This window comes from Melospiza melodia, chromosome 1 (assembly GCF_035770615.1).
Source record: "Melospiza melodia melodia isolate bMelMel2 chromosome 1, bMelMel2.pri, whole genome shotgun sequence".
Taxonomy (NCBI): Eukaryota; Metazoa; Chordata; class Aves; order Passeriformes; family Passerellidae; genus Melospiza; species Melospiza melodia.
In genome coordinates, this window is record NC_086194.1 from 92,107,587 (window position 1) to 92,159,215 (window position 51,629).

At 44.0% G+C, this 51,629-nt stretch overlaps 1 protein-coding gene across 9 annotated transcripts; it reads left to right on the top strand.

Annotated features, from left to right (window-relative positions):
- The first annotated feature begins 1,860 nt into the window (after positions 1–1,860).
- RNF152 (ring finger protein 152) lies at positions 1,861–45,944 on the top strand. Of its 9 annotated transcripts, XM_063162198.1 has the most exons (3): positions 35,025–35,109; positions 35,246–35,708; positions 41,310–45,944. In XM_063162198.1, the coding sequence occupies exon 3, from the start codon at positions 41,536–41,538 to the stop codon at positions 42,145–42,147; it is 612 nt and encodes a 203-aa protein (XP_063018268.1). In that variant the 5' UTR covers positions 35,025–35,109; positions 35,246–35,708; positions 41,310–41,535; the 3' UTR covers positions 42,148–45,944. The 9 variants fall into 9 exon arrangements, with proteins under 9 accessions (XP_063018299.1, XP_063018260.1, XP_063018326.1 ...); XM_063162229.1 differs by lacking the exons at positions 35,025–35,109; positions 35,246–35,708 and adding an exon at positions 1,861–1,971; XM_063162190.1 differs by lacking the exons at positions 35,025–35,109; positions 35,246–35,708 and adding an exon at positions 2,565–2,630.
- The last annotated feature ends 5,685 nt before the right edge of the window (positions 45,945–51,629 follow it).

The window sequence follows — 51,629 nt, forward strand, 5'->3', positions numbered from 1 at the left end:
CCATGTGAAGCAATCTGAAGATGAAATCTATTTATCTTTCTTTTTTCCTTCCCAAGCCTATTGCTGTGAACTTTTCAAGATTTCCTCCCCAGAGACTTATACAGACTCTACTCATAACAGATGCAGCCTTGGGGACGATGGCAGCAATCCAGGGATCCTCCTGGGAGTAATTACCTTTTCCAGTTCCCCTCATCTGCTGCATCTCTCTGGTAGCACTTCTGCCAGGAGCTGTGCATGGAATCCATTCGGCACAGGGAGTCAGATGCTAAAATCTACAGTAGCCCCTCCAGACCAGGACCTTGTATTTGCATGTGGTATCTGAAAGACTTGATTGTTTGCTGTCTGCTTAACCTGGATGGGGGTGTATGGGGTGAACTGGTCTCAGCTGAGCTGGCTAAACTCTGCTGTAATGATACAATCACAGCAGCAACAACAGCAATACCATTGAGTCATTGTGTAAATGCTCTTCAACACTGCACTGCGAGATCAATCTCGGCAAGCATGTGATCTTTTCCTACATCTGTGTAGCCCCCCTGCCTTACTGGTGGACATCATTTGCAGAAGGGCTGACCAGTGCAGAGTTGGAGTGACATTTGGTTCCATTTTGTAATGCATTTTCCTCCCTTGAGTCCATGGAGATCTGGTACCATAGCACTGCCTGTAGCGCAGATGCCACTTGTTCTCTGAAGAAGAAAGGGGAAAATGACCCCTGGAAGGGTAGGGACATGGAGCACAGAGGCATGTAAGAAATTGTGCCTTCCAAACCTGGTGTGTCTCTTCAAAGACAGGATGTTATACAAATGCCTGATGTGAATTTGGCATAAGCACCTTCTTAAATTGTAAAAAAAACTGCACAGCTCCTCTCTCCAGCATCTCAAAGGCTTTTTCTGAACAAAATTTGTAGAACATTGAGTGGCTGTGGTGGGAAGGTGTGGGTCACATCAGGGGCCATGGGACACGGCCCATCCCCAAGAGCAGAGGTAAGGATGGCAGGAGGCCCCTGTTCCTTTAAGGGACACCTCAGAAGAAGCAATTTGGATGTTTGCTCTTCAGATTACTCAGCTGGCAATGGGAGGGGGGAAGGGGAGATCGGCAAAATATTTCACACAGTCCTTCCAGCTGATCAACAGGGAAGCGAAAGTCAGATGCATGTGCTAAAATGATGCCTGTGGTGTAAAATACATCGTGAGAGGTCAGAGATGGTAGTGACTAATACTTCAGAGACAGACATGAAGGGGGAACCAGACTCAAACTGATGCTGAAATTTGACCTATTTGACTTCTCCTGTGTTATCTCAATTATTTCATTAGAAAGTTTTGAGTCAAGAAGCACTGTGGGATGCAAAAATCTGCTTCAAACGTTCATTGTGAGAATGGTAATTGAGTTTTAAATATTTATGGCAGAACCTGGAGTTGTACTAGTGAATGCATTATAGACTCTCCCTAGTGGTAAACCTGGCTTGCTGGAGACCTTGCGCTGCAAACAGCCCCAGTACAGTGAAAAAGGGGGAAAGGAATTTTATTTTCTGAAAATTATTTATTTAGCTGATTATAGAGGGCTTACTCCTTTCCTAGGCAACAGTTTCAGCGCGCAGCTACAGGATATGGGGAGGAGAAGGGTGTTCTATACAAACCTGACACCTGGATAACCTACAGGTTTGTGTTCACACATCTTGCAACTGTTTGCCCCCAAAAAACACTGGATATGCAAAAAGATCAGGCAATGAGGAATGAAAGACTCCTGCCTACTGTTGCCATTTGTAGCTCTTGCCGCTTGGCATTACTGATCCCATGTGACACGCTAGGAGGTACATATGCATTTTTTCTTTTACTGCTGATGGAAATAGGATTGTTTTCTCTGCAGGGAGAGAAGAAACGAGTCTGTGGTCCTGTGCTCTATTGCCGGCATAGGCCTTGGTGCAGTGGATAAAAACGAGGCCTTATTCCCTCGCCTGGCCCTGGGTCTGCTGTGGTAAGACAACACACCGCATGTACATACCACTTTAATGTGCGCTACTAATACAGCTCTGAGCCTCCAGCTGAGATTAATGGTCCTCAAGTCACTTGAGCCGGAGAACCTGCTTAGCGCGGGGTGTCCGACAGCCCCGCGTTCCCCGGGGGAGCAGCTCCGCAGGGTGCGCGGGGCAGGCGCCGCTCCGTCCCGCCGGGAATGCGCTCAGGTGCGGCTGTCCCTCACCTTGGGCCAGGTGGCACAACACGCTGCAGCTTAAAGCCGCAGAGCCCTTCCTCAGCCCTGAGGAACCCCCCGGCCGCTGCATCGTCCCTCTCGCCGCTGGCGGGGCCGGGTGGCACCGTGCGGGGCACGGGCTGTCCGCGGTGCCGCTGCTGCGAGGCTGCCCCGCTCCGGCCCCCCCGGGCAGCCGGGCCAGCGGCAGCCGCCGCGGAGCAGCGGCCGGCCCCGGCCGGGGCGGGGTGGGACGCACCGGGGTCCGGGGCGGCTCCGGCGCTCCCCGGCGCCGCGGCCACGCCTCGCTCGGCCCCGCACCCCGGCGGGGCGGGGGGGACGGGGGCGGCGCCGGCTGCCGGGGCGAAGGCGCCGGCTGCGGCGGCGGGCGCGGGGCTGCCATCCCGCGGGCAGGCACGGCGGCGGCGGCGGCGGATGGCGGCAAGGTCAGTGAGCGCCCGCTGCCCGCCGGCGGGGCTCCCCTCCCGGCCTCCCCCCGGGGCGGCCGGCGCGCGGTGGATCCAGCGGCGGGGGCGCCTCTCCCTCCTCCTCTTCCCGGCGGGGAGCGGGGCCGCCGCGGGCGCGGATGCCCCCCGCCACGCCTCCCTCCTTCCCTCCCGCCCGGGCGAGGGGCAGACGCGGGTTTCGTAAGCGCCTGTCCCGGCCGGCCACGCCGCGCTCGGGTGGCCGCGGCAGAGCGGGGTCCCCCCGGGCGGTGCCGCGGCGCGATGCGCGGTGCAGGTGAGCGGCCGAGCAGCGCCCGCCGCCACCGCGTCCCGGGAGGGCGGCGGGAGCCGAGGTTACTTCGGAACCCGGCGGGGTCGCGCCTGCATCGCACCAGCGCTGTTGCGAGCGAAGGAGGGTTATCCGTGTGCTCTGCGAGCAAGTAAATCCAGATAACTTAGAGACGGGGTTTGGTGGGGTCCTTTGTTCCAGCGGGAGGTTCGGTGGTGCTTTTGCGTTGGTTTGGGTTCGTTTTGGTCTTTTTTGGGGGTTGATTTCCCTTCCTTATGCCGGCAGTTAGCGGAGAAGATACGCGGTAACTCGGGTGCTGTCAATAAGTGCCAGACATCTCGCCGGGCTTTTAGGAAAAGGCTTTAATTAATTTTTTAACCAGCCTGAAGGGGAGGCGTGAAGCCCTCTGCCCAGGTAGGGTCCCCGCTGTAGGAGCGGCAGCGTTCAGAGTTCCTTACGGCGTTAGATGCCGACCCAGCTGAGGTCGAGCTGCCAAAAATGTGATTTACGGACCCTGCCGACATCCGTCACCCAAGCGCTTTGTTCCGATACGCCGTCCGGTGGAGAGACTTCTCCGGGAGTAGCTGTGCCTCTCCTGAAATGTGGATACCCAGGATACGTGCACCAGGGTGCTAGCCGGCGAGGCATTAAGAGTGTGTGTTTGTGTAATGGGTGTCTCACAAAAAAAAAAAAAGGGCAAACGGGATTTTGATAAGGTCCCATTAATTGAACTGTAAACATGGTAATTCCTCTGCGCTTGTTTGCTCACTGAAACTCTTCCTCCTCCTCATCGATATGGCCCATAGTTTGTTTTTGTTTGCTTTTTATTTTTGTTTTCAACTAGTATGTTTTAGAGAGTTTTTGATACAGATTTACTTAGATTTTTTTGTCTCATTTAGGTTGTTGGAAATTACTTGTAGCCTTCCAATTTAGGATGAGTATGAAGGTCCTGTTCTCAGCCTTTCTGTACTACAGGCCTTTTTGAAATGCCCAGCGAGTCTGCGCTAATGTAGAGCCCATGGGATGACAACAATAGCAATCTGGGAAAAAAACCCTTCTGCTGAAAACTCTGTTCTTGGCTATGTAACAGTGTGCGGCTGGATTTCACCTCTTACTAGTTGCACGGAAGGTGGAATGTAAAAGTAGTCCTGGCTGAGGAGTGCAAAGCTGGGACAGCCGTGTGCTGTTGCTGGCTGTGGCACTGGTGGCACTGGCGTGCCCACGGCTGTTGGGACAGGGCTCTGTGGAAAATTCCCGCTATGCACAAGCTGGCAGTACAGTTAAACAGCCCAAGCCTCTGGCTCAAAGCTGTGAGGTCTCTCAGAGGGTTTGGACAGCTGGCCAGGTATGTGAAGACAAAGTAAAGTGATACCTGTTTTTTGCTGCTTTTCTGGGAGAAAGTTGGTTGGACCACATGTGATAGAAATATATTGTGAAGTCTTCTTGGGAGTATTGGATAGTGCTGTGAGATATCCAGATTACAAATGCCAGGAAGACAAGAAATATTATTTTGGCCTTAATATTGTGTGTTTAGGTTATACATGGAAATGCAAGAGCTCAGAATGAGCCTCTTGTTCAACGACCTGCTGTGGCTTAGCAGAGTGCCCAGCGAATGGGCAAGTAGATCCTTCTGGGTGCTGGTCACTCTTCCCTGAGGGACTCTATTGGTCCTTCAGCTTTGCCAAAATCTGTGGATATGTTTTTGTCATACCTGCTCTTGGCTTCAGTTTGGGGTTCTCACCTTGACCCCTCGATGAACTGGATCAGAAGCTCCATCAGCCACAATCCAGCAGAGGCTTCAGCACAGGTTTAACTTCAGTCATGTGAGTTGCCCCAGTGAAATTAGAGGGATACATGAAAGCAAGTTTACATATGGAGATTTCAATCTCAGGGCTGCCTCTCATAAGCTTTCTAGGGTGTTCTCAGCCCCATGCAAGGCATTGTTTTGCCTTTCATGGGGCTGAGAACAAATGCCACATCATGTTTGGGCTCCATCCAGAACAGCTGACCATACTTGGGACCAGTACTGGCAGAGCAGGAGCAGTGATGCTTCTCTGCTGGAGTTTTATGGAGCATTAGTTTGTGCTTGGGGCTTGAAGTCTTGCTGGAAGCTAATGAGGCTTATACTCCTAAATGCTCAAGCCATCGTTTTGAGCAGAATTTAGTTTTCTAAGCCAGTGATATATTTTTCAGACTGTGACCTCAATCAGTTGATGGGGCCTGGAGGATACAGGTCTTTGGTATGAATGAATTTAGATGATTCCCTGATCAGTTGACATGACTCTACTGAAGACCTGGTGATTTGTGGTTCTGACCACATGGCTGTTGACTTTGGGACTTAGCCTAGGGCTCTAGCCTTTTTAAGAAGATCAGGCATTTTTTAAGAAGATCAAGTGTCCTTAGACTGCCTTTTGTATACCTGTGTTTATTTGTCAGCTAGTTCTGCAGCCCCCTTGCGTACACCCGAGTAGAAGATAGTCAGGCAAGTAGAGTCTCTGACTTGAGTGCGGTTATTCAGCTGAGTAAATGGTGTGCAATCCAAGTTCAAAGCAGCAGATTTTGGGTGTGAGTGCTCTTTTTGTGGAGCATGTGGGAAACTAATTTCCAGAGCCTGGGATCTTGGCATGCCTTAAATTTTCTCCTCTTCTTATGCTTTGCCTCTATCCGGTGGGTGGGTGGGCTGGAAGTCAGATGGAAGGCTGGGCTTTCCTCCCCTTACAGAAAGCAGCTCTTCAGAGAAATTCCACAGCTGTTTCTGAGTCTGTCTGGAGTTGCTTTCTTGCTTTGTCGCTGCTGTTTCCTCCTGCTGTGCTGTGCTCTGCGAAGGGAGCAGAGGAGTCCTTGGAACTGATGCAGCTCTGTAGCATCATCTGTCAGACCGAGTGGGGTTGGAGGAAACCCTCCCAGCCCTCATCAGTGCAGCTTCTCCCTGGCTTCTGGACTGGCCAGGGCTCAATATTTGCTGGTCTGACTGCAGCAGAGCTGCCCCCTGCCCTAAAGGCAGCGATGGTGGCCAGGCACCAACAGCATGGGTTGAGGGGACGCTGGGGATGGCAAGGAGAAGGATGCTGAGGTCTCCAGGATGAATTTGTTTCTATGGTTGTGAAGGAGAGCTGCTTTGACCCTGAGATCTGAATGATAGTTCTTCAGCCCTGACAAAGCATTTCGCTGTTTTCAGTGATGCAAATCCCCTTGCCCTGTTTTTCTGCTGCAGAAATTACCCCTTCAGGGCAACCCCCAGACATAAATAAGTTTGAAATTTGCCCCTTCCTGCTCCAGATGTGTAACATCTGGGTACTTGCAGAGCTGAACTTCATTGTGTGCCATGCAGCTCACAGGCTGGATTGAGCAAGGCGTTGTTTTTTGGGATGTAGCAGAACATGGGAACACCACTAATCAAACATCATGATTTTCATTTGGTTTTATTTTATTTCATTTTAACTTAGTTTCCCCAGGAAATGAGCACTGTTTGTCTCCTGTTTGGCTAGTTTCAACCAGATTGCACCAATGGTTGGCAGTCTGGAAGATCACTCATTTCCCATTTGTGTTTGTTAAGAGTAGTGGGTGGCAGGGAAATCTTTGAAGCAGTGCTGTCTCTGATGAAAACTAGACTGCTTACAGCTACTCTCTGTTCTGCCTGGTAGTGGCTGTCCAGCCAGGCATTGCTTGTGTGGTGGTCAAACATGCAGCAGCTCTGCAGCCCTGGCCAATTTGCAGGGCAGGGATGGATGTGAGGCAGCATTGAGGGGAAGTGCAGGGGCAGGAGGGCAGAGGACACAGATGTCGCACAGATGAGTCCTGTTTGTTACTCTTCCTTGCAGCATGACTACCCTTTGGTTTGTCAAACTAGAGCCACATGAGATTTAGGAAGGCTTGTGGGCTGACAGGCCTGCTTTCTCTGACCTCCAGGACACCTTGGAAGGGGAGTGTTGGAGCAGATGGGAATATGCACGCTGGGCAGGACTTAGCAGAGGTGTGTGTGCATGGGCAAACACTCTGCACGTGTGCAGTGGCACTGTGATAACCTGGTGTTCACTGATGCCAGCCATCCTGTTGAATTCAGTGATAATTTGACACTGGTAACATTCAGTGTTGTATGTTTCTCCCACAGCAGCTCCTGTGAGTGAATGCAGTCTCGGATTCCCACACAGCTCTCTCCCTCCCCAGAGTGACTTTAGGTAGGTGTGCACTCGGGCTGAGGTGCTGCTGTGGGATGTCAGGGACATGCTTGTGTGTTGCTGAGCATCCCAGTATAGATGCAGCTGGTTTGGCATGGCTGTCTTGAGGGGTGCCTCTGCAATCTGGACACCATTGTACTGAGAGAATCAGACTTACCCTCACCCAGGCTGTGTCTGTGCTACACAGTATAGCTGTGCTGGATGTGGTGAGCACATTTCTTCCAGACTTGGACTGAAGGAAAAGACAAGCATTGACAGTAAAAATAGGAGTGTCAGAGGTGTTGAGCATTTGCTGATTGTCAGATGATGCATACCTGTTGGTGTGAGCATAGAGCATGGCCCTGCAGAGACCACCGGTGTCAGATTCTAATGTCAAAATATTATGTGACACCTTAGAGGGCCAAGGTAAATCTCAAACACCCATATAGATCTAGGTAAAACCAGATGCATCTGTCAAGGTGAGGTGAAGGGAGGAACTCTATAGCTGGCTCCCCATCATGGTTTGCAGAGAATGTGGAGCATCAAGTCACGCTAACGAGGCAAAATGCTATTCCCTTTCCCCACACAAAAACTCTGCCTGGGCATCTCCGGCATCCACATGCAATTCTCTACTCTGTTAGGGATATGTCACTTAGTGAAGCAGAACATCTCTTGCTTCACTTCTTTTCCCCTCCATAAACACCATGTCTGACCACCGGTAGCTTGGCATGGTATGTGACTGTGGTAGAATGGACTCTTGGGCTTGGACAGGACTTTGCAGGCCCCTCCTCTGAAGGTGCCAGCAGCCACTCAAGCTTCAGAAATCCTGAAGCAGGCAGATGTGGGGTAACACATGGCTGTGGTGTTATCTTGCCTGTTCTTGTTAGATGTGTTGTGCTACCCCTATACCTTTAGAGATGGTGCAGTGCTTTCTCTGTTAGCTTTTAAACTGAACTGAGCAGGAGGAAGGCACGCATGCCAAGGAGGAAGGATTGCAATGTTTCCATTACCAGCCACAGTGGACTTTTCCATGGTGGAGCTTTTCCAAAAGATATGCACTGTGAAGAGCTGGTGTGACCTGAGTGCCTGGGACACTGCAGGCTCTGACTGCCCCTCAGGGATTTGATAGCTCTAGGTTTTGCAAACTCTGCTCTGAGGATGGGGAAAGATAGAAGTGAAACTTGCTTTGTTAGGTGCACAAGATCATGTAAAGCTTGTGGTAGTAGCTGCCAGCACCCCACAGACAAGGGTGAAAGTATTACTTAAAAGAAAGCCTGGGTGTGTGTTTGCAACTGGGGACATAGAAAAGCAAATAAGACTTTTTAAAAAGCATGAAGCATGCATAGGGAGCATGGTGTCAGACGTACTGCCTCTTGCCAGCTAATACCATCTTGCAAATAAAACAAGTTGGGTTGTTGCTATTGCAGCTGCTTTCTCTCACAAAGCAGGGTGACCCAGACACTGAGAAACATGTTGGCAATTGGCCTGAAGTCAGATGTATGCAAGGTAATTTACTTAAAAGACCCAATATAACAATTATCATTCAGCATGAACACATACAGCTGTAATGTTTGCTTGCCAGTTGTATTTTATCTGATGCTCTCCCTCAAGTTGCTCATTGGCTGCATCTACCCACAAACACAGAAACACAGCCTGGAGATGATGGGCTTCTTCCCTGACCTGCAGTTAGGAGCAATGATTACACTTTAAAAAGTGTTATTGTGGAGGTAGGAGGGATTCAGTGGCTTGGGCAGAAGTCTGTTAGTGGGGTCAGTTGGGATCCAGGCCTTGGGAGCTTTCCTTCTGACCTTGGGCAAAGCACATCAGCTGCTCAGTTCCTCTGTTCATAAAATCTGATTTGTGACAATCAGCTTCAGAGTAGGTGATTGATATTGGTCTTGGTTTTGTCCTCTGAAACAACCCCAAAATCCTCAAATGTTTGTGCATGGAATTGAAGCATAAAAGCTCCCTTTCTTCTCCCTGCTCTTTACCTCAGATAAAGGTGGAAGAAAGGGAGTTGTTCACAGCCATCTGCTGGAGACATCCATCATGTTGGGAGCAGAGGCTGCTGGTTGTTCCACATGTTATTAATGATGAAAAGATATAAACATATGATCACATAATTGTGTTGCATTTCAATTGCTTACGAAATAATGATATCAGGGGAACAATGGGGTTACAAAATCAGGCGGACAAAAGCAATGAAGTTGCAGGGCTAATGTTGCAGAACTCCCCTTTGCATCTGCATTATGATACAATCTTTAATTCTGTAATTGCATCATTTTTTCCCTTTCACAGAGTCCCTTTTTCACTGGATAGGTAATTGCTGCATAATTCATTTTCTCTTCCCCACATTTACTTTCTCCCTGTGTCTCTACATCTATTTATTTTACACCCTACCCAGACCTTGAAGTGAACAGTTGCTAATTCCTTCCTGGAGGGCTTTCTCAGGTGGAGAAGTTATTCTTGCAGCATATCAGGTACAGGTATTGTCTGTGTTTTCATAGTGGAGGAATGAAGAACAAATCAATCTCAGGAGATAGAAACACCTTCAATTTTGGCTACATCAAAGAGATACTTGGGTATGATTTTATTTTTCACTCATCCCAGAATACCTGGCATGATGTAGCAGTTCATCTGCTGGAAGTGTAAGGACAGCTGACCTCAGCTGCTGGTGTCTGTAGATTAGCCCTAAATGCCTTGACTTGAGCATGGAACTGCCCCATTAGGGGTCACCTGAAGAGAAAACTGGTTTCAGACTTGCTGAACTTCTTAAAAGGTTAAGTGTGAAGCTGAGGAGGAGGTAATTCCTGCCTGTAGGTGCTATGTCCAACTTCCTCATGCAAGGTGGTTGTCTCTCTCTTCCTGTGTTGCTTTGTTCACTAATGTTTCTGACATTCACCGAGAGAGTCAGGGTTTGAGGGACAGCTGTTGCTTTTATCACACAACCTTTACTGCCTTTTTTTGAAAGCAGTTAATTTCTAGAGCTCAAATGGTTTGTGATCATTGAATTGGAGTCAGTGCAGATATATACAGAGGTAGGGTGAAGGCTGTGTAGGCAGTCTTCATGACACCTCCTAATTTTGAAGTGACCAAGTTTGCAGTCTTTGTATTAAAAAAATACCATAGCTAGGTTTAATTTTATAACTGCACAAAGGGAAAAGCAGGAGATAAATAAAAATTAGGCCTTGTCATGTGAATCTGCAGTGGCCTGAGTCATCCAGAGAACTCAGACCCTTGGGATGTAACATTAATTTCTAGCCCATGAGATAAGGGCCTGGTGAGGAAGCCCTGTTTGTTATGCATGGTGGTCAGTGGCTGGAGTGGGACGACATGCTCAGCAGGTTGTGTGGTGCTGTAACTGGGGGGCTTTGCAGCCCAGAGTCTGGATATCCTCAGATCCCAGTTAAGGATGGGGTAGGCAGAGTTCTGGTGCTTCCCAAGTCCTCTCTAACTTGTTTGTGTCTCTTTTGCTCTGCACTGCGTGGCAGCCTAATAATCCCCTTAAACTTGCCCTTCCCAGTCCTCCCTCTGTTTCTGTGTTCCCCTAACAAATGCTATCTGCTTCTCTCCATGTTCTCATGTAACATCACTTTAGCCTGTTGTTACTGGTGCCACTTATAATTTTCCAGAGGTCCCAGATAGCCTGGTACAGTTATGTACAATCTTGATTCTAGTGTAGATCTGTAATTTTTGCCTATTCAAACTGTAGGTGAAAGCCAGCTCAGTGCCTTTGAAGCATTTTAAAAGATTAATCTTCCTTACTTTTAGACCACAGCCATTACTATGGGAATACTTTGAGATCAAGCAATGGGGAAATGGCTGCTTTAGGCTAACTCTATTTATACCTTATATCTAAAGAATATGTTGTGTTCCACCCTGTTCTTCAGTATTTTGTTGTACGCAGTCTTGCTTGATGTCACCTACCTTCTATGGGGTGAAATATGTTACTGAAATTGCAACAATTCATAGCGAGGAACACTAATTGCTCATGCTTTTTTATTTTCTGGAAATGAATAGCAGCATGATAGTGCAAGAAAGAGTGTGCAGGTTCTGGAGGCTGAGCTTCCAGCTGAAATGCAAGTTGGTGAACTTGGCTGCTTTCCAGAAAAGTGGTGTCTGTTGTTCCAGCAAGTCATTAGATGTCTGCACTTCTGTCTTCTGACCAATTTACAATGAGTCTCTTCCTACATCTTTATTCAGGGGAGGGGGGTGGTTTAATACCAACCTCACACACCAGTAAGAGAGGACGATGTAGACAATTTCTGATTGTGTTCAAATGACCATAACAATAGGCTTTCTTTATGAACTTAAGGATATTTTTGTTTCATTTTACTAGATGAGGAAAAGTGGATGTACCAGCAAAGAAAATATGCTTGCCAACAAATCTGGTCTTGGAACAGACCAGGCTGACCTGCAGTGAAACATTTGGGATGATAATAATTTAAAAGTCAGGCTTGTGTTCTTGGGAGTTTGTGGTATGAATCATGGCCATGATCACTATAAACCATGTCAAACTAGATTAATAAAATAATGTCAGAGTGTCTTAAAAAGTTTCAGATGACTCCAAGGACTGTACACCTTTACAAAAATAATTAATAAGCCAGATGCTAAAAACTGGCACCAGCTGGTTTTTCTCCTTGCATTGCCGCTGTAAGTCCAAGAGCCAGTATTTGGTTACTGAACTTCATGTTTTTGAGGAGAGACAATTAACAGGAACATGGGACTGGTCTTCAGCTATTACCTGAAAGTTCTTGGGGTTCCAGGGACTTTGTCAAGCCTCTGGAAAGTTACTGGGAGAAATGGCTTGTATCAATGGAGACATCTACACATCTTAAAGAGGTGAGGCACAGGTTTTGTGGGGGGAGAAAGTAAACAGCAAAAAACACTTGCATAGGCATCTCCAGCCTGTGGAAGGTGGTGGTGAGCCTGTGTGCCTAGGATTTGGTCTGTGCTTGGATAGGCTTCACTTAATCCCTGATAGAACCTTGTTCTCCCTATTTTGTGTGTGAGGTTTTCTTTTGAAGTGAGCATGTTTAGGCAGACCTTCAGGCACTGTAAGTTGCAATAGCTCCCCTGGGAAAAAAAACAGCTCCTCTGTGGGGTGGCCCTCGTGTTAGGTGTGCCCTGCTGGCCTCTCTCCCCCCCTGGTTTGCCTCTCTCCTCTCCTCTTCCTCACAGCATCTGTGGTCAGATGCTTAGAGGCAGGGACAGGGGTTGGAAAAAGCTGGCTCAGCAGAGGAGGTGGAGAGCCAGCTGATGCCACTATTAATGTTCTTTCAAAATTGATGGATGAGAGGGTTACAAAATTGCAGAGGGAAGTGAAAGTTAACAGAATCCATGTTTTAATTGTATTCTGGATTGTTTTCAGCAGTCAGCTTCTGAGGTGCAGGACAGATCCAGCATTTTTGTGAGGATGTTGATGTGGACTGCACACTATACTGTTTTAAAAGAAAGAAAAAGATTGGGCCAGTCTGTTTTCCACACTCTGCTGCTCTCAGTCTTCTTCACTTGTCCTATGTGATAGTATGCTGTGTCTAGACAGTAAATCAGATCTGAAATACTGTCCTGATGCAGCTAGAGAAAAAAGAGGCTCTTGCAAACACCTGAGGTGTCAAGGTCCTCAAGCCTGTAAGGGATACCTAGGTTCTAGACTTGTAATTTCATCTGTGTGCCCTTCATCCTCATAGAAAGGAGTGAGGATGGTGGAGCTGCCTGGCTGGTGGGTGACCAGCAGTGTTGGCCTTTAACCTGAGGGAGATTCCTTTTCAGCTGATGAAGCCCTTATGCTCAGTCTGCCAGTAACAGTTTTGTGCAGCATGAGGTTTTCTTCTGGACAGGTGTTTTACTTGAGCATGCTTCATCCAGGATTGGACCAAAACACTCTCTTCTAAGTTTCATTTTTCTTCAGGTTTTAAATAAACCAATTTTCTTTGTAGTATTTTTCCTAGCTTTTCTTTCCTCTGTTACTGAGACCTTCTCCCCCCAGGCTACTTAATTCAAACATAACATGCTATAATTCTACATGTTTTGAAAAAGTACTTGTGTAGGTGGTTACGAAAAGAAAGCATCAGTCCTTGCTTGCCTCCTCCTGCTTCCTCCCAAGTCAAAAGCTGAGAAAGGGACACCTTTCAGGAGTGTGCTCTTTAAATTAAAGTCCTAGTCTCAAAGTCCTGGCATCTGCATCAAACAAGTGTTCTTTTCCATCAGCTGCAGTTGCATAAGGGAAGGTGTCTTTGGGGTCTTGGAGGGCTGCTCTGTTTCTGAAAAAGAATAATTCGGGGTGGAGATGGTCTTCTGCCTTAATGCTTTAGCTTATGTGTTTCTTCCATCTCTCTCATACCTTTGTAAGTATTTCTGGGATCGAGTTGGGCAGCGAGGGGCCTCCCCCATTTCTCCCTACTTACCTTCATGGGGCAGCAGCTGCCATTCTAGTGGTGAGGTTTAGAAATTTGTTCCTCTGGCTTCCTTTCCTGCTCTGGAACTGGTTGGTATTTTAATGTCTGTAAGCTAACATTAGGCAGGGTAGCACACCAAGGAGCTGGACTGCTGTAAGAGGAAAAGTTCCTCCCATTGTTGCAGGGAGGAAAACAGGCTTGTGAGATGTGGTTGTGATTCCCGTGAGTTCTAGAGGCACCTTAGCTAAGCAGGAGGTAAGTGGGGAAGATGAGCAGTGGATCACAGCGGCTTTCTGACATCCTAAAGGACACAAAATCTTTGCAGTATTTACTCTGAAAATATTCTCTCTGCCTTTCCAGAAGTGCGCTGTTTACACACAAGCAAACACTGAGGTTTTGCAGCGTACGTGCCTGTGCTGTTTGTGCTGTGGGCACAGCTGCTAGTGCTGATAGGAGGGTTTCTCTTGTTCAGGCGCTTGCTGCTTAGAAAGTAGAAATTTGCTGAGAGTGGCACTGGAAGCCCAGCTCTCCTTCCAGTGGGGTAGGGAACTGCTGGCAGGGGCTGAGCTGTGCCACAGCAGAACCAGAGGTGCTGAAGTACTGGCACTGTTATTTGGAATATTTAAATCCTTTAAGCTTTTTTTCCCCCTTAGCAATACTTTCCAAATCTATTTATTTAAAAGAAAACCTGAAAAATGCTATTTTGCAGATAATTGGGAGCCTGTTTTCTTCCCTCTGCCGTGGCAGATCTGTTAATGTCAGTGACTACAGCTACAAGTTCCTTGCCCAGGTGAAGCTTGTCTTTGCTTTTCTGGTATCAAGTCCTGTTTGGTATGTTTTGATCTGATTCTCACAGAATTTCCTTTTGTTTGCTGCACTGTTGTGTATGCCAGTTTCCCTGTAAATGTTATGAGAACTGGCAGTATGGGCCTGATGCCAAGGGTAAGGGACTAATACAAATACATTTATTTTTATTTTGGAAGCTCTTGCAATTCACACTTTGCTGGCGGGGTGGTAATGATGTTTCACAGAAGAATGCCTTTCTTTTCATTTTGATTTCAAAGTGCTCTAACAGGGTCCATCCACAGTCTTAGGCAAGGCAAATGATGCACCAGGATCAAGGACCATTCAGCAGTAGGAGATGGGGGGTGAAAATGGGCCTGGGGGCATAGGATGATCCTGAGGTTTGTCCAGGATAACAGCACTGCTACGGCATCCCCAGAGCAGGGTGTGATGTCCCTGGGGGTCAAAACCAAGGTCATATTTCCATTTTCTGTTGCCAGGCCTGTTCTGCTGTATTGCATATTCAGTGTTTTGTTTTAGGAGGCCTGAAGATGTGTTGCCACAGCTGAACAAGGCGTCCTCTGTGAGATCTGAGATCCCTGCCTGTGCAATACCTGGCTGTTGGGGGCGTGCAGAGCCAGGGACAGAAATGGCTGAGGGTTTGCTTTGGCTCCTGGTGTGTGGCTGTGCTCAGCAGCCTGTGGGATGTACAGAGCATTGTCATGCCGAGGTTCTTCCAGTGGGACATGGCAGCTTTGGCACCCAGGGCTGTGCAGTGTGAGGGCACAGTGTTCAAGCTGGAGAGGCACTTGATGGGAGGTCAAGATGGTTATTTGCATTACTGATGAGATGATTAGTAGACGATGTTCACGGCTCTCATTAGAGACCTGTGGAAGAGTGGGTTCAAACAGAAGGATCTCTGTGTGTGTGTAATTTATGAGGGCTGCTGCTCAGACCTTCATTCATGCTCTTAATTGTTCCATAGTGTCAGTGGGGAGGAGAAGCTGGAAAATGCTAATTGTGTCCTGTGCTCTCAAATGGGAGCAAAGGCAGACATGGCATGCAGTCCACAGAGGCTTAGATGCTCCTCTGTGCTGTGGATCAACAGTGTAGTGCAGGGGGATCTGATTTTCATATCCTGATGATTGGCTTTCTTTGTATAGAAGTACCCATTTTTTAGAAATAGCTGAAATCAAAGGGCCAGGCTCTTTGGTACAAAACTGTTTGTTCTTGGTATTTGTCACATGCTTAGTTGATTGAATTAATCAAATGGTAAATGCTTTTTCCCAAACCAGAAAAAATCTATGCAAAGAAATGTACTCCACCTATTGTTTTTTTAATTTAAAAGCAAAATACAAAAAGATCCCTCTTTTCTGCTTCCTTCTCTCACCCTCTTTCTTTTATGTTTCTCTTGGTGGCAAAATAAGAAAAGTAAAAGGTTGAAGATGTTGTTTTGTATGGGCATTCATACATGTATGTATGGAGGAAAAAAACAAAATATATGGATGTTTTTGATTTACCAAAAACAGGCTGGTAAAAAATCAGCGATTTACATAAATTTACTTGTATGAAAAAGTTGCATTTACCAACTTGCAGTAACTTTACAAGTTATTCCACTTCGTATTCTGGTGGTACATAAACATAGGCTTACTTTTGCAATTTCTTAATGCTGCATATCCTTTTCTAACTTACAGCACAGTTGCTGTTCATGTAAAACTAGTTTAGGGTATTGAATAGGCATGTCCAATTAATTTTCTTCCAGCTCATTGTTTTCTTGCTTTTGTTTTTTTTTTTGCTATTTATTAGTACTAGAGGTGGTGGCTACTCTTAGTTCTGAAGTGTGCAGTGCACATCTTCGAGTGTCCTGACCTGCGTCACAGTTTGGGAGTCTCTCTTCTCCATTTCCTTTGTGACACGTGTCTGAGCAAAAGCAGTGCCTGCCTCAAGAGGGTCTGAAGTCATGGGTGTGTTGTGCTGCATACTTGTGAGATGTATCAGCTTCCCCCTTTTGTAAATCTTAAGGTGCAGGTCCTTTTATATTTCAGCGTGGCTTACTTGTTCAGTGAAAGGGATGCATGCAGTTGTCTAGATGGATGAAACTGGTTTTGGGTGTTTCAGTACTGCCAGACATGACAGAAGTTCTGAGCTTCTTTGTGTGAAATGTGCCTCTTCCACGAGAGGAAAGTCCTTGACTGTACTTTCAAAAACTGAGTTAAGTAATTACTCTATGACCGCATTAACATTTTCTTTTCTTGCCACTTTTCCAATTGTGGCAAGATTTGCAAGCAAGAAAAAAGAAAAGTAATATAAGGGAGCAGATAGTTTGGGGGTTTGGTTGTTTCGCTTCTTTATTGCATCTTACCTGCATCTGATTTCTGGCAGTGTTTTGTGACCTCCTGTGGATCTCATGAGTGTTTTTCATTCAAAGCTCCAACCAGACAGAAACCTACAAGCCAGAGTACTGAAAGCTCTGAACTGCCCAAAAGGAAAAGCTTCTTGCATCAGCTCTTCCTCTTTTCTCCTGTGTTGATGAGAACATTGAAGGCAATTGTTTAAACCAGCTGAGTTTTACTGCAAAAGAAACAAAGGAAAAAAGCCACAAAACTGTCAACATTCGGAGATAAGTACAAAGAGGACTGAGCACTCCTCTTCCTCCTCAAGGCAATCCCAAATTTATTGCTGGCCTTATTTCAGTACATTTTTAAAGGTTTTAAAGATCAACTTCATTTGAAAACAAAGCTGTGGTTTGGTTGTAGTGCACCTAGAAAGTGGGGATTAGTCTTGTGTGTCAGGATACATGTGTTTAGACTATCTGGAGCTTGAATATTCTTGGAATATTCTCAAAGTGAAAACTGGGAGCCATTTAGCAATAGCTGAAGAGGAAAAGGTTTTAAGTCACAAAAATCATAAATAGAAGAAATGCAAGTTGCATTTATTTAGTGCTGCATAGAAGGAAATTGCTAAACATGTTCATTTGGTAAGCAAATGGGTTCATGAACTGTGTTGTATTGCCCTTTTTTTTGTAAATGCCCCTATTTCATCAGCTTCTGTTCTAAGATAGATTGCTGGCATGTTACCTTCTGTAGCCTAAAATCAAGAAAAAAGAGGCTTGTAGGAGTAGCAATTTCAGTGGACTGCCTGGAATCTCAAACTGCTTATTAGATTTCTTTGAATTATTGGGTGATGTATTTGGTAGCTGGTGCTTTGTATCAGAAGTACATAATGTAAATACATTTAATTAGAATAGTGCTCATACGCTTTCTGTAAGTCTTTCGACTGGATTTTGCTAGCTTTGTAAAGCACAAAACTCCAGGTATTGGCAAAATTTCTTCTTGTGAACTCCTTTGCTGTAAAAAGCTGGTGCAAAGTAGTTCTGTTCTATCAAAGGGAAAGACTAGGAGGCGTGCTGCTTCTCCCAAAACCACACACGTCTCTGTGCCACTTTGTGGATGTGTGTTGGTGATTTAGCTCTTCCTTCATCACAGAACAAGGATCCCTGTTTCCTGGTGCCTTGGCTGCCACTGCAAAGCCTCCTTACAGATCTTGCACCAGTAGAGAGAGGTGCTCCTGCCCTTACCTGTTGAGAAAGGGTGCTCAGCATCTGGGAGGCACAGACACCATGCTGGCACTCCCTGGGAAAGCTGAGGCAAATCGGAAAGAGCTAGAGAAGCAGGGTCCTGCAGTCCACACACTGTCTGCTTCCTAGGTCTTAGGACAGTGGCTTTTTGGAAGCAGTGAAATTAGATGGCCATGTGCCCAGTGCAAGAAATTATTCACTCCACTGTATTTATTTTTATAGTGAAATTGCATTTTCATATCTCCGTGAGAGAGACTGTAGCCGGATACTAACCCAGTGAAGCATTTCTTTTTGTAGACATAGTGACTTTGGCACAGCTATGATGAAGCTCGCTGCTCTCTTCATGAAAACACACTGAGCTGGGAATGCTGCTGGTTTGCATCCTCTCCGAGGAAATTTGGTGATGCAGTTGTGGTGGATGGAGATTGTATTTTGTCATGCTCCAGACCGACGTTGCTGTGCAGGAAAAGATGTGCTGGACAGGCATAGCTTTAGTAAAGTTACGTGACTGTGATTTCACAGTGAAACATGGGATTAAGAACTACCTGAAAATAATTTAATTTCACTTTCTAGTGACTCAGGAATGTGAACACTTTAGATTTGAGGCACATTTCTTAAAGGGGTTTTACATTTCAGTACATTGAAATGAATATGCATGTGAAAGCTTGAGAGTATGAAGTCTGTGCTTGTGAATTGGGTAGTTAGTGGTTTGGCCCACCTGCATTTTGTGTTTACATGCAAAGTAATTTGCATTAGCAGGAGAGCATTCCATGTGCATACAGCATGTGTTACAACTAATCAGCACACTAACAAAGTGGTTCTGAGAAATATAGGAGGCCGTGTAATTAAGATGAGCTACTTGTTGGAGGTCACTAAATTGTGTCTTGTCTTAAAAACAGAAGAGGGAGAAAAATGGAGGTGAGATGATGGGGTTTAAATGATTGTTTTAGTTAGGATCCAGTCCTCTTTAAGTAATGCAGTCTGCTCTTGATCTTAGAGAATTACTCAGGGCTCTGTTTCAACTGGTCTCCAAAGTGACTCAGTGTAAGAACCGAGGTCATGTGGATTTTTTTTAAAGACTTATTGGACTAATTAGGCTATGCTATGTGGCTTAGTAGTAGTTAAGCATGCCCAGTGTTACTGGTAAGAGTTCAGCCTTCAGTTTTCTGCTGGAAGCAACTTCCCTTCAAAATGCAGAGATGAGCAGCGGTTGTGATGAGAGATTGTAACATACAAACCCCAAAGCATTGTAGAAATTATAGGGGAAGGAACAAGCTGTAGAAACTGGAAGGAGAGTTAATTATATGACAAGAGGTCCACTGAAAAAGCAGATGGCTTAACGTTCAGTATTGCAGGGAGAAGATGGATTGTATGAGTGTTTAGTAAACTACTTTGAGTCTGTTCATGTGCATGTAATACATATATAAAAAAGTGGCTGCTATGATTATGTATAATGGTTTATTATGTAGTTGTTAGAACTAGGCAAGAGAGAAAATAAGACTTCCAGATGTACCTCTTATGCTCATTACAAACATTCATACAAACAAACGTTCCTCTCTCTCCAGCTCTGGACATGCCGAATGTTGCTTGCCTGTTATCTGTGTTCCTCCTTGCTTCCTGCCCACTCTGTCCCTACCCACCTCCTGCCCTGGCCTCCAGCTCCCATAGGGAGTCTGGTATCTTTACTCCTGCTGCCTTCTCCATCCTCTTCACATACTTCCTAAACTTCAGTAATACAGATGTAAATCAGGCAGAGTTTAGTTCCCCCTTAATTTCTTGTAGCATATATAAGTCCAAAAGATTTTAAAAGAAAATTTAATAAAGGTCTTTGTCCAGTGTTTGTTTCCAGATACTGTAAATGATTGGTGAAGACCTCAGATTATTTCTACAAGGAAACTCTCTTAGTATGAACTTTACCAAATTCTACATGACTGAAAAAAATTATGGGTTCTCTTGACCCATAATTCCAGAGGGGTAATTTTATTGAGGTTCAGACTCAGGTTTTGTATTGTAGGAAGTCTGTGCCTACTAAGGAAGAGCCTTCATCTGTCACATATTGTTTACTGTCCAGAGGCAAATTTCAAGTCTGGAAGGGTGAGGCCATGTGCCATTGGGAGAGTTCTCTCAAAATTGGGTTGCCAGACCAGAGGGCAGTATGATCAGATGAGCCAGAATGTGCAGTGGGGTGTTTTTAGTGATTCTCATCAATAGCAGGAAGACAGAGGACTGCCTGGCTGTTCCCAAGGCCTGCTGGGCAAATGCACTGAACCAGTAAGAACATATTGAAGCAATGCTGTGTTTTGTGCCTGTGGTGTCCATGTTTGAGTGTTGGGTTGTGTCAGGACCATCTTTGCTTCGGTGTGACACATTGGCTTTGTGCTGCCAAAGGTTACACAGGGTGGCATTGGGTGCGTGTTTGTCCCAGCATAATGTTCAGTGTGGTGTGCTTCCTCCTTGGCTTGGCTTTCTGGTTGGATTTTGATCTAGAAGAAGTAGCTCCTGCCACCAGGGGATAAGTACAGTGTGGATGTTGTACACAACATGTCACTGCTAGGCCTGCCCAGTTTAGTGGTGGCCAGCACTAAGCCCAGAGGAGTTCTTTACTTTTCAGCTATGCTTGGTGTTGTCACAGCATAAGCTAAACTTAAGCTGCCTGAATACCAGCTTAGCTAACTTATTGTTCTTTGCTACTATTTGGTCTTGCCAGCACAGACAAACATCACTTCATTTCTCCTCTTCAAAGGCTGTTATTACTCGCTGCTTTTTTAATTTCTTCCCTCCTCCCAGTGACACCTCCAGTAATGTTTCATTGCCATGCAAAATGAGGAAAGCACTTTGTCAGCAGCCTACTTCAGGCAGAGAAATTTATATCTTTGAGAAGCATATCTACAGAACAGCAATTACTCAGATCATCAATATTTATATAGCAGATAATAGACATCATGGACAAGATGAATATTGTCACAAGAGCAATAGCTGTTGGGAAGGGGGGGAATGCAAAATATAATTGCTAGATTTTTTAAAATGGGATAATTATTTAACTTTCAAGTGATTGGTGAAAATAGCTTAGAGTCTGAATTAACTATTGAGTGGGAGTTCATCTGCTTCTAGAAAGCAAAGGAAATGCCCCCTCCTGTCTACCCTCAGTTCACATAGTGAAAGCTGCCTGGTGTATTGTCCCTTGCATGTGGCTTTAGCTGAGGGCAGTAATGGTGCCAGGCTCTGAATGAGGATTCATATAAAATAACAATAAAGTAATCAAGCAGCTTGTTTTGAAAATTAATTTTAACGTCTGCTGTGGATGGACGCTTCTGGTTGAGATGGTGACATAGTCACACAGGCTTTTATTTTAAAAGCTGAAGCCCAGTGCTCAGGGAAAGGTGGCCATGCTAGGGCGGTTTTTAAGCAGAGCTTTGCAGCATCCTGCCTGCCAGCTGCTGTGCTGCTGCCGCCTTGGTGCTGCCTGATGGGACGGGCAGCCCAGTGAGTCCCGGTCTGGCCTCCTGGCCGGAGGGACAGCCCAGGTCATGGCTTCCTGTTTGCGCAGGAGATGCAGCTCCTGAATTCTGCAAAGAGAATGCCTCCTCACACCCACCCTTTTTAACCTTTTAATGGCTGTGTGATTATTTGTGGGGCTTTCATTCACTGGCACGAAAGTCTGCTAGCTTGTCCTGTTTTTGAGATGTATTAAGTCAAAAACTGAAGCCCACTGCATGTGGGTTGTTTGCTAAAGATAATTTATTTGCTGACCTTTTTCTTATGCATTTGAAATGCCTCTGAATAGCTCAATTTTTTCTTTATACTGACTAACTCTTCATGTGTGACTTCAGATGAGTGTCTGAAACCCTGCACCCTCCTGACTTGTCTCAGCTGAGGGGGAGCAGTGGATGGGAAGGTACAGTACTTGATGTTCAGTGTTTAGCTCAGTTGGATTGGCTGTCATTTGTAGCATTAATCACATGGTTTTCAAAACATTAAAGCAACTTGGGAGCATTTGCAACAGAGTTGGTCCACCACAAAAGATTTAAAGTACCGCAGCTCTGTGTTCTGTGTTATGCGTATAGCAGGCTTCTTGTGCAATGCCTAGAGAAAAGCTGGAACAGCATTTGCAAAGGCTGGCATCCTAAATCAGGAGACGCTTGAACTGGCTACAAGGGAGGATCAAGATGAAGACTTTTAAATTGGTATCTCTCTTTCTGTTGCACAAAAATCAGTTGAACTTCTGCTTTGTATTCCTTCCTGGAGTTAAATACCTTCTGTGGAGTTGTAAGCTTTGGAGGAGCTAGGGCTTGCTCTCTTTGGGCTAGGTCTGATACTCAGCCCAAAGGAAGCTTGAGTTCCCACCTTTATCTAGCAACTTTTCACCCTCGATGCTTTTCTCTTCATAGGTAAATTCATTAGACTGCCTGGATTCTAGCCCCTTTTCAAATTAATTTTTAATATAAAATAATTAGACATTGATTGGAGCAGGGAAAGGAACTTCCTTTCCCTCACACTCACTTTTCCTTTCTGATATTGAATTGTGCACTTCGAAGTGGAATGGGGTTAAGGAGGAGGCATTGGTGAAGCTCCCCTGAACTACTGAAATTCCTGGTACTTGAAACTTTATCTGGGATAAGGGAAAAGAATATTGTAATTTAGTCAGATTCACCCTTAGTGAAGAAAAGTTTCCTTCTGCTGTGAGCATACCCAGGTTCTTGTGCGGGTTCCCTGAGTCTGTTACTAGCATGTGACTTGGGGAAGTCCTGATCCTGTTGCATGCAGCTCAGTTTGAACTGAAGGCTTGTTTGAAGCTCAGTTTAGGCCAGCTTAGATCTTGCTATTGCAGGTAAAGCTGAGACCTCCAATAATGTCAGTTTTTAATAGTTTAGATGCTCATTCCAGTGCATAACTGTTAATGGGGGTGGTTTCTAAATTGCAGATCGGAGACCCAGTATTGCAACTATGCGTGTTTCAACTTCTTCTAAAGTAGTACCCCCTAAGCTTTTAAAGACGATGCTGTAATCTTTGCTAGGAATTTAAATTTGCAGTCAACAGGCTCCCTTTTGTAGTTACCTTCCCCAGATCCCTTTGAGGCAGCCACTCTTGAGACTCTGTTGAAAGACTGTCTGCAAAAGGGTTAATTTAAACATTATCATCTGTCTGAGGTTCTGCCTTGAGGCAAGTAAGCACTAGATACCCCTTGGAGAGGTTGCTGCAATTCTCAGGCCACCTCTTACATAGGTGAACCGGCCCTGTGACAGATGCATTCCTTGCTCCTCCAGGTGCATTGCAGCTTGGAATAGCTTTTTTTTCAAAGTAAGGAGAAGAACAAGGGGCCATTGAAAAGAGCAGGTTATCAGCACTACTGATATGCTAGATTATTGGATTGTGTTGAAATAATTAGTTTTTTCATCAGGCTAGATTGCTTGTACCTAATTCTCTGAATTTTTTTTTTTTTTTGGGGGGGGCGTTCAGTGTGGTAACTTGCACAGAGATCCTGGAGATGATGAAAAGAATTGCTTTTCCCTCATATTTAATGAGATACTTTGCTGTGTTTTGGCTGTTTTGTCCCATTGCTAAGCCCTGACAAATTTATGTTCTACCTTGAGGATGAGGTATTAGTGGCATGAGGAAATAGTGTGTTTGCAGCATCCAGAAGCCATGAGCCTCTCTTAATTCCATTCCAGTTCAGTGTCAAGCACTGGGGCGCCACCATGAAGACTCTATACTGAAGCCTTTCTGTTGGGCCAGGACAAACTAGCTAAAGCCTTGAGAGTTAAGTGTGTAAAGATCCAGTCCTGTGTAGTGATTTTCTTTAAAGGCAGAAATGGGAAGAACTCCATGGATATATTGGTCAGAGATATATTGGTACAAAGCTTCAAGAATGTTCCTAGAAAAATCCCTCCTCCTTAGATTCTGAGCAGTGCAAGGGTGAAGGCTGTTTGCTTCTTCAGTTGGTTTTAAGCTGGTTTGAGGATTCGCCCTGCATTGCCTTCTGGAATAGTTTTTCTGCATCCTAATTTTGTCAAGGTTCATCCAAGGTTTTGTGAAGGTTCATTGGTTTACTTTATGAAGGGATACAGCCTGCCCCCCCCCCCCCCCCCCCCCAAATCTCCTTTCACTGAGAAATAGAACTGAAGGGTTAGATGTAGGAATGCTAGCACCATACCCCATGGGAACTGTAATTAGCATACTTTATTTCCCATTCTTCCCTTGGGGTTTGGCTTCATGGCTGACTTCCATCTCCTCTTTTAAAGTTTAGTTGCTGTTGTGGTTGTGGGAGCTGCAGTGTAGCTGGGAAGCCCAGTCCCTGTTGGAGGCTGGTAACAAGGGTTATCCTGTCTGCAGTACTTTGAGCTGGAGTAAGCGGCATTTCACAGTTCTGAAAGTGGACTACCAAATTTCCATTATTTAGTAGAAAGGTACCTCTTCCTTTAATACAGGTGGAATAGCTGTTGATTTCATATAATTTGTAAGGTGTTAATTTGAAAATTCATAAATTTTCATGAAAACTCACTTTTCTCTATTTTTATTTAATCACCATGGCTGAATTTGCAAGCACAAAATGCCGCTTTTATGGGCTTGTCCCACACTAATGAAGTGTGATACTAGGATACTGAAATTAGTTGTGAGTTCAAAGTGTAGCAAGTAGGGGATGTGATACGATTTACCTGAGGAGACCTCTTATTTGGCATAAATATTTCTGACATGTGGTATAGAGCTAGATTGAGAACAGGAATAAGCTACTCTTTAGACTTCAGATTTTACTTTCTGAAGTAGATGAGATGCCCTTCTTAAAAATAGAAATCAGCAGAAATGCTGGAATTGTGTTAATTGAACAGACTGATAGTCTGTGGAGTAGGAGATGTGTCAGTATGAAGTTTAAGGATGTGTAGAAGAGAGAAGCTGGTCAGCAATAGCAAATTAGAATTCAGTGAAGTTGTGTTACTCACAAATTTGCTTTCAATAACTATTTTTACAAGGACTGCTTACAACTGCTACTTTTACAGTTGGTTAATTAGCAACCCCCTTTGGACAGAAACACAACCCTCCTGAAAGTCTTCAAGCATACAGAAACTTGGATTTTTTAATACTCTCTATTTCAGGCTGTCTTCTGGGTTTCAGCTTACAGTCTTTTGCAAGCTGCCACTCTCCCTGTTTGTGTGACTTCTGCGGAAAGCACAAGTGGTTGAAAGGGAATTTTAAAATAGATCGTGAAATCCAGGGCATGTCAGGATGATTTTGAGGTGATCTTAAAAATCCAGTGGTTGTCTTCTTTGAAAGCTTTTACTGAATGTTTGAGATTGAGCCTTTCTCCTCTTTATCTAAAGGCTGGGAAGGTCTGTTTCTCTCAGACAGCATGTGTCACACATGTTGGCATTTGGAAATTTGACCAGGATGGTTTCTCCACTGTAGGAATTCCTGGGCAAGTCTGGCTCAAATCTGCTCTTGAGAGCAGTTACTGTGAAAGGAACTTCACCCAGCTCAGTGGAACTGCTTTGTATGGAGTGGCCAGTGGCAGAAAGAAATGCTGGCAGAGTTGGACGCAGTCTGGTTTTCACAGCTTTAAAGAAATTGTATGCTCACCTACAAAGTGTCTGTGATACACTTCCTTAGACTCATATATAAATTTATAATTGTATTAATGCATAAAATAAATTCATGCTATCATACTGGTGCTCCTGAACATCTTTGCAAAAAGGCAAGGTAAACAAGTGAAAAGCATTTTGGTAGGAAAATGTGCATTTTAAGAGTTTATTTTGCCTGTATTCAAAAGCAGTTTAGGGAAGAAACTCCCTCATATTCATTTACCTCTTGGAGTCCTGATATCCTGTGCAGATCTCTTCTGTTGCAGCTGCATCCCTGATACAACAAGGTGTGAGTTGGGCTACTTAAGGTAGAGAGGAGTTATTTCAAGAAAAGTTAGGATTATGTGGCATGCTGGCTTTCCTTGCTTCTGTCCTTATGTTTGGAGTTAGTGTGAGCCAAAGATAAGTGGCTGTTTTTTGGTGAGGGGCAGTGGAAATGTAATCCCACAACTACAGGAACTTCATGGTTGTAGCTCTTGGAGGAGCGGCAGCAAAAAACCCTTCTTCTGTATGTTAATGGGTGGTTGTGAAATGAGAACAAAAAAATTAAGGAACATGAACTGGCAATTTTAAGAAGACAACTCTACAAATTTGTCCTTTAATGAAATTAGAATACTGTTGCTTTTTCAAATGAAGAGGAACATAGAGGTCCATAACCTGTACTTGTGCATTTTTAAATCAGGATATAATGCTGAGTTGGAATTTTTCAGCTCACTCCTTTAAAGGTCTAATTTTCTAGCTTTCATGCTGGTTTCTTTTGTGTCATTTTAAACAATATACAATAGCATTTTTCCATCAGCAAAGGCCTGTGCATTTCAGCGACCTTTACTGCTTTCTTTAGAGGGGTGGTGATCAACATACAGGGATGAAAATACTTAATGATTTTTTTTTTCTTACAAGAGGTCATATGCCTTTATTCTTATGATTGTACAACTCACACCTGTGTCTTGCACCTGTGTTCTTTATTTTGAGGAGCCTGAAAGTCTACTTGCAAAATCTGAGCTCATTTGCAAAAATCAAGCTAAAAAAAGAATATAGGTGGAGAAAGCTATTGCCTTTAAAGCAAGAAGCTTTTATTCTAATGCTCCTCCTTTGGTCTCTCACCCCCATTAAATATATGATATTTTCTTCCAAATTTCACAGAATCACGTAACTTACAAAGGGATTGACCCTTTTCATATCTATTGACTAGTCAGTGCCAGAGAATTTGGTGTGCCTTTCTGACCCCACTTACGATGCACTTGCCTGCTTTTTGCTGCCTGGCAACATTAAGGCTCCTGAGAGTCCACACTAATTGCAATCTCCTCACTAGAGGTGGAGGTTTATTGCACCTAATAGCAAGGAGAGTACTGAAGCCTCATCACCCCTTAGTTCTGCTTCCTGATCAGGTGGGTGGGATATTGAGGAAAGCATCTGTGCATCTGTTCAGGGACATCTGTGGAAACAGGAGGTTCAAATAAGTTCTTTGCGCAACAACTGTGTGACTTTGAACTTGGAAATACTTCTGGTATTAACCAGTTACACACTTCATTGCTGCTCTGTGTATAGGTTACAGATATGCTTCATAATCTGTCTTCCCACAGGTGAATACTTTATGATCCACATCCACAGTGAGACAGCAGCTAGGAAGGTAGAGTAAGCATGAACAGTTGCCTCATTCTTCTTTCCATGCTGTCAGCCCATCTTTGTGTATTAAAGATAACTTACTCTAAAAACACGTTTTGAGCAAACCTGTGTGCAGAGCATAAACTTTGAGCTGCGTTGTGCCTCTTTCATGGGGTTGATACTAGTGCACCATCAAGAAAAGAGCTGCTTATAGCTTATGAGGAAATGAGTTTGAAATTCTAAATACAAAGGAGTTCCCTAAACACAGTGGAGGTCATGGCACTGATTGTGGGGCCTATTTTGCAAGAAGGACACATTACTTTGGTTTCATTTGTTGTTCATATACACAGATTTGACCTTAAACTTTTCCAGTTTTCTGTCTCTTTATATTTGGGGTCAGTTTGGAGGGAGGGGGGCAGGGAAATGCCACTGATCCACTGACATATACCGGAGAGGAAAGGAAATTACTTTATGACAGATCTTTTCTGCTATTTCCACATGAGCAGATGGATCCTGTGGTACAGGTTTGCCTTTAAGGAGAGTTTAAGCAGTAAATACTTTGCTTATTTAAGAGGGCTGGTTATTTTCCATGTTTGTGTAGCTTTTAGGTAATTCATAAAGACTTCTGATAAAAATGCAGGCTTTTTTTTTTTCCACCCAGTTGTATGAACCTTCAGTACTTTTAAACTCTAAATTCTTCCAGGGTAGAACAATGTGAAAATTGCATCTTTGTCAAATGAAGCAATTCATTACCTCTCTAAATGTTGACTGCTGTGCTTGATGCCTAGATTTGGACAAAACAACTGTCTTACAGTTTCTTTAAAATTTCATTTTCTAAGGGAACAGCACAATCCTTCTGGGTTTAAGGATACCTCCTTCTATCTCCCTCAAGTTACACAGTGTTTTCAAGGGCCTAATTTTGAACATTGAAGGGTTGGGAGCATTTGTCATCAGGAGCAAAATAAGTGATTGCTGTTAAGAGTTGGATGGGAGATGCAAAGACCAGGGAGGCCACAGCTCTTTGGGGTGGATTTATTTCTTCTGGCTGCTGAGACATTTAGGTAGGCTTTACTGACAGTCAGTGTTTGATTGGAAGAAGTGCTGGTGTGACTGGCTTTGCTGTGTGAGTGTTGGGGCAAGGCTGAAAGCTCACAGCAGGGTGGGTGTCTTCACCCGGTACCTTGGGGAACCATCTGTAGTGACACTTCCTAGCTGTGCAGGTGAGTGCTGTAGCTGTTCTGTGTGTGTAGGGCACAGTTAAAGATAAACACAGAGGAACTGGTTCTCCTGATTGCTGGGGTTTGGTTTTTGTTGGCAATGCTGTCTTAAAGCAGTAAAAGCCAGCATTGCTTCAGCTCTGTCCTGTGTTGGGAGGAGTGTAGGAGAGTGGTGGGAGGCAGCAAGATGCTGGCACTTCTGCATGCACAAGGTGGGAAAGCCACAGTCGGGGCCCAGTGGGAGCTCTCCCCTTGCTCAGGGAGCGAGTAATGAGCTCAGTGCTTTGGGGGTGCTGGTGCCCCTTGCTTGCTTCTAGAAAGGACCTTGCAAGGTCCATCTCGGTGTGCTGCTACATCCCATCCAGCACCAAAGTAAAACTTGCGACTGGCAGCACTTTTCCCTGCTCTTTGGGAGAAGGAAGGTGGAGATGATCATTCTAAACCAATCCTCCTGAAGGGTGCTAAAGGTGTATTGGGACAGCCAAGCAGAACTGGCTTCCTTGGTCCTGGGAGCCCTGGTGCTTAATGGTTTATATTCTGGAGTGCCACCTGCTGGCACCTCTCTCTTTGCTTGCTCTTTTCTAGAGGCAGCTGCTCCAGAAGATGAGAACACAGAGCAAAAAAGCATGAATGTTAATAAGAATAACAGTACTAATTATTTGTATTGATCTTTACATAATTTTTTTGATCATCATGGTACTTATGGATCCTGTTTATTGGCAAAGGACACACTCTGGCAGGTGTTCTGCAAACTTGGCATGAAAGAAACTGGCAGAGGTTTCATGGCTTAAAAAATAGAGAGCACAGTGTGAAGGAGTGGTTTAAAAAATAGAAAATGATTTTTCCAATCCATGCTGTTATTTGGCAAAATATGAAGCATTTTTTAAAATTTATGGCTTGCTTTAGTAAAATGTTTGGACCATTTCTGTGGTTGGCAAAAAAAACCTCAAAGCAGTAACCATTCTATTGAAAGACACCTGACAGTGAAGGCACTTAGGCAAAAGTTAAGAAAACACTGACTCAACTCTAAAAAGAAAAAATTATGTCAGTAAAGTAATTCTGAAAACCTTTTGGCTGTAAAGCAAGAGATATTGTAGTTTGTGTCACAAAGCAGATCTTGGTCCAGAGCTGAATTTTTTTTCATCCCACTCAAGAACTTGTTTTGGCAGTATAAAAGAGGCAGTTTTTGATTCTGTTTTTTAACACTGATTTTGCATCTGTGGGTCAGAGCCTAAATGGGTGTTGTCAGTGTGGTGCCTTTGGCATCAGTTTGGTTGTGTGCATTGGTGTTGCCAATGTTCAGTGTGCCACTGTAAGACACAGATACAATGCTATAACAGAAATTAGGTAAAGAACTCAATTGAGTGGAAAATGGTCAGATCTTGCAGATATGCATAAGGCTGTGTGTATTCACACCATGTCGGAGATAATCACATCGAGTGCAATACTCTCTAGACTTTTCCCTTCTTTAGTGAGCTGTCCCTAAGGCACCTCCTTGGTTCCTCACTGCTATTCAGTGTGATGTTGCATGGAATAGAATCACAGAATTGTTTAGGTTGGAAGAAGCCTTTAAGATCACTGAGTCCAACCATTAACTCAGCATTGTTTTGTTCACCGCTAAACCATGTCCCCAGGTGCCAGATTTCCACATCTTTTAAATACCTCCAGGCACAGTCACTCCACCACTTCCCTGGGCAGCTTGTTTCAATGCTTGACAATCCTTTTAGTGAATAATTTTTTTCTAACATCTAATCTAAGCCTCTTCTCGTGCAACCTGGGGCGTTTCCTCTTGTTCTGTCACTTGTTACCTGGGACAAGAGCCCAACCTCCACCTCACCACACCCTCCTTTCAGGCAATTTTAGAGAGTGGTAAGGTCTCCCCTGAGCCTCTTTCTCTCCATGCTTGACACCTCCAGCTCCCTCAGATGCTTCTCATCAGGCTTGTGCTCCAGACCCATCAGCAGCTCTGCTGCCTGTCCTTGGACACATATGAATGTTCCTCTTGTAGCATGCGGACCAGAAATGAACACTGAATTAAAGGCGAAATACATGTTGGAAATACGTGGTAAGGCTTCTCTGATGTAATGCCTCAAAAGTAATTAATGATCTTGGGATGTATGCTGGAGAACATTGGGATGAGTGTGATGAGTGTTTCCTTTTTTTTTTTTAAAGAAATCTGTGAACCACCTGTCTTTTTGCTGTAAGATCCTTCCAATCCTTTTCAAGAAACACTTGAAAAAGCCAGCAATCCTATTGACCACATAGTCCTCTTCAGCTTTTGGTCACATCGCGAAATGTAACTTGTATGTTGAAAACGCCCCATGTTGTGGTTTTATTTTTAAGCCAGCAAGCGAAAAAGCTGAATCACAATTGTTGAAAGCACACTTCATAAAAGTACAGCTGATAATTTCAGCTGATGGTTTCAGTGTATCTCTTTTGCCTTTGTTAAGCTAGGAAAGCAAAAAAAAGTCAAGGTGTATCACTAGACTTAAGCATTCCACATTCAGCGGTAGAGCACTGTGAGTGACACTTCTGGCTTGACCAAATCAGAAGAAAAATTATTCCAGAGTCAGTACAAAAAGCTTTGTTTGCCCTTTACATTACCTTTTAAAAAATTTCTTCTGAAAGAAAACGATCAAATTGAAATGGAGGTAGAATTTCCATTAAGCTGACGTCTTAATGGAAATTTCCATTTTTGCTGAAGGAGAAAGTATTTGCATAATTTGATCTGAAACTGCCAATGAGTTTGTTCAGCTCAAAACTTTTTCTTTAGTTAGCTCTAACTCTCATGCAGAAATCATGAGACTGGCCTGCAAATCAGAGACTGCAGTTTAGAGATCCTACCTAACTGGGATCTGAAGTTCATGCTTTCAGGCTTTTCTTCAGATAAACTGGACTAGCAGCCTTCTTTTTTACAGAATATTGCCTTGATTGTCCATACTCCTGTGAGCCTAGGACTCACTGTGGCCGTAGACTATTAGGATTGTGATGAGCATTAGCAGCATTATGCTAGTTTCCTTGCCTAAGTTTGTGCTGTTACATTGCCGGGACTGCAGAACCAAGCAAAAAATTAAGAGGTGTGAAGCCGTTTGCTTCATTTTGTTTTGCTCTGTTGTGGCGTAACATAGTCCTTTCTGAGCGTTTGCACTCCTTCATACAGCAAAAACGCTGTAAACTGTTAGTTTAAGTGCTGCCAAATGGAAGGTATTTTCACACCAGGATGTTTCAAAAGCAGATTTTGACTGGCAGAAGTATGATGGGCGATGTCTGGCCTAAACTTTCAAACTCACTGTAAAGAATGAAATTCAAAATAACAAAGCTTGGCAGGTCTGATGAACTTCATGCAGCTACAGAAGTGGATCTTGGAATTCAGTACCATCTCTGTGAAGGAAAGCAACAGTATCTTTCACATAATGTGGGCAGGAATAGTTCATCTTCCCATACCTGAGCATTTGAGCAGCCAATTGCAAGTTGCCACTGCAGCGTGTCTGCCACAGCAGAAGGGGTAGCAGCTCTGAGCTCAGTGTCCCAGAGCTGTAATTTATCTCAGCCCACCAGAGACGGTTGTGGTAGCACTAACCTGAGTTATGATCATCACCCTTGAGAGAGAGCACTGCTTTTTTTTGGCTGCAGGACCACTTCTGTCTGAAAACAGTCCTGGTTCATCTGGTGGAGAGACTGGGTGCAAATCTGCTCACTTTGTTGCAGGCTTCATTCTAGAAGTCCATCCTTGGGAGTCTTGTTTCTGTCGTGGGCATGCCGATGTCCACGTCCATGGGCATGGAGAGAGCCGGGAGCCTTTCCTGATGTTAGTTTGTTATCTCACCACTAATCTGCAGTTTCATCTGATGGTGCTGGGGCTTTTTGTGACTGTGTGGAGCTGGTTGGGATAGTTGAGGTGTAACCAGTTTGTTTAGTTGCAACTATTTTGGGAAGGTTATCATTGTGTTTCTTCAGATCACACCTTTTCAGCGTGGTGTAGGGGAAACAAAGGTGTCAGCATTTGGAATCAGCCTGTGGCTTCTGGCACTGGGTTCTGTATTGGTGGTGTTGATGGATCACGTGTTAAGTATGTAAACCTGCAATTGATCTGAAGAGCATGTGTCATCCCATTAACTTCCCTGGCTAACATCAGGTCATGCGCTTGATAACTTGTCAGAACTGGAAATTGTGGAGTGTACAGTCACAGGTAGAATCATGTGGTTTGGAAAAGTATTGGAAGTAATTATTTATGTAGTATAACCTGCTGCATCTCTTTGAAGGATTTTACTGGTCTGAAGACAAAGAGATAAATCATGAAATAGGAAATAATCAATATTATGCAGTTCAACTTGATCTAACTCTGCTTGTGATCCATATTTGCAGTCAGAGTTGGACTGTTCCCAAAATCCAGGAAGCGAGAGTGGTATTAATATTACAAGCTGACAGAATGTTACAGGGTGAATGATTAGTTTCCAATAAGAAAGGAGCTTTTGGATCAGTTCCAGTTCCTTTTGGTGTAATCTGCAAACCTGAATGACCAGTGCTGTGACCTGGAGTAGCTGTAGCGCTTATCAGAGGCCAGAACTTCATGGAGATCATGATTTGTCTGCATTATGAAATGACAGAGCTGTTGACCTTGAGGAGGCATATTAGTTGGCAACCTTCCCCTCTCTTGTGAAGATGAACTCCTGGAAGTGGTGGTTTGGCTTTGGCACAGCTGTTCTGCATTCTCTGTTGATAAACAGGGGGCTTTTACTCCTTTGTGCTGCCCGCTTAGAGGATTGCAGAAGAAAGGTAAAAAAAGAGGAACAAAGCTCCCTGTGCCCTTCTAATCTCTTTCAGACCTTATTCTATCAATTATGATTGATGAAAGAAGAGAATTTCCTTACTTATTGTCGTGGGGCTTTTAACAAAATATTTTCCAATTCCTTAATTCCATCTATTTCAATGTAAAAGGATGCATACTTTGACTCCTCTAGATCTATTATGGTTTTCCCCTCATGTTTTCTGAAGCAAAAAAGGGAAACAACCCCTTCCTGCACTTGAAGAAAACAAACCCCAGGCCATCCCAGGCCTTGAGAGCAGCCAGGTGGAGGTGGGTCACATAGGTCCTCAGGGAAACTGTGCTGGATGAGTGCAGAGAGCAGAAACCATGTTAAGCACGTCGTGGGGAGTACGAGGTGGGGGCACAGAGCAGACACAGCAATTAAAACTGTCATTTAAAGGGCTTTTGTTTCCTGAGGTTAGTGTGAAGCTGAGTTTGCAGTTTTTGCATTGTATAGGCAGTGTATGAACATGTGAGCATTGATTCCTTTCCTTGCTGTTTGGGCCCATAGGCAAGTAGATTTTATCCTAGTTTTATCAAAATCCACTCAATGACCTTGGAGAGCTGTAGCACTCTCTCCTCTAATTATAGACTAGTGTCTTAATAGACTCAGTCACCCACTGACCTGTATCAGTGAGAAAAGTCTGCATTTGAGCTTTATTTAAAATTAATTTTTTTTGATGGTGTAGTTCCTAAGTCTAATACAAGATCCTCAGGGGAGGGAGGGAAGAATCTTTTAATTAAGTTTCTATTTAGGTATCAGGCAAATTCTATCAATGGCAGATGAAGCATAAAGCTCTAATGGGAAAGTAAAATTTGTAATTTAAGTGATCAGGTGCTTCATGCCTCTCTCAGCAGTTTGAATGCCACAGTAGTATGTCACATTGCCATAAGTGAAAATCGCTTAGAAACAGGATGTTACATTGCATTTGAAAGCTCTTACTGAATGTGAGTTTAGCACCACTAGCTCCTCCTGTATTTTGTGGGATTTTGGCCTCAGTGACTTAACTTGTGACCTCACTTTAAGTTTGGGCAGCAGTTTCTAAATCTGTCTTGCCAACTACCTAACCAACCACTTGCACCTTCTGTCCTGGTCATGAGTAGCTACTGCTTGTATTCAGGGCTGAGAGGTAGAACTCCTTTCACACCACACCTTCCACTGCCATTCTTCACAGTGTTAGTTTGAATGGCAAATGGATCTCTCACATGGTAGTGGAAAAACCTGGCTTTTCATTCCTCTCATCCTGGGTTTAGAAGTGAGTCAGGCATAATTAAGAGCAGCCAACAAAACTGAGCAAGTGCTAATGGCCCTGCAAGCTCAGAGTGGGCTGTAGAAATGAGCATCATCCCCTGGGATGCTTTGAATGCTGGAGATTCTGTTTATTTGCAAAATGCAAGGAACCTTTTTATATCCTGCGCTGGAAAATTTTCAGATGTGATATGTCTTAGGACCACAGTCAGGTCTTCAGTGCACTGCTCATGCAGAGAAGGGCAACTTAGAACAGCAAGAATGATGAGAAGTACCATCACACTCCTTTTAGCAGGGCAGAGCTGCACCTGGGGGTGCTCTGCCAGCATGGAGGGGGACTAGGAGACTTAGAGAACCATAGCTTGACACTTGACCTTGTCAAAAACCCGCAGACATCAGAGTTGGGCTGGTGAGGAGCAGACCATGCTCCCATTACCTGGCCTCTAGGATTACCTGCACAGAGGGCTGCTGAGAGGCAGTAAAGCTGTCCACTCTGTCTCTGCCTGTCTGAAATGGGCATATTTCTGTGGAATATTTTAATTTCAGATAACGTTTTTCACTTGTAAAGTGCCTCATGTGAAACTGTCTGATGAACATATCATACAGAACAGCTGTACTGTTCTGCCTGAGCAGGATGAAATGTTTGCTGACCTGGCATGTTGCAGGTGATTTGTAGTGTTTGCTGTTGGAACAAAGTGCAGCTTATCCTGGTCATATTTGACCAAAATAAGGTCTTTGGAGGCAGGGAATGTGGACGTGTCAAAGTTTGCAGATAAAAAGAGGGAGCAGCACAGCTGGTGATGTGAGATGGAACATGGAGCAGCATGTGAGTCTCTCTCTGTTTTCTCTAAACACCAAAGGCTGGTGTTTTCACCTGATCTGTTTTTGCTCCAAACCCATAATTGTCTGTACCTCATTATGTTCCTGTAGGTGACCTTTCTTCCTCTGTCTCCTCTTCCTAGGGCTGGCTGGTGACAATTTCTTAGGTAAATGCTGTGGAATGACGACTTGCAACTAGGCTCCTTTTTTGTGACCCACCACTGATTTCTCAGCTGCCCGAGAGGCTGGACAAACTGGTATTCTGTCTGATGTTGAGATCATCCACAGCAGGTTCTCTTGCCATCAGCATGGATCCCCTGGTTCACAGGATATTACGGACTCATATATCACAGTTTCACTCAGCTTTATTTTTTGTGGCTTTATGCACCCAGGACTGTATACCAAGATGCTCATCTTGGCAAGGGCTGGACTAAAACTAAAGGAGACAGTTTTAGACTAAAACTAAAGGACAGCTTGCACTGGCTGAGGCTTTGACTAAATTAAAATACTTTCCTTCTGCAATATTTCTGTGCAATTGTGAATAATGAAATGGAAAGGATGGTGAGTGTAGGCTGCCTGATTTACAAGAAGGTTCCTGGAGAACAGGTAATTCTGGAGAAAAGACTGGATTTACTTTGCTGTTTTATTGTTAGCTTTATGTCCCTCAAAATGCATATAGTTTGTCAATTGTATTCTGTATGGTACATGAACTGTGCCAGTGTAGATAGGTAGTTTCTGGGGCTCAGGCTCTCGTGTTTTTCATTATATGTGAAAATACATTGATATGTTTAATGAAAGCCCCCCCCCCCCCCCCCCCCCCCCCCCGCCAAATCCTAGGCATACCATGGGGATGCTGCCAGCTGAAGGAGGTGGGGAAAAATGTGTAGGTTTCTGTGCTTTATTGCACAAAAGAATCTGTCACCTCTGCCCTGTGGCTTGTGAGGTGAAAAGTAGAGTTGTGATGAAATTGTACTGGAACTTGAGGCAATCTGGGTGGTGCTTGCATGACCTTGGACCAACGGCTTCGTGTCTAAGTGCTTCTTTTCTTAGATGATGAAAGAATATAATGATGATAATACTTGTCTCTTAACAAGGGTGTTGTGACGAATAAATTAATTGTTCGTTGTGCTGTTCTCAGTTACTATGGTAATTAGTGCTACAGAACAGCCTAAAAATAAAGAAGATCATTTAGTGAAGGATATTCAGGGGAAATCAGGTAGTACATCCTGGGCATTTGCAGTTAGCCCAAGTGTGTTTTGTCTAAATGTGAATTTGTGAAAAATGTTCACTGATGCTGAATTTTTGTAGCAGAAATGCTTCCAATTATCTTTTTGGAGGCGGCTGTAACACACATTTCCTTCCGTATCTGTGGGCACATGATTCTTGCAATTAGTTCTCCTATTGAGAACAGCACTCCCTTCTCACCCCATCTCCTTTACAGCCTAAGGACACCTGAAACGAATGATTCTTTCTTCTTCATAAATCATACATACTCAGTAATACAGCCAAAGAATTGTTAATGTGTTTGGAGAGTTTACATAATGAACCTTTCTTGGTAAAGGTGAAGTATGGTCGATGCACTGCCTTGCTGGAATTATGTTACAGCCTTGCTGTACAGCAAGTAGACTGCCTAAATCCATCTGTAAGTCTGTGAAAAGTTTTGAGGCTTTCTCTCAGTGATGAGTTAACTACTTCAGCATGCCCCGAGCCAGCTTTTTAAAATGTTATATGATGTTCAGTCATCTGTGAATTGTACTGGGTTCCACAGGCATCACTGAAGTATATACTTGGGGTTTTTAAGTTAATAAAATTTTGGAACCTAGTAAGTTAGGAAATATGTCTTAAGGTGGTTCTGAGTCCTTCAGTGAAGGCATCACTCCTTCAGGGCTGTGGTTTCCATTGCTTAATATCACAGGGGCTATCCTTACATAGGAAAAATATTGTGTTGCTAGGCAAGGATTTGCCATTAATTACTGTGTTCTCTGACTTTATGTACAGCTCTGGGCTTGAGTGTGCAGTGTCTTGCTTAGCACTGGGTTCCAAAAATAGCTGTCTTTTGTGACCTGGCCAATTTGTAGCTAGCATTTGTGCAGAGCAAACTTGGGCTTTCTTCCTCTCACTGTCACAGCTACAACAACCTTCATCTATTCACTCCCATAGCACCTCCCCACATTGTGTTGGGAAGGTGTCAATAGTAAGAGCAACAAATCCCCCTTCTGCTTTTTTAGGAATAGGAAGCTGATGCCTTGGTATTCCTGGCCTCCTGCTCACCCAGAGAGAACTTGGGTCATTGCTGTGGTCTCCAGTGAGGTACTGGCAGAACAGATAGCATGACTAACAGCTGAAATACTTGCTTTATTCTTCAGGGCTTTACTGGTATTGAGTCGTACAATTTGAAAAACTCACGGCTTGTGCAAAGGGCAGCCCAAATCTGCAGGGAGGACCTTTGTGCCATGTTCTCAGCCACCTGGCTGCTGCAGAGGTCATCAGCTTTGCAGGTTTCTCCGTGGGTCTCTGTAACTGCTTACGAATTCCTCTCCTTGCCAGCTACTGGCAACCTTGTGGATATTGGGTAGATGTAATGAAATGGAAAGAGAATGCAGGACAGGGAGAGAGGCTGCTTTTCATGGCCTATCGCTTCTTGCTGCCTTTGCTCCTGCTGCGCCTTTCTGACACATGAGTTTTGAATCTTGTGGATTTTCATTTCCAGTTAGTTATTGTTTGTGTTATAGGTTAGATCTCAGCCCTGAAGAACTTCCAGGGCTGTCAGGTTTGTGCCAGGCAGCCACTGCTTGTAGCTGCCATTGCTTCTGTGTCTGTGGTTTCACTGTCATAGTCCCCTGTCCCCATTCCACATGTGGCCCTACTCACACATATACATGTGCTATCACTTTTGCAGGGACCTGTAGATATCCCTGACAGTATTTACTGCTTTTTCTCCCCACTCTGTTTTCTTCTGTCAACACTCCCTGTGTGCACCTTGGGTGTCACTGCGTGATGAGAGCAAATGGCACAACAATGGTTTTGGCTGATACTTGATGTCAGCTGTGCCTTCATGTGCAGTCCTGGCTGCCTCTCTACCTTTGTGCTTGAAGCGCAGAGAAGAGTCCAGTCTGAGTAAGCTTTGAATGAGCTGTTCACCTGTGGCAGCTCAGTACCTTCAGTTGGTGTCAGGGTGCACTGGGGACAAGCTAAAGAGCTTGGTCTCCTGTCTAAGAGGAAACCTGCTCTTCTTGGCATAGTTGTTAAAGTGAAGTGGTAGAAGAGTACTGAGAGCTCCCATGGATTTTTCCTTCTTAGGTATGTAGTGCAATTTTTATTCAAATAGATTTTTCTAGTAGATGATGGCTTGACTTTCTTTTATCTTGAAACTGAGCTGTGACAGAGTGCTAGAGAGTTGTATGGTTGCATTGCACCTGTGAAGCTGCACGTCCAACCTTTGAACAAGGCAATGTCAGCAAAGGTCAAGGGGTTAGATGGCTGTGGCTACTCTTTAACTTGTCTTTAGTTATGTTCTGAAGGAATCATACTAACCCCTCTACTTAGTGGTCATTACTGCTGATCCACACCTCTGATTATGATTTGAGATGTTTTGGGAAAGTATGAGCAGTTTTTGTCACGTAGGTGGCAAGCCCATTTCTGACCTTGCAGATAGACTGATTTACATCTGCAGAAGCAGTACTTCCACTCTGTCCTTGGGCAGACTAGTCAAGTGAGAGTAGGTTTGGGTTAGAGATTACCATGCACTGTGAGGGTGCTGAGGCACTGAACAGGTTGCACAGAGTAGCTGTGGCTGCCCCATCCCTGGAAGTATTCAAGACTAGGCTGGATGGAGCTCTGACAACCTTGTCTAGTGGAAAGTGTCCTTGCCCACAGCAGGGGTTGGAACCAGATGATGTTTGAGTCTCTTCTATGATTTTATGATAAGCCTTAATTTCTGAATTTCTGGGCATTGGGATTTTTTCTTGTAATACTGCAGTATTGTTATACCTGAAGCTTTTTTGATAGATTGGCAGATAAAGCAGGTAAGAATTGTGTCTTTTACTGTCTTGAGCTCGACTTTGATTTGGATGGTCTGTAACTGCAGATTTTGTATGGATACTTCTGTGCAAAATGCAAAACTGCTGAGTTGCTTGTGGCTGAAAACTGGATCTGGTGGCTTTATTGATTCTTTTCTGAGTTTCTGTAACTAATTTCTATTCTGGCCATTGTCTCTTAATACTTTTTTTTCAGCCAGAAGTTGCCCGGCATCATGGATATCTCTCTTTCATTTTTCTCTTTCAGCTGTATGCTAGTCTGTTATCGTGTCAGCTCCTTTCTTGATAGTCTTCCTTTGTGTGTGCCTGTGCTATAGGGATATGGAGATAGTAATGGATAAGGAAATAAGGAAGATAAAACCCGTCCTCATTTTCTTCCACTTTCTCTCGGTGTGGCCTGCACACAGATGTGTAGCCCCTTCTGCAGCAGTGTTCAGCTCCCCAGCACACAGAGTATCTTTTGATGCCTTTGTGTAGCATGGTGCTGGTGTGGAGCTGGTGTCCCATGGGCTTCATAAAGGTGGGCATCTCTCTCAGCAGTGGTCTCTGTGCCACATTAAGATAAAGCATCCCAAAAGTGCTGGTGGACAGGGTGTGCCAGTTCCCCCTGAAGCTGTTTTACATGTTCTAGGAGCTCCTGCCTTCCTACTGCCCCCCGCTCCTTCCCAAGTCAGGATTATCACTGCGTGTTTGTTGAAGCATCTTGTGAGCCAAAATCCACTGCTGTTACAAAATCTGCAAGCAGGGCCAGTTCTGCCAGTGTCGGTGTACCAGTCATCAGCATCTGAAGAGATGACGTGAATTTTGTTTTCCCTATTCAAATACTGGTAACTGCCAGAAGCAGGGTACAGGACAGTGAGGTCCAGAGCACTGTCCTGGGTTGCAAATCCCTTGTCTATGCCTGCCTTCTCTTCTTAACCTACAATATTTGTCTTTCTGTTATCACCCATTGATTAGTATGTTGCAATCTAGGTGCTATAATCTAGAGAGGAGAGCAAGAAGTTATTGTATAGAAAGGAAGAAGTCCTCTGAAAGCTGTGGTTCTTGGGTGTTAACTCTAGTTTGGAAATAACATTGTAATAAAAGAAGATCAGAGGTCATCCTGCAGATATTTTGGGTTTTCTTTATTCTCTGGAAGCAAATTCAGGCTGATACTTCTTCAAACACAGGAAAGAAGGAAGTGTAAAATGTTGTAAAACTGTCACCCCTTCTTCATATTAATTGTGTTGGAGTGACCAAAATCAAGCAAAGCTGAACTACACACTGCAGGTAAACACAGATGCCTTCTTCTTGGCAAAGATGTAAATAATAAGTGGGAAAATGGGAATTGTAAAGGGAATCCCTTTACAAGGATTTAGAACAAGATCAGTAACCATTTGCTTTTAATTCAATGCATTATCTTTCGTTCTGTTATTATTCTGTTTTCTTTCTTTTCTTTGTGATGTTCAGTGGTCCTGGCCTTTTGTCTTCGGTGAGGTTTTCATTAGTGAGAAGGTCTGTGTTGCAGAGGGCCATGTTCAACAAGCTGCTTGTGTAACTGAGCCAACAGTTAATTTGACTGAAAATTATACAATTCCTTTTCGTTATGTGCAAGTGTAGGTGTTGCAGTATAGTTGCTTGGTTGCTCATTCGTGCACAGGCACAAATTCAGGAGCCTGTGGAAATGCTTCCATTTAAACATACTTTTTCTTTCTCCCACCTTTCATGCAGACTTAGCAGTTGAGCCAAATAGCTCAAAATCCTCAGGGATTTAAAGGATTAAATGGGAACAATTGTTTTGGTGCAGGAAGGGCTGAAAAGTGCTGAAAGTATGACAGGAGCTTGTTGCTGTGGGACCTGGCTAGTGAACTATACAGCCACTCTGTTATGGGTATAAATATAACTGTGAGTGGTGGACTGATGGGGTGATGGGGGTTTGATTGCTGGGAAAATTAGGAGGAAAAACCCCAGTAAGAGACCTAGTGATAGTACTGATGACTGACTGGAAGTTTTGCCACTGGGCTGTTTGGTGAAGGTGGTGGGAAGATGCTTTCTAGTGAACGACAACGAATTTGTTTCTCCCACCAGATAACAAAGTCAGTGCTAGTTTTCATTCTCCTTTGGCTGGACCCTTCTGTTCCCACATGCTCCTGTGAATAACCAGTTCTCTCATGTTCTTCTGTTTTCTCAGGTGCTGAAAGTTTCAGGCTGGAGGTTTTCCTGTGCTCTCCATAGCTGCTGCCTAGTGCTGCCCTGAGGAAAGCAGTGTTGGGAAGGTGGGTGCTGTCCTGAGGAGAAGTGGTGGGAAGGCTGCTACCCCTTGCCCTGAGGAGAAGTGGTGGGAAGACTCCTACCCCTTGCCTTGGAGTGTCAGGGCTCACCACAAGGCCTGCTGTGCTTCCCCTGCACTGGCTGCCATGGAGACCTTATCCCAGGACTCTCTGCTGGAGTGCCAGATTTGCTTCAACTACTACAGCCCCCGCCGGCGGCCGAAGCTGCTGGACTGCAAGCACACCTGCTGCTCCGTGTGCCTGCAGCAGATGAGGACCAGCCAGAAGGACCTGCGCTGCCCCTGGTGCCGTGGGATCACCAAGCTGCCTCCGGGGTACTCTGTGTCACAGCTGCCCGATGACCCCGAGGTGATCGCCGTCATCGCCATCCCCCACACCTCGGAGCACACCCCTGTCTTCATCAAACTGCCCAGCAATGGGTGCTACATGCTGCCCTTGCCTCTCTCCAAGGAGCGGGCGCTGCTGCCGGGAGACATTGGCTGCCGTCTCCTGCCCGGCAGCCAGCAGAAGTCCCTGACGGTGGTGACGATCCCTGCGGAGCAGCAGCCGCTGCAGGGCGGCCTTCCCGCCGAGGCGGGAGCGGAGGAGCCGGACCGGAGAGGCGCTGTGAAAAGCTCCACCTGGTCGGGGGTGTGCACTGTGATCCTGGTGGCCTGCGTCCTGGTCTTCCTCCTGGGCATCGTCCTCCACAACATGTCGTGCATTTCCAAGCGCTTCACGGTGATCTCCTGCGGCTGAGGCGGCGGGGGCTGTGCTCCCCCGGGGTCAGGTTGGGTCGGGTTGATGATGGTGGTATTGAGCAAGACAATTCCGTGCAGCTTTCCCCAGTGACTGCAGGACGCTGTGCACCGGGCAGCGGTGCTCGCCTGGCTGTGGCCCCCAGAGGGGTGGCATCAGGTCTGTCGGCAGCCTGCGGAGAAAATCACATCCCGTGTCTGGCGGCCGTGGCACTGAGGAGGACTGCATGTGTCACCTCAACCATCTATCAAAGGGACTGCAACTTCACAGTGATCTTTTTTTATTGTGTTATGAGATTAAAGACCTCCATGTAGCTGGTTATACTGTGAAGTACACAGTACGGGCTCTTCTTTAAACACAGTGTATTAAAATCAAAACTGCTCTATGTAGAATTAAATGAGAACTGGCGCACAACTGTACGAGCTGTTTAATACCAGTCTACACATGCATTATTTTTTAATGAGGGGAGGGAGGGAGATTCATAAAACAGAGAAATCATGTAGCTGGTAAAGTATTTTATATGTTTTAAATGGCGCATTAATTAAACCAAGTTAGGGAATTGTACAATAGTTTTTAAAAGGTAGCATTTTAGAAGCAATTATTTTCTTCCTTGGTGTCTGGTTTTTGCCTCTGTTTTTTGCCTCTGTTTTTCCCCATTTCTTTCAACTGCAGAAAAGTGGTACTTCCAGCATCTTTTATTTGAAGGCGCTTTCAAGAAGGCATTCAAAGTGGACTAGAAAGGAAACCTAAAAAGTGCAGTCAAAACAGTTCTGCCTCACTGGCTTTATGGGAAGGATAGCTTTGCATGGTAAACATTGGACATGCTGTTTTACCTCCAGTCTGGCTGCAGACTTCTTGATTACCTGGCTTTCATAGCCATTAGTGAAGAAATGGGTCGTGAGAAGTCCTGGGACTCCTGCAAGGATGTGATAACATATTGCTCTTCATTTTCTTTTTCTGCAGGTTAGGTTTACTTACTTGTTTATGAAGAATCTAGATCTATTTTGCCTCCCTCTTTCCTAGGCGTTGCAACTGTGCACTAGTGGGTGGTGTGACAGAGGTGTTGCTCTAAGAAAGCTTCACCACTGGAACTGAGACCAAGGACTGTTGTACGCAGTCATCTAGTAAGAGGCAGTGATGTATCTTGGAGAAGAATCCAGGCCAGCCTAACCTCTTACTGGGTGAGCCACTCCTCCTGAACTGCTGTGACTGTCCTGGTGTCAGAATGTCTGGGTGAGCTTAACAGAACCTTCTTCCCATGTTTCAGTCTTACTAGTGTTGATTTCATGAGGACAGATTTGAAAAAAAAACAAGTAAGTGTCCCTCCTCCCTTTCATGACAGTCTCCTGTGACTGTCATGAAACCCCAGTCATTTGCAGTTCACTTCTTGGGAAGAGCCAAATTCCTGAATGTTCACTGCAGTAGCACCTTGCTCCAAGCACTCACACTAGCTTTAGTAGTACTGCTCATAAGTAAAATAGAGCCCAGTGTGAATTTGGGTATTTGACAAGTCTGATTGCTGAAACTTAGATGAGATTTAGGGATTGGATCAAGGGGCACGTGGCAGACCTTTAATAAGACAGAAAAATCTGTTGATTTGCACCGCTTCTTTTTGTGATTACAAGACGTAACTTCCCTGAACCGTGTCCTCTTGTTGTCTACCTATTGTTCTTTCTAATTCTTGGAGATTGCTGAATGCCATATTATAACATAGTTTTGACTATGCAGTGCCCAAGTTGGCTCCATAGTCATCGTTGGTTTTCTGGTTTTGTCACAAAATCCAGTTGCTGGTTCACAATAAACATTCTCAGCTCACACTTCTGTTAGGAAAATACCTCTGACTTCATGCTGGATTTCTTTCCCTCCCTGTTTCTAAACCACCATTTTCTTCCTTGATTTCCATTAAGGGAAGAATGGACTATAGGGTGCTTAGTTGTAATGATGTGTGTTTGCTCACGTATGGAGAGGAACCATTGTGCTGATTTTTATCTACTGTCATATGTATGCATAGCACAGGAAAAAAAAAGTCTTCAGATAAAACACTCAATGCCTTTTTTGTGCAAGGCTCATGTGCAGTGTGTCTTGCATCTGGCTTGCAAGTATTGTAATTACATGGACACCTCTCCACAGCATGTTTCATGTGGTTGCAGTAGGGAACACCAGGTATTCCCAAATGTGTCTTGTGAACGTGCTCGTCTCTTGTTGCCAGTAGCTAGCCAGATTTCTACTGACATCCATGCTATGCTGCTTTTTGTGTAAAGGAAAGCCAGTTCACAAAAAATCCTGCCTTTTACAAGACTCTTGAGGAACTGACCAGACACAGGATTTGACCCTCTACTGCCTTATCCTGTAGCAATTTCTGGGTGTACCAGAAGCTTATGGCATAGGTGAAAGATGCTCTGGGTACAATGCTGGTGCATTTTGTGCCAGGTTCAGCATTTGTTATCTGAGTTATCAGTGAATGCACAAAACCACGAGGCAGTCAGGGAGCAGGTCCTGGTGACACACACAGTGGTGGTAGCGTTACCTCCTTCCAGCCATACCTGCCCAACTGAAGCTCTTGAGGCCGAGGATTCTCTGACATTGCAAAGAAAGGCCCTCTTCATCTCCCTATGGAGAGTGCACAATAAAAGAGGAATCAGAAATTAGGTTAAAATACCATACTGCATAACATATTATACAACAGGCAGACCTGGAGTTTATCCGGAATTAATGACGTTAAGTGTTATATTAGCAGAATACCATCCTGTACTACGTAACACAGTTCATTGTTTTGTTAATATGAATTTCCTGTACTTTTGTGCCTGCTGAAATGCATGTTTGACCTAATTTCTGATCCAGACATTTGCCTGCTCACAGCCTTGTGTAAGAGCAATAAGTAAAACCTCAAGATTTTTGCCTGCGTGTATGCGCATGGTGTGTATGTTTATTCCTTTTTATAAATAGGAGTTCTGGAAAAGTTTTTGTTCTGGCTTTAGACTGTGACTAGAATTTTAAATTTGCAGCTGTTATATATGTTAGATCACCTAGCTTTTTTGCTGACTTGTGTAGAAATGAACTAAATAGTTTGTTGTAATGTACAGTGTTAAAATGTTTCTCAAGTATGTCAATAGTCACACTACTTTAAAAATGCAGTGCAGTCTATCCCATTCCTTGGTTCAATGCCTGGCATTAAAAAGTACTGCTAATTTTTTTTTATTATTATTTTTAAAAACCAGCCTTGTCTTTGTATCTTTCCTTTCTGGAGAAACATGTTTGGACTTGTGCCAAAATCATCAGGTTCCAGGTTAGCTTTTGTTCTCTGGTGTCCAGTAAGAAGTCACTGCCTAGTTCCACCAAAAAGACAGACAGAAGCTTACTGTGACTCAGTTCTGTTTGAGAAACCAAAAGTTACGCTAAAATGTGTGGGTAATTATTCAAGCACCTGCATTTTTAGAGCACATTACTCTGTATGAATGTGTATTTATTTGCTTGTTTAATAGGAAAGGTGTGTGTGTTGGGGTCCAGTATTTTTCCCTGGATGGTCCCAACTTCCATTGTTGGCTTGTGCTTTGCTGGCAAACAGACTTTAGGGTTCACTCTGTGAAATTTTGTTTAGTGAATTTTAAAAATTCAAAATATGCAATTTTGGTATGCAGGATTTTTTTAGGAAATTGTGTGTTCAGTGATTGTTCATGCTTAACCACAATGTAAAGGAGCCTGTATGTTTTGTAAACATGGAGCAGTCATGAGTCCAAAGTTTCATCTTTACTAATGAAGCTAATTCTGAATAAAACGTTAGCAGGAAAAGAGTGATAGCAAGTGAATTATGGTTCCTCTGTTATTTTGCCATCAAATGAGGAGCATGGAAGGGAATTTGGCAGAATCAATCTGTATTTTATGAGAGGGTGGCTGAAATTCATCACTTGGTGTTTAAAGGCAATGTGTAAAGTATGAGTTGTGGTAAATAGTGAAAGGGCATTCAAGTTTTAATTAGTATGGAATACAGAACTATAGCTGATAGTTCTGTATTCTTTTTTTCAAAACTTTTTTTCTGTTTTAATAAAATTAAAAATTTTAAGTATAAGCTTTACTTATAGGAATGAGGGATTGCTGGCCTTCACTTAAGCCTGCATTGTGCAGACTGGTACACAGGTTCCCTCTTGCCTTGAGCACCTCTTCCCAGTCACATGATTGCTGGAGCTATAGGCATCCAGCTTTTTTTGATAGTGCACATGATTTTTTGGAGTAAGGGTAGTTGATAATACACACTGAATTTGTTACATTCACTGCAGAATGTAACAAATTCCAGAACCAAAACCACACAATTAATACATAGTCTGAACTCTTCTGTAGATGTCCCAGAAGCAAAGGCTCTGGGCATGAGTCTGTCGTGTAAATGGAGCCAAGCCTGTGTTCTCTGGATCTTTTCACAGCAATGCCAGGGAGCAGAGGATGCTGCTTTCTCCCACTCATGAGAATGGATCTGTACCCACCATCCACAGCCAAACTAGCCCCAGGGAATGGGGCCTACTGGCATGAGCCACTTGCATGAGTACTGCAGGAGATGTTCACATGTTGAGTGAACACCTCTCTAGTAAGCGTTGGGGTTGAAATGCCTGCTTATCCCAATGGCACAGAAAGTATGGCTTGCTTGAGATTTGTTTTTCCCAGACCTTTTTCTGTGGGTGGATGGAGGGGGAAGGGAGGGAAGAAGGTACATGGTAGCAAATTAATCCCAGCAGCATCTGGGAGGCTGCTGAAAGATCTGCTGGCCCTGAAGGCAAAGATTTTGAGCAAGAGCTTCAGTAGGACAAGATTGTCTGTAAATGCAGTGGATTTAGAACATGTTAGTGACCTTTCTGGTGCTGTACAGTGTTCTTAGGCCTGACAGCTGGGCTTGTTGTGCTCTCTCTCTTTGTCACTTTACTTCTTGCATGCTTGTGTCAACAAGCGAAGCTTCTTGCTTCAGCCTCAAGTTGAACAATTTCCAGACATTTCTCAAGTTGCCCTGAGCATCTCTGATGAAAAAAAACTAACCTTCCAACATCAGTGAAATTTAATGAATGTTTGGAAAATGCATTTTTCAAGCATTTTCTTGTGCTTCAATATATTTTTATTATAGTTCTAAATCCTCTATTTTTTTGTGCTAATCATGTTCCTGAATGTCAGAGTCAATTCAAGGGATTAGTTAAGATCCACAAGCAGAAGAAAGCACTTCTGTCCATCCCACATTCCCCCTTCAGATGTACGTGAGTCTGTTTTCACTCTCCTCATCCATTTCACCCTGGGGCACATAATCATGGGGATGAAATGGGAATTCTTGGGCATACATGGAGCACCTATGCATATGAGCACAGGGACACATTCCCGTGCTGGGGCGGGTGTGTGGTGGGGCATGCACGCAGCACATGCTCATGTAGAGCCCTCATCAAGAGGGCTGGTGAAAGATCCTAAGGTTTTTCTGTCTCTGTCACGTACTTTGTAGTGCTGGGATAGCTTGGTAACAGGAAGCTTTTTTATGATTACCTGGATCTCCTGTGAGATGAGTTGCTATTCCCTCTGAGCTGTTCCCTGCAAACCAGCTCCTACTGCTGTTGGATGGAACTCTGCTCCACAGCTGACGCCTCTTCTGGAGTTCAGGTGAGGAACCATGCCTTGCTCTGTTCCTCCAGGCTGGAATAGGCATCCAAAGGGAACAACCAGATGCTTGGGCTTTTAGTTGTAAGATCAACTGAAGTTCTTTTGAAACAGGACTGCATAGAGCACTCTTGCAAGCTGGAAGGCAACATACAGACTTGGCCTAACTGGTTTGAAAGAGTGAAGAGTGGGTGGAGAAGGAAAGGACACCTGAAAATGAGCACATTATTAGACACTAGCCTGGAAATTCAGATCTTTATTTACAAAAACATCTATTGGGCATGTTTAGCAGTGGCCTGCTTATGTCATTTCTGTCAAATTGTGTCTCAAGAATGTCACTGAAACTCCAGATTTCCTTTTTCTTCAACACCTTTGAGTTGGAAGCAGCCTATTTCAAAAGTACTGGTTTGTACTGGTTTCACTGAAAGGCTTGATGGATGTACAGAAATTTTTTAGGATACTGAATCATCAGTGAAGCTCAGGACTTGGACTAAAGCTGAACAGGAATTCAGTGGGGAGAAACTGGGATAAAAAAGCCAAATCTTGAATTCTCAGTGTGTGCAGTTAAGTCACATTGTTAAAAATAGAAACTTAGCATGTGTGTCTCCTAGAACAAATAATGAAGTTGACAATGTTGGTAATGCCCAACCGCTGAAGACAGGACTTAGTGAATCTGTTAGATCTGAAAAGCTGAAATCACAAGTGGCCATTTGGTACAGTTATTGCATTCAAAGGAAATGGTAGGATTAGATTAGAGGTCTGTAGATTTCTGACTTGGTTTTCAACATTAAGTAAAAAAACCCAAACCTAAACTGAGAAACCTGAGTGTTTCAGGCTGAAGGTTATTTACATTCCTATTTTGAGAGTTATGAAAAGATGAGTGTGTGTTGTCACTGCACTCATCAGTTTGGGAAGCGTTGCCCTATAGGTGCTTGCATGCCCTGACTTGATCTGTACCACTGGGATTTGCATCTGCTCGAGAGAAATCTGGATGTGCCTCAAGATGGAGGAGTTTGGGGGGTGGGAGGGGGGAAAATAATCTTCTGCAAGATGTTTTGAATTCAGGTGTCATTGTAAGTGTGTGATCTCACTGAAGAATTTTAAAAACAGTGGTGAATCTTACAAGACTGTCAAAGCAGTCTGTCATGCATGTGATAGACATGTGGGGCTGGCTATGAGCATAACAGGGAGATCAGTTCCCAAGTATGGCCAATTTGCTGATTGAATTGCAAATTAATAATTTCTCACTTAATCTTTTTTGAATAATGGTTGCAGATATTTCTTGAAGATACGCTTATGGGATGTGGTTAAATACTGGGGATAGAATTCAGAAAATATGCTGAGAAAGCACTGAAGTACTAAATCTGAGGAAGCCAAAGGGATTCAGTCACAGATGATTAAATACTTTCTTGAACAGAGGTGGACTTCACATTCACATATTTTTTTCTTGATGCTTGGCTAGTCTGCACAATTCTTAAGGAATGTTTGAAGTAAAAAGCTCTGCTTTGGGGAAGGCTTTATTTTGAAATTTGAAAGTATATTGACTAGGAGAGGCTCTTTAATACCCCAAGGCAGCTGTTTTCAAGCATCTGAGTCTAAAAACTTATTTCTGTAGCTTCTGTTTTTAATTGCTTATTGCAACATAGCTGAGCATTCTTAATTTATGGTAGAAAGCCCCACAACCTTGCAGTTCAAACCCACACCAAAATCCACCTTAGGAATCCAGAACAATGATGGTTTAAAAAGCTTGGGAGAAATAAACTGAATTCTAATCACTTCTTTTCTGCTATGCAGAAATGCTGAGGGGATTTGCTAAACCTACAGGTTGATAAAACAGAAGCCCTGCTTAATGGTTTTATTTGCTAAACCAGCTAACTGCAATGGATATATAGTGTGTTCTTTCTTTTTGACCTCCCCTGGTTTAGAGAAGACAAGATTTGGACAGTTGTAGCTGGATTGAACGGCGTGATAAGAGTTGTAAAATGTTACCAGCAATGAGTGTGATTTTGTGAGAAACAGAGAATTGCAACACTGAATGTCTTTCGGCAGTCATCCAGGCAGAACAAGCATTCAGCAGCTCCAGCAAACCCTTGGGATAGAGAGAAATGTCAGGAGTAGTGCATAAACGAGGATATTTTTTAATACCATAGATACTGTCTGTTATTGCTGATGCTTGACATCTTTGGGTTGAGGTTCTTTGGTCCCTTGTAACAAGCAGCCTAAAAATCCCTCTGTGCTGCTTCCTTAGGAGTGTGCTGTCTCCTGTTCCCTCTTCTTCAGCCCTTTGTTTGGACCATCCTGTTTCCCTACAAACTTGCAAGGAGAAACTTACCTTTGTATGAATGACTGCAAATTTCTACTGCATTTTCAGTGATGAAACTGGTAACAAAATCTTCACAGAAGCAGGAATGTCTCCAGGGCTCCCAAGTTCTATTTGCAATACCCCGTTATCTGCTGTTATTATCATAGGTCCTTTCAAAATCAGTATTTAGGATTATTGTTTCTTTAATACAGCCCAAATATTTTTGAAAGAAGCAACAGCAGAACAAGATAAAGCAACTTGGAGACTAGAGATTATTTGCACAATCTGATTTTAAAGATAGTATTATTTATTAATATGAATGGATCTTTTTTTTTTTGTTGTTGCTGGGTTTTAGGTTTTTTGTTAGTTTGTGGGGTTTTTTTTGTTTTGTTTTTTTTTTTTTTTTTTTTTTTTTTTTGTTTATCAGCAACATTAATTTTGCAATTCCACTTCCTTTGATGAGGGAGGGAGATAAGGAAGAAGAAAATCCATATTCATATCTCAGATTAGATCTGCTGAGTTTCACAATGTGTGTATGTGCTTCTGTTTTGTAAAACCTCAGGAACCTCCTAACAGCTGAACACTGCAGTAGCACTGAAATCTTAATGAAATGTCACGTGCTGCCTATTAAGATTAAAATGCCTGCTGAAATGTGCAGAGTCTGGGCTTTCTGGCTGTCGAGCACACAGAGCACTGCATGTGGAATTAGTTGTGACTGTGACTTCTCTGAGACCAAACTTGAGTCTTATACCTCGTTTGGAGCTGTTAGCTGCCTTGGGCTCTGAGGATCTGTCATATGTCCTAGATGCAGTGGCAGTCCTAACTTTATGGATCTAAAGCAACCAGCCTGTTGAGGGCGAGTTATCCACCTCCTTAAGAGATTCTTAAATGCTTGATTTGGTCAATGACTCAGGTTTTGCTAAAGGAAATGGAAATTTGGTTAAATTGTCCAGGCTCAGTCCCACCCTGCTGTTCTTGCTTAGTGGCCCAGAGGAAGGAGGTGTCTTGGCATGGGTGTTGAACCAGCTGATGGGATGTGACCCACCACAAATCCCTGTTGAAACAATGGCCCTATAAGTATGTATCTCAGATAATGCTCCTTGCTGGAATGGCCCAACATGACCTCTCTGGTAAGAGCATAGGATTCCTCTGTTGTAGATAGGACTTTTAAACTTCAAAAGAAACTGTAAAATTCTGCTAGATTCCTTCAGCTTTCTAAGTTGACAGAAATGTGACGCTCTTGTGGCCACAAGGTGCTCTGCAAACTGGAGGAGCTGCTCTTCTAGTCAGCTTCAGGTGAGGAAAGTCCCAAAGCAACCTCCCTCATGGCAGGGCACTGTGTCTGATGCTGCGCTGAGGGTTAATGTGCTGCTCAGATTCTCTTTTGCATAGCCCCCAAAAAGTATTTCTCATTCTTCCCCTTCTCTTTCACCCTTTTTTTGGCTATAATTGTTTTGGAAAAAACAAAAACAGGCACTAAGAAAATAAAAAAGAGTAAAGCTGTTCTTCATGCAGGCCACGTTTATACCATCTGTTCTGTATCTATTTAAACTCTGTTGGG

Coding starts and splice junctions, on each gene's coding strand:
- RNF152 (XM_063162229.1), top strand. CDS start 41,536: ATGGAGACCTTATCCCAGGACTCTCTGCTGGAGTGCCAGATTTGCTTC.